This window comes from Mya arenaria, chromosome 9, assembly GCF_026914265.1.
Source record: "Mya arenaria isolate MELC-2E11 chromosome 9, ASM2691426v1".
NCBI lineage: Eukaryota > Metazoa > Mollusca > Bivalvia > Myida > Myidae > Mya > Mya arenaria.
In genome coordinates this window covers 13,031,137-13,089,982 of record NC_069130.1, presented here as the reverse complement: position 1 = coordinate 13,089,982, position 58,846 = coordinate 13,031,137, and the positions used below count along the sequence as shown (strand labels likewise).

Here is a 58,846-nt window from a genome sequence, read left to right as displayed (position 1 = left end):
TAGCTTGACGATTGTGTTCAATATGACACAGCAGTCCCACTTTTTCGTCTGTGCTACTAAATGCTTCCTTTCGTGTCATTGCTCATTTTGGAAGAGGGGTGATACTCATGTCCGGCTGAAAAAATATCCGAACCACCCATCAAACTTGTTTCCATATGTTGTCAAACCTCGTGTAACTGGACATACCAGAGATTTCAATCATATATGTGACGTCATCATCTAAATGTGAAACAATGTGATTCGATGATATGGCCCATTTTCAATAAAATATCTAAGTCTCAAAGAGAGCTCGGGGATACCTGAAGAGTAATGGACGGAATCTATATAATGAAGCGTCACCCTAGTGCAATGACTCAATTACTGCCTATATAAATAAAAGCAGATATTGAGTTTTTGCGCTAAGGTTACGGTTAACGATCTTAAGCCTTGAGATCTTTATTGGAACGTGTCCAAGGGATTGCGTCTCCCTCCACACGCCCAGATAACTGTGCTCTCTGATCCAATTACAAGTAGGACAACTTAAAAACCGCTCCTACCACTAACTAAAATAAATTCCCATTCCATAATATCTTCAGAGCGGCGCCAATAATGTTAATGGCCATCGAGGTATCAGTGATGTCTTTAATACTGTGTATTGATGGATCCTTTGACGGTGCTCAAACATTTTGTGTTTTATTACATACGTTTTAAACCTCTTTTGTTCCTTCTCTATAAACATGGTAGGCATTCATTAGAAAAAGTTGGTAAAAATTATTGAGGTTCTGTTTATACCCATATTTAAACAGTAAATATATCATCCCATTAAAACTGTGTCTATTTCATCATCGTAATGATGTCTAACGTATTACTTAATTCTTCATAATTGCCTAGAAGGTTTTATATTAGCACAATACATCATAGGGGTGATTAGAAAATTAAAAATAGTACATTCTAAACACTTTTATTACGTGTATTAAAATTTGATTGTTTTATATAAAATGTCGGGAAGAAAGGAAACGGATTGCGTTAGTATTTGAGTTCAGTTGTCTTTTGTTAAGAATATTTCGTATTATCTTTATATAGTCGAGTATAATATGTACGGCGCGACGATGAAATTCTACATGAATCAGACGAGCCAGCCCTGAAGTTGGAAAGGAAGAACAGTATAGTAGCAACATGTTTACACGTTTACGGTTTACGTCTAAATACGTGGTTAGCGGGAATAGCATGGCAAGGCAACAACAACACAAAATAAAATATATTGTTATGTTTAAAATGGTAACGTCTAGCGATGTGCGTTCAGAGACCACAAATTAAGGCGTATAAACTGGTTTGAAATATTGTTGAGCAAGCGGCGAATCGCTCATGACACTTATTCAAAGGCTGAAGCGTCCCCGACTCCGTTATTATTTCGTTCGAAATTAGACACAAGAAATAACAATCCGACTAAGGAGGATCAGTCTTGGAAGGAGCCCCTCACTCCGTCTTGCAAACTTTGGTCCCGTTTCAATAAGATATTTTATTCGTAAACCTTACTCTGCGTAAGAGAGCTCAGAAATCTCCATGACGTTACGGACAAAATCTATGCGATAAATGTCCTAACAATATTTTTCATCGAAACGCAGCCTAATCCAAAAAAAAAACGGAGTTAAGCCTAGAAAGTCGCGATCTAAAGGCTTAACGATTTTTATTGACCCTGGCCATTAGCAGATGAGAGGGTATTGTATTGAGGAGGAAATTGGCTGTTAATGACCTTTCTGATTTTGTCGTCGCTGGGAACTGAGTATATCTCCAATTTCATTATATTGTTTAAGATTTGTTTTAAATTGTCATACTTTGTTATTATTAAGTCGATAAGTACTATGAAATGTGCAGCGTGTGTAAATCTTATTCCTGATCTTTGTCTCTAAAGTTCATGGTTGACCCTGAAACCAGGACTGACAGCTCTTGATAAAAAAATAAGAACTGTTGCTGGTTTTTTGATCGGTCATTTGCATCAAAAACAGAAGGAAGTACCATGCAATGAATATATAGTGTGTGTTATACCACGTAATAAATTGCGTCATACTGCGCCATCAGAAGGCAATATTTTGTTTCGAATGAAGACTTTAAATAAAGATAACTTTCCTATTCCTTCACCATTTTAAATGAAACGTAGCGCAGTCTACGCCGCTTACGGAGCCCCGCCTTCGGTCTTTTACCAGAGTTTGATTGAGAGTGTAGTTTCTTAAAACACTTCGACAAACCTTTTCACAAATTGAATACGGCCGTCTGACAGAGGACTGTCAAAACGTTATTTTGGAAACAAGTTTGTCGAAGTGTTTGATGAAACTAATCATCTTACTCCGGCAATAAAACAAAGTCGGGGCTCTTTAAGCGGCATAGACTACCCTTTGATTCATTTAAAATGGTGTTACTTAGTAAAATAAAAGTTATCTTTGATTTAAGTCTTCATTTTAAGCAAAATGATGCCTTCTGACGTAACATACATGACATAATTTGTCACATGGTATACACACACTGAATATAAATGACTACCAGAAAGGGTCTTAGCCCCTTCACCCTGCATGTGGTATGAATCCCTTACTCAAACAGAACTCCGGTTATTTTGTTCAGGATTAACAATTATCAGCAGTTATAACCCATGCGTATATAATCTAGTAAAAAAATTAATAAAGAAATGTTTTGTATTACAAACATATTTTTACCGATTCGTTATTGCATCACTCTTTCGCTGTTAATTACTGATGTTATTTTCCGCAGATCCTTCTGTTTGCCTAAAGTTGATTTTGCTCTACTTCGTATAAACAATTTCAGCTATCCCCGTATATTTTGTTACAACCAATAAAACAATTGTTGGGCTGGTATGCGTTGAAGAACATGGACAATGACATTTATTATTTTAAGGACATTGTTTACGCTATCGAATAGGTCTAACTAGCGTAATGGTAATTGATTTAATCGCCGGCGGCCTGATCACATTTGCCTATATCGTGATGCATTGTTTCGTGGTCTTTCCCGAACATTGCCGGAGATTGCCGAGTTGTAACGATTAAAAGGACACGATATAAATGTTTGAAAATGTTTCGAAAGAAATCAATAGTCGCTGATTGATAGATGTAATTTCGACGCTTGTTTTCGCAAAATAGCGCCGTATGCCTTATGCAATTAATTACAAAATCACATAAATAGTAAACGCAGTCAGTATTTCCCATTAAATAACAGTCATCGAGAAATTAAAACCAGTTTAGGAAATAATTAATTACGGATAAACTTATTATCATCATAATGGTTGTTGTTGACTTGTTTTTGTTTTTACAAATTATTCATTGGTCAGGGGTCGGTGTTGCTCAATCCCTTTCCGAAATTGAAGGGGAAAACCCACACCATTAACTTACCTGATGCATCTAAAGGTTGCCTAATCATATAAATTTGAAAATGATATTATTCAGCTAATGATTTTAGTAGCATCAATTTAACGCTGATCCGTCGTAATGGAACAAAAGATTTTGATTGTATTAAATGGTAAACTTTGAGAACGAGAAAAGTAAATAAACCTTAACAGTTACTTAATGTAATTGCGACAAGAAATTCACCATATTTGCGAAGGTGTGTACAGTTTTAATATATCGCAAAACTTGCATGAAATTCAGCAAATGAGGTAGAATGTGTCATTTTTGTTTCTCGACTCGTACTAAAGGAAAGTTTGCGCCCTTCCTTTTGCCCACAGACCCCATTCGTTGGCAGAATCAGAACCAAACCACGGACAGGAGGACTGGATGGCTGGAACACGGACAGTTCAAATGTGTTCACCTAAAGACATAAACGTTTACATACCGATTCTTCGATGTTTAAGTAATCATTGTTTGTTTTCATACATTATATCATAGAAATAAAGGGTTAAATTCGAAAATGTCATGGTCGAACCATTTTTTGGCGTAAACTACGTTTCAGTAAACCAAATCGTAAGGAAATTTATCACATAGATTCTACCAGTAACTTCACGGGTGTACCTAAATATTCATAAACTGTGTAAGGCTTACGATTAAGATATCTATAACAGTGTGTATATACCACGTGATAAATTGCGTCATAAATGCTACGTCGGAAGGCAATATTTTGATTTGTAAAAAGACTTTTAAACAAAGATAACTTCACTATTTCTTCACCATTTTAAATGAAACAAAGCGCAGTCTACGTTGCTTACGGAGTCCCACCTTCGGTCTTTACCAGAATTTGATTGAAGGTTTACTTTCTTAAAACACTTCGACAAACCTTTTCACAATACGGCCGTCTGACGGAGCACTGTCAAAACATTATTTTTGAAACAGGTTTGTCGAAGTGTTTGATGAAACTAATGACCTCATCAAATTTTGGTAATTAAACAAATGCGGGGCTCTTTAAGCGGCATAGATTGCCCTTTGTTTCATTTAAAATGGTGTTGTAAATGAAAAGTTATCTTTGATTTAAGTCTTCATTTTAAGCAATTTTTTTGAACTGATATGCAAGATTAAATGAATAACAATTAATAAAATTAATAAGGTAAGACAGTGTACGGCATTTGACCTAAAACCAAAACTTGACACACCCAAATGACTCTTAGTACTTGGAAATGCCAACATGAATGACAATGTTAAATGTATGTACCATAGATATAGTGTTTGTCCTCATTGGCCGTATGACTTATTGGATTTAAAATAAACCTTCTTGATGAAAAAAACCGCGGTACTCTATAATGACTTTCCTACGATTAGTGATGAATTGCCCCCCCCCCCGGTCACTAATGGGTTGGTTTCCCTGCGCCTTTATCTTAAACCGCATTGTCCAACATGAACTCTAACGAAGAAGTATCCATTTGTAAAATAGCATTGCTTTTTTACAATCGGAAGTAATTTCATTTCTTTTAATTAGTTTTGGGGATCGATTGCTGCACTGTTAAAACAGATGTGTGGGCAGATATAATTGTGAACCACACATTTGCCAACAATACAGTTATTGTATATGACGAAAACAAAAAGAATTTCAAGAATTTACCAGTATTGTGTGGGGTTTTTACTGCGTTTAACCCAAATTCTGACTGGCTGTGCTAAAAAAAAATCACTCAAACAATTTATTTGAATGAAGGAATTATTTCAATCATAAACAATATTAAAAATAATTAAAGGGGGATTCCGTATAAGCCACTTGCTTCGTCCTTAATTGTATTCCAATATAAGTATTATTCATTTATAATCTTGGTTTAAAACATAATGAATAAATGTATTTCAAACATTAACACTTAATATCTATGTTAATTTATAAGGTAGGGGCTAAGCGAGTGCAGCGAGCGAGCCCTCCTCTTAAATAATAAAAGGTTATAATTATTTAATATCTGCTAACTGACTTAGAATGTAACCTAAACTTTCACTTGCCGCCGTATTCAGTGCACAGCCTTGATGAAGCTGCATTCCTGAATCCAGCGTGTGGTGCTTCAAGAGTGGCGCTTCTTTAATCATGCTGCTTTCCTGAATCCAGCGTGTGTTGCTTCTAGTGTGGCGCTTCTTTTATCAAGCTGCATTCCTGAATCCAGCGTGTGGTGCTTCAAGAGTGGCGCTTCTTTAATCATGCTGCATTCCTGAATCCAGCGTGTGGTGCTTCAAGAGTGGCGCTTCTTTAATCATGCTGCATTTCTGAATCTAGCGTGTGATGCTTCAAGAGTGGCGCTTCTTTAATCATGTTGCATTGCACACGTAGTAAACCGTACCCAATTCGATTGAAGGTAATTACCAAGATTGCAAATGTACTTTGATTAAACAAAGGTTTGGACTTTGAAGCACTGTTTTCTTCCACGTTCATCTATAACAAACTGAAGAATGTTGGTTCCAGGGACCTCAAACATGCTAGACAGGTTTATGTCTGACCTGTAGATGAACCCTACTGAGTTTAAGGTCAGTGGGTTAAAGATCTACGCGTGGTGACATTGAGCTAAAAATCAGTTTCTGTGGCCTAGAAACCTCATACTTGGTAGAAAGTTTGAACACTTCTAGCGGTAGACCTCTATTAATTATGATTACCAGGACCAGTATCCATAAAACATCTTAAGTAAATTCTTAAGTCAATTTCCTAAACCTTTCATTGTTAACTTTAAAAATTGTATTAAAAAATGCGTTTGAGTTTCGAAGTATTCAGTGAGGTACTTATATTAGAAAATGGACTTATGTAAAGAAAATGACTTAAGATGTGTTATGAATACCACCCAGGACTTCAATACGGTACATCATTCACTCCAAAGTTATCCGTTGATAGAACGTTGTTTCTTTGATATAAAATATTTTCATACATTTTTTATTATTTTAGGTTTTAATTTAAAAAAAAAATCTTGGCAAAAAGCTTTTACATTGTGTAAAGTGCTCAAAACATGCATGTCCAATAATGCACAGCAATCTCATTCAAAAGTACAACCAACATGAGATAACATCCACTCCATCTTGCAGTGACTTCATACTTTGCTTGTGAGCGATCATTATTTCCAAACTGAATGGGAAGGTCGTCATGAATATATGTTATATACTAAAGGTTTTGTCCATACAGCCCAAAAACTAAACGCTATCCATCCAATGAGGCGTTTCGGGAATATTTGTTACATTATTGTTCCAGTTTTTGTTCCAGTTTGTTTTTCTACTTTAGATTCTTTTGTTAATGTAAATTAATGACAACATGTAAATCCATTGATTTCAAAGGATTGGGGGCCATTAGTGCATAAGTCGTTTGAAGGGCCAAATCATTAAAAAAGGTTTTGGGATTCATAATTTAAAAACCATAATACATTTATCCGTTGCATGATGTTTAGGTCTGATTAGGAGTTGAGCAGATTTTACGACAGAAGTTTTTTTCAGATTTTCAATCAAAAAGCATTTGCATTCTTTTAGGAAATATCTTTATACAAAATTAAATGAATATGTTTGCGTTGCAAAATGGCCAACGCTATCCAATCGACAATATATTGTGGCTTTGTTGTGATTGCATCTATTTTTAGAAAAATATATTTGCATTTCTGTAACCAAGAAATAAATTCAATACACCTTCATCATTTTATTGAATACTGTACTGTGTGGTTCTCGTTATAAAATATACCGATCACGGAACCACAAGACATTGTTGATCGGGTAGAATGTGACATTTTTGACACAAAAAGCGTATTGTTAACAGATTTTCTGAAGAAATGCAAATGCTTTTTTATTCAAAATCTGATAAAATCTTCTATCGTAAAGATTGGTCAACTCCTTATCACCTCCATATATGTTGCAACAGATGAGTTTTATTCCTGAAGAAGATTGTTCTTCAAAGCTAAACAACGTTTGATCTTCCCCACCCACAACTGCACTACGGACACCCAAATAACTAGAGATCGCTTTGCTCCCTCATTGTGTGGTTGTAGATGAGAAATAATCAATGACAGACATGAGCATTGTACTTTTGAACTGGAGACGAACGAACATAGGGGTCATCTACTGGTCATTACCAACCTGCATACCAAATATGAAGTGCCAGGCTCCAAGTGTGAAGTTCCTGGGTCAAAGTATGAAGTTCCTGGGTCCAAGCCTGCTTTGTTATTGAGCAGAAAGAAGTGTGTCATACGGACTGGTGAACAACAAATTGTTTTTTACATGAAGGTCACTTTGACCTTGACCTACTGACCTCAATATTAATAGGAGTCATCTACTAATCAAGACCAACTACCAAACCAAGTATGATGTTCCTGGTCACAAGCGTTCTTTAGTTATTCGGCGGAAACCGTTATTTTACATCATGGCCACCTTGGCGGTTGATCTACTGGCCTGAACTTCTATAAAGGTCATCTACTGGGCATGACCAACTGGCACACAAAGTATGAAGTTCCTGCGTGCAAGTGTTCTTTAGAACTGATTGCGAACTGTTTTTCCCTCACGGTCAATGGGACCTTGATCTTTAACCTTCTGATTCAAAAATCAAAAAATATCATCACCTAGTCATGACCAACTGGCGTACCAAGTATTAAGTTCCTTGGTGCAAGCGTTCTTCAACGGGAAACCGATTTTTATCACCTCAAGGTCACCATGACTAACTCGCATAGCAAATATGAAGATCCTGGATGCAAGTGATCTAAAGTGATTGAGTCGAAACCGTTTATTCACCTCAAGGTCACCTCGACCTTGACCTTAGACCTACTGATATTAAAATCTATAGGGGTCATCTACTAGTCATGTCCAACTGGTGTACCAAGTATAAAGATCCTTGGTGCAGCGTTCTTTAGTTATTCAACGGGAAACCGTTGATTTCACCTCAAGGTCACCATAACCAACTGGCATACCAAGTATGAAGACCCTGAGTTCAAGTAATCTAAAGTTATTGAGCGGAAACCGTTTGGTCACCTCAAGGTCAACGCGACCTTGACCTTCTGATCTCAAAATATACTAGTCATGACCAACTAGCAAACCAAGTACATGTATGAAGTTCCTGGGTGCAAGTGTTTTACATCTGAAGGTCACCGCGACCTTGATCTTTGACATACGAATCTAAAAATCAATATGGGTCATGTACTCCCGTAGTCATGACCAACTTTCATACTCCGTATAAAGTTCCTGGAACCAAAGTATCAAGTTGTTGAGCGGAAACTGTTTTTCATCTCCAGGTTATCGCAACCTTTACCTACTGATTTTAAAATCAATAGGTCATCTACTGGTCATGACCAACCTGTATACCAAGTATTGAGTTCCTTGGTATTGGCGTTCACAAGTTATTGAGCGGAAAGGGAGTGTGACGGACGAACCGATGGACTGACCGACTGACTGACTGACCGACTGACTGACTGACTTACGGACTGACTGACGAACAGGGCAAAAACAATATGTCAGCCCCATTTTGTTACCTTCAATTTGCTGGGTTCTAGGGTATATATTCTTGATGGTGGTTTTGCCATTGATGTTAGAGGGAAATAAATATAAAAGTCACAATAAAAAAAACACATTTCTATTGAAAACAATAGGTAAACAATATGTAATACACGTACACACACGTAGTTCTTTTGAGTGAACATCTATGACAACACTAAATACAAGCACATCGGAACACATGGATTTAAACGGACCCATTCACAGACTTGTGTTGGCCCTGTTTTATAAACTTTTATTGAAATTGAGTTTGTTTTACCTACTTTTATAAACAAACAGTCACTGATAAAACTTTGTAAATTCCATTCTAATATCATTCATTTGATCACAAATGCTTTTTCGGCAAATTATTTTTAAATAATGATCAACATTTGGGCTCCAATATAAACTTTTTATGTATCATTGAAACAGACATTTTGTTAATATGTTCACATACTATTACTTTTCTTGATTACAGACACTATAAAACGTGAACTTGTCCAATTAAGCCAAAAAACGACAACAAAAAGATACACACGCATTAAATAAGGACTAAATGACATTGCACATTTAAATCGTAGAATTAAGCCGTTTTACCGATAATTACAGATTTATGCAAATAGATTTACTTATTACCATATGCAGCTATCTGTCCTACAAGATTGATTTCCATATGAAACTATCTTTTGATGCATCAAACGTCAATTCCTTTAACAGTTCGCTTTTTTATTATAAATAGATTCAGATTAATGATGAGAAAAAATGGATGAAACATGATTGAAAATAATGGAAGGAATATAGAAAAACTAAATAAATAGATTCAATTAAGTGATACTAACATTTTGGCAAAACATGATTGAAATAATGAAACAAAATACAATGCAAAAATAAATATCGGCAGCCAATTAAATAAAACTGGTTCATTTGTTGGTTAGGTTTAAGTTAGTCAAAATGTGATATTGATTGGTCACCATGTATGCAATAATTACTGTCGACCAATCAAACTGCTTAAATGTGCAAACTACTCAAAATATTACCTGTGGATAGTTTATCCAGTTTTAAACCATTGGCTGCTTGCAATTTATAGCCCAACTTTCATAGTCGTGGATTCCATGACTTAGTTTTTGCCCTTTTATATTATTGACTTTTGGCAAATACAGTCATGGAATACTCCCCTTTGCAAACCCACGTGATAGCTGTGCAAAACAAAATGGTGGATTTCTGTATGTTAGTTTAATCTTTTGGAAACTTTGAGGTAAAGGTGGTTTTTAACAGTTATTTAAACCATTTTTTAAACAACTGTGTATTGGTCAAATACAATATTTAAGATTTTAGAAGCATAACTTTCCAAAAAAATCAAACGAAGCATGACTGATGATGAAAAGATGCTAAAATTTAGCCTCGAGGCTATTGAGTTTCACTATGGGATTGTCTTTGAGGGAGCATTTTAAGCAAATCTCAGAAGCTTTGATAACAACTTTCTGTTTCATCACAATTTATCAGCCAATTCCGGCCATTGCGTGATTCGTATACGCTTTATCGAGCCGTCAAAGATCTTGTCCATCCACAGTGCGAGTCCATCAAGGATTTCATCCAGGTAAAAAAAGTTTTCTTCCTCATCAGATTTTTCATCAGCTTCATCTAAACCAAGCGCTTCAGAGACGTTATTCCTCTTACGTATATACTTCCGTCCATTCTTGGCACTGTATATATAGTAATACTTGCGGAAGCCGTTAATTGCAAGAACTGTTCCTATGCAGTTTTTAATGTTAATGCCGTCCAATTTGAAGTCATCTACACTGAGCTGTAGTAAGGATTTGTACCATTTGAGGTTGTATTCCAGTTGCAGAAAGGCGAATGTTAGAGCACTGTACCTAAAAAATAACATAAGAAATAAGAGATTGATATCACAGACCTATAAATATCTAGAGTAAGAATGTTGGCAATATCCTAGATATCGCCAAACAGACAATATAACACACAAATTATCAAACTGATAAAATATTCTAAGTTACTGGGTTAGTAGGTGACCCAATATGGGATTTGCTCTCACCCGAAAATGGTTTCCTATGCCCTGTATATCCCATATCGAGACACCTACTAACCCTGTAACATATATATCACGTCAACAACCTGTTGACACTTTTAAATGTTTTGTTTATTCATCAGAATCGGTAAAAAACCACCATTTTGGTACAATATAAATTTGGTGACACAATATGGAAAAATATGGGGTCACCATGTGACCAGTTCTAGATCAATGGCTTTGCATCACTTATGTTTGAGGCGTGATATACCTACATACATTTACCACTAGGTTTAAACTCTTGTTTTAAAGGTGTTTTGACAAGTCCATGTAAATGGACACCATAAAATCTTCTAATCATACATTTTACTTTGTAGACTAGTTTATCATCATAGGGATACATGAGCCACAGTCCAACATGATCTGTTTATGTCCTTTTTCAGACATAGAATGAAAGAAAAAAATATGTTTCAGTATAAGATTCACAATATATTTCACCTCATGAACACCAAAAGTTAATATATTTTCACCTCGTGAACACCAAAAGTTAATATATTTTCACCCTGTGAACACCGAAAGTTAATATATTTTCACCCTGTGAACACCAAAAGTTAATATATTTTCACCTTGTGAACACCAAAAGTTAATATATTTTCACCCTGTGAACACCAAAAGTTGATATATTTTCACCCAGTGAACACCATAAGTTAATATATTTTCACCATGTGAACACCATAAGTTAATATATTTCACCTTGTGAACACCAAAAGTTTATATATTTTCACCCTGTGAACACCAAAAGTTGATATATTTTCACCCAGTGAACACCATAAGTTAATATATTTTATACCCTGTGAACACCATAAGTTAATATATTTTCACCCCGTAAACACCATAAGTTAATATATTTTCACCTTGTGAACACCAAAAGTTAATATATGTTCACCCCTTGAACACCATAAGTTAATATATTTTCACCTCATTAACACCAAAAAGTAATATATTTTCACCTCATGAACACCAAAAAGTTATAAATTTTCAAACCGTGAACACCAAAAGTTAAAATATTTTCACCTTGTGAACACCAAAAATTAATATATTTTCACCTCATGAACACCAAAAGTTAATATATCAGATGAGGCTATGCCACTCATGAAATGTAACTTTTGATATGCACTAGGTAAAATATGTTGTGATCTTACACAGAAACAGACAATTTACCACTGTATCCCTGATCACCCATTTAATACAACATCATGCATACCTTGAGTAAGGATGAACAATCTTGGCAAACTCCTTGACCAGGGTGTCCTTGCTATCCTTGTCCACCAAGATGACCACGGTCAGTCCAGTGTCTGCTTCAGTGACCAGCTCCTGGTACATCCGGTAGTCTAACTCATATAAGTTCAGGTTTTTTGCATCAAATGTTCTGAAGTGAGAAAAACAAATGTGATTCACAATTTCATATTAAAGGAAGTTGCTCATTTTTTGTATGACAAAATAAAGTGTGGCAAATCATTAGGCTTCAGAAAATGTTGATATTTGCTCAAATATCGTCTTTGAACACCACAATTTCCATTGTTGTGACTGGTTGATTGACATTATCACATGGTGTTATCAATGTATTATTAAAAGGTTAAAATATCAATCACTTTTGTACAGGTTCTGAAAGCCTAGTGGTGAAGGCAGTTGTTTCAATTTTTTCTTGATTTTACTGGCGTGGGTTTCCATCCCACTAAAACCACAATACTTTTTTATTCTATGATAGTATTTTTTCTGTAATTTTGATTTCATAGAGTAAAATAATGATAAAATAAGTGTTTTTATATGCATTACTGGAAAACTAAATTTCAGTTCAAAAACATGAGCGAGTCCCTTTAAAGCTGCACTCTTACAGCTGGAACTTTTGACAACTTTTTTATTTTTTGTCTTGGAACGAGCAAATTTTTGCAAAAATGGAAACCAGTTATATAAGACTGCTGACAAGAAAATAAATAGCAGATTTTTATATTAAAATTAAAAAATGGATGTTTTATGCATTTATCTTAAACTGTTAGTAACGGTTAAAGCTATAATACATTAGTTTTCGAACAGAAATATGGAAATCTACAATCTTATTTTTTGTCAGCAACCTTATATCATTGGTTTACAGATATTTATGCAAATATTTGCTCTTTCCAAGACAAAAAATAAAGAAGTTGTAACTGTGAGAGTGCAGCTTTAAAGCATGCAGGTACCTAGTCTGATTTTTTGTTCAATCAAACAAGAGGGATAACTTAATTATTAGTACATCCAGACATGTGCATATTGTCTCTGGCAACACACACAACAACTTTCATTGAAATAACTTGAACAGATTTTGAGTTATGATCAAATCTAAAAAAATTGTACTACTGAAATGGTGACTTCAGAACTTGGTACCAAGGCTGTCACAATATCCCGATATTTTTCTTCAAAAATGTTAATTTGTTTGTGTCTATAGTTCAATTGTTATTTTGGCCCTTGCTTTGTGCCCCTAAACAGGGCTTATTTTTCTGGTTTAGACCACAGGGTTTGTCCCTGTACTTTTCATTGTATTATTCGTTCTAAAATAGGTTGTAATGTATACCTTGACGGTGGTCTTGGTCGTGTTTTCCTGGGCAGAGTCTGCTGAACCTGTATTTCCTCCAGGGAGGCCAGTTTGTGCATGAAGTAGCCCATACCCCCAACAAAGAGGACAGTGAGGAGCAGCGTGATCCAGGTGGTGGAGTCCAACCTGGAAAAGAGTTGAGTGGAGTTAAACCTTGAAAACAGTTTAGTAGAGGCAAACCTGGAAAAGAGTTAAGTGGCGTTAAGCCTTGGAAACAGTTTAGTAGAGATAAACCTGGAAGTTTAGTGGATGCAAAGCTGAAGAAGAGTTTAGTGGAGTCAAACCATGAAAAAGGTTTAGTGGAGTCAAACCATGAAAAGAGTTCGGTAAAGTCAAATCATGAAAAGAGTTTAGTGGAGTCAAACCTTCAAAAGAGTTTAGAAGAGTTAGAGTAAATCCCTGTAAGAGTTTAGTAGAGGCCAACCTTGGAAAAGAGTTTAGTGGAGGCAAACCTTAATATACTGTAGGGCTTTTTCTCAGTCAATTAAGGGGCTTAAAAATATTCAGCCAGAGTTATAGGACTTTTGTTCAGTTAAGTGATTTTTTTTTAACATCTCGAGCATTTACAATAAAAATGTATAAAAATTATTCTGTGCTACTACATACATGTTAAGGAGTCCTGCAATCTTTTCAGCCCAGCTCAGCAGCTTCAACCCAATCCTGGTGAGGAGGTTCTGAAACATAGACAATCATATCAAGACTTGGTAGGTTGGTACCAGTACATCCATATTCCATTGTTTTCAGGTACATTGACCCAAATTCTCGAAACAATTAAGGTTATATTTACATTCTTCTTAAGACTTTTTTTTAGTTTAAAGCAAAATTATCTTTATTATTATCATGTTTTACATTTTCTTATTTAGTACATTCAAGATTAAGTAAGAAATTTGGCTTAATGCAATAGGTTACTTAAAGCTGCACTCTCACAGATTAAACGTTTTGACAATTTCTTTTATTTTTTGTCTTGGAACGTGCCAATTTTTGTGAAACAATCTTTGCAATGAAACTGTTTGAGCATAAAACAATCTTTGCAATGCAACTGTTCGAACATAAAACAATCTTTGCAATGCAACTGTTCGAACATAAAACAATCTTTGCAATGCAACTGTTTGAGCATAAAACAATCTTTGCAATGCAACTGTTCGAGCAAAAACAATCTTTGCAATGGAACTGTTTGAGCATAAAAAAATCTTTACAAAGTTACTGTTTGAGCATAAAAAAATCTTTACAAAGTTACTGTTAGAGTATAAAACAATCTTTACAAAGTAACTGTTCGAGCATAAAAAATCTTTACAAAGTAACTGTTCGAGCATAAAAAAATCTTTAGAAAGTTACTGTTCGAGCACAAAACAATCTTTACAAAGTAACTGGTCGAGAATAAAACAATCTTTACAAAGTAACTGTTCGAACATAAAACAATCTTTGCAATGCAACTGTTTGAGCATAAAACAATCTTTACAAAGTAACTGTTCGAGAATAAAACAATCTTTACAAAGTAACTGTTCGAACATAAAACAATCTTTGCAATGCAACTGTTTGAGCATAAAACAATCTTTGCAATGCAACTGTTCAAGCATAAAACAAACTTTGCAATGCAACTGTTCGAGCAAAAACAATCTTTGCAATGCAACTGTTCGAGCATAAAACAATCTTTAAAAAGTTACTTTTCGAGAATAAAACAATCTTTACAAAGTAACTGTTCGAGCATAAAAAATTCTTTACAAAGTTACTGTTCAAGCATAAAAAAATCTTTAGAAAGTTACTGTTCGAGCACAAAACAATCTTTACAAAGTAACTGTTCGAGAATAAAACAATCTTTACAAAGAAACTGTTCAAGCATAAAACAATCTTTACAAAGTAACTGTTCGAGAATAAAACAATCTTTACAAAGTAACTGTTCGAACATAAAACAATCTTTGCAATGCAACTGTTTGAGCATAAAACAATCTTTGCAATGCAACTGTTCAAGCATAAAACAAACTTTACAAAGTAACTGTTCGAGAATAAAACAATCTTTACAACGTAACTGTTCGAGCATAAAACAATCTTTACAACGTAACTGTTCGAGCATTAAACAATCTTTACAAAGTAACTGTTCGAGCATAAAACAATCTTTACAAAGTAACTGTTCGAGCATAAAACAATCTTTACAAAGTAACTGTTCGAGCATAAAACAATCTTAACAACGTAACTGTTCGAGCATAAAACAATCTTTACAACGTAACTGTTCGAGCATAAAATAATCTTTACAAAGTAACTGTTCGAGCATAAAACAATCTTTACAGCTGTACAAAAGTTTATAGCTGTCAAGCCTGATTTCAGGATTCATCCTGAATTTAGAACCCTTGACAAATCCAAACAAGATAATATCACAAATAAGGTTAGAATACATACCAGTCCATGTTCATTGAAGAGCTCGGGAGGTACGATATTGTACGGCATGACTGTGTCAGTGGTGAGGAGGACATTCAGGCGACTGTCAAGGGCTTTAGAACATCTAGCCCTTTGCTCTGCCTGCCAACCTGTCTCCAGCCATTCATACTTGAGTTGGTATTTCTCTACACGCCACAGAATCGCCACCTGGGATATATACATGTATTCATAAGTACAATTTTAAAGAAAGTAAGTCTCTTGTGTCATACGAATATACTAATGGACATGATCTGTACCCTTTGGCTAATATTCATAAAGCAACATAGGTAATTTCCTATCATTAGTCGCTTTTTAAATTTAAGTCACTTTTTATTTTCAATGCATTATTATGTTTAACTCATTTGACATGATCCAAAAAAAGTATACAATTCCTGTACATTCAGGTAAAAAATGTGAGCTGTTTAAAAATTAAAAAAAGAACATTTATAAAGGCTAATACTTTTTATCTGTACTCAAATCATATAGGTTTGTTTTGATCAGTAAATTAAAATGAGTTAAATTTAAAAATGCATTGAAAAAAATATAAAAATGGCATCAACCTATAATTTTTTTATTGTGCCCCTATACAACATTAAGTCAGTCGGGTTTCAATAACCAAAACATTATTTCTTCTAGGCCTAACAACACACCTTTAGCGCCTCATCTGCTTCTTTCTGCTTGCCTTTCATCATCAGAGTATTCACAAAGTCTGCCTGTGTGTCCTCAAACATGTATGTAAACCTGACCCGCTCGTTCCCGTTCAGCTTGGACGCCTGACTGTACTGACGAAACTGCTCCCGAGTGCCGTCTTGTGCCGGGCCCTTCTTTGTTATTAAAACGACGCAAAGTCTGTAAAATGTACAAGGAAAATGATGAGAAAAAAGAAGTCAGCTTTTGCAGGTTGCTTTGTGAGGATCTATTTCCGCCTTGCTTTGACAATTTGTCACAGAGGCAAATTGCATTGTCATAAGGCTATTTACTAGTTGCAGATTAGAGCCCTATTAACCTAAGCAATGAAGGAATTAGAATTATCTGGTTTAAAAAAAGGAGAAAAAGACAGGAAAGTTTAATCCCCACCAACAAAAAGTTTTTAACACACAGTTTTTCTATGCAACAACCTAATTCGAAAAAAAGCCCCATCAGCGAAACAGCAAAATCTTAGAAGCTACTAGAAGCAACATCTTGTTAGCACTGGAAACAGCTTAATCAAGATATTCCAGGAGCTGTTTTCAATAACCAACTTAGATTGAACTTAAATTTAAGATCAGAAACTAAGTGTTTTGATTGGCCTGTATATTTAGCTGACCAATAGCCTGAATGGAATCACTGAGGCATGTCTCAGGATAGTAATAAGATCAATATTGAATACTGGCCCGCCTAGCATTCGTACAGCAATAATATGAGTCAGTTTTGTATATAAAGTAGGTCTTTTTGTTTATGGAAATAGATATATGATATTTGTGAGGACATAACAGGAATTTTTGGTCTACAGTAATACCGCATTAAGAGCAAACCTTCAAATCATAAATTGTTGAGCTTAGGTTTACATGTACTTACTTCCTGTTTTTGACTTTATATCCATCTGGACACAACTCCTCGAATAATTTCTGCGAGGACAAGCGAGGGAGTGTGAGGTATTTGTTTCCCTCTATAACCTCGTCAAGGGTCGACCTCGATAACTGCTGCATCTGGTGAAATATATATTAAGCCTTTGATAATGTTACTCTAGCTATGGTCCATTATGATTACAAGAAGAGTTGTTCTGACACGTAGTAGGACTAGTCTAAAACAATAGATGTGTTGTACGAGATTCTTCCAATGCCTAAGGATTTGCCATATAAAAAATCGTAAAAAAAATCCATCTGTCAACGACCGTACAATAATTTGGACTAGTAGTAGAAGTACCATATTTGCAAAAGGCCATGCTTATTTATGTTGATAGTTGAACATTACCGAAGAATTAGATTTGGATCACTTATTTAGACTTGGGTTAAAAACAAGATACAGCCTAGATAAGGTTCAGTCCAGACGTACACATGCACGCATGGGACTGCCATTGTTACAGCTTTGTCAAGCTCACCTCACAAAAATGATATACTGTTAGAAACATGCTAAGTAATAAAATTCCCTAAAAGTCCAAAAATATGACAAATTCCCACTGATAACACGATATTGTAGATCACACTTACATGTAACATCTATACAATAAAATATACATGAGACAACTACTACAAATCTGGGATGATTTCAAAATGTTTTGACTTTGTGTTTGTACGACATCTCATGTATCCTTGTTCAATATAGTCCAAGGGTATATATGAGGAAAGTGTATTGTTCTTAATTCTGTCTCCATCCTCAGAATTGGAAAGTTCTTTATGGTCTGTTAATATTAATTTCTTTAAGCTTGATTGTGACAAAAGCTAAAAGAATCAATCTGCAGTCCATTTCCTGGTTAGATACCAGTACTGATGTCCATTCTGATAGGCCATGAGGAAGCACCCACCCACCCTCTGTACTGAGAGGCTTTTACTTATACCACTAGAGCTATCTCATCCTGGTTGGTATTGAACCTACAACCTCTTAAGTGAGAGGCAGACATCTATCAACTACACCACTATCACCCACTCAAAGTACTTTCTTCTGCAATATACAATGCATTATACATATAACAACAACTTAAAACTTACACTTATAGTAGCCACAGGTGAACTCGTATCTTCATTAAACAACAGTAGCGTCTCCCGATGTTTATTCACACCAAATTTCCGTAACATATCCTTTCCTTGTAGAGATTGGGTGTAAATGTGGCCAAAAGCCACATTTTCACGGTAGAAATACGCGGGTGCCAGAAACCTTGCCGACAGATCTTCACGAGGACTGAAGAACAATCCCCGAACCTTGTTGTCCGCAGGCCAGCCTGACAGGAATGGTTCAACGTTACTGTCAAATACCTGGAAAATCATAGATCTATGAGGTCCGAAGTGCTGGGGCCATATTCATAATGCTTCTTAGTTAAATTTTGTAACTTACTGAAATCTTTTGAATTTTTAACAACAAATATTTTAAATACTTTTTATTTTTTTAAACCAATTTATTCTTATGTTAATTGTCTTAAAATTCAACTTAGACAAAAAGCATATCTTAAATTAGTTGAAAATTTTCATTAAGATGTTATATGAATATGGCCCCAGGATTCTATTCATGGTTTACTCCTGTGCCACTTAAAGGGCTGGTAACCAGGTTGATCTGGGGTTTCCATGGTGATCAGAGTAGTTGTTTGTATTGTAAGAAGCCAGTTTGGTATTCTAGGTGTATGAGGCTTCCATACCCAGCTATTGTTTTTTGACTATATAGAGCCTAAAAACTAAAAAAAAAAAATAGATTTTCTCTTTACAATTTACATTTACTTTCAATCATTTAAAATGGAAATTAACCACATAATTAACTTCAAATACTGAGTAGAAAGTAGTTTTCCACTTAACAATTTACAATTTAAAACTGAATCTCACCTTAGTGACAAAGTTATTAGGAAAGAGACCCCGTGTAAATTCATGTAGACTTTGAATGCTGACAGAGCCTTTGAAATAGAACAGTCGCTCATTGACAACGCCGACGATAGAGGGGACAGTGGATACCCTTAGGGCAGAGCTGAGACCGCCGGATCGTCCCGCGTGGAATGAAGCTGCACAGAGACCTGAAGAAAAGATAGTCTAAAATAGCACAGCCTTTAGTGATGCACAAAGAAGAAAAGTTCGAGAGGGTCGTAACTGATGCTTGCAAAACTCGTGACACAATCCCTTTGCATGTTTGATTTTATAATGTCAGTTTAAACATTGTGCATTTTATTCTCACTGTCAAATGAGTTCTCATGCAAAAAAAATATTTCAATAATAAAGATAGTTAAAAATACCACAGACCCTAGAGAAGGAATTTATATTTACGCAAGAGGAAAAAATATTTAGGTTTTTATCCAGAGCATACGCCAATGCCAACACTTTCCTGTTTGTTTTTTTACTGTTGAAGTTAGTTTGTTTAAAGTGTGAATGTATTTATATTTTTTTACTGTAAGCTTAAAACAATACAATAGAAATATTTGACAGTCTTGAGCATTCAATTCTATGAAAGCAGAAGGGTGCCCATGCTGGTCTCCATAAGGACAGAAGGGTCCTACCTTCAGCTAAAACCCAAGTTGAACAACAGTCGTAACTCAACAATTATGAAACTTTAATGTCAGAGTTATGGGCCTTGCTAGACATATGCATATTTTTTCTGGCAACATGATTGTGTACCAAGTTTCAATTTGAAACAGTTTTTGAGTTATCACCAAGGTTAAATGTTTTGATAATGCCTCAACACTTTTTTCTACCAAAAAACAAAAAAGCACAAAATACATTCTCATTTGACAGAGGTTTGATAATTATAAATCTAATGTTGTGCACATACTATCATTCCTCTGGTGTATGAAAATGACAAAATGGAGCAGACAGGTAGATTTGTTTTTCAGTTTAAAAACATGTGAAATTAAGAGCAAAATATACTAACTGTAATAAATGCAAGTACTTTTGGTCATTCATTTTATACATTGCCAATCAGCAAGCAAATACCTTTCAAATGTTAGGTTCACTGTCAGAGCATCAAATTTAAACATGCATGTTCCAAATGACATGAAAATAGCATAGAGTCACATGGCATCAAAATTTAGTGTATATTGGAGAAAAAGCCTTAAAAAATACTTTTAAGTTCACGCTAACCGACCCTTCTATGAATAAGGTGTTGACCCTACAGTTTTTATAGACCATTGGTATAAAAATATATAAAATAATAGTGTAAAATAATATGTAGTTCAACACTTGTAAAGCTTTATGTAGAAGATTACTTTAACGCCATTCCCCAATGATGACAATAATGGTCTTATATAAATCCTTATAATAAAGCCTAATAATAAAACAGCCTACCTACCCTACCTATTTTTGAAAAGGATGATACCCTAATCGAACAATTTCTTTTTGGGCCTAAGCTTATCTGTGAGTTCGATTCCTTAATAACCTACCAACTGCTTTCAACTCGGAGAAGAACTTTTCCAGTATTCCTTCTATCCTCATACAGTTGAAGCAGAAGTCAGCGTACGCATAAATTATGCATGGCTTTGTCACGCTGTTGGGTAATATAGTTGTCTCATATTGTCTAAAAAACAGATAATGTTCAATTATCAGTATTGTATGAAGGCAGTGTTTATTTCCCTGAACAATTCTAGCCAAACGATTTCATACACCATTGATTTTTCTTCCCAGCACTGTCTGCAATTATTTTGTTCTTTTAAAGCTGAACTCTCACAGATTGACCATTTCATAAACTTTTTAATTTTTTGTCATGGAAAGAGAGCAACTTTTTGCGTAAATATCTGCAAACCAATGGTATAAGATTACTGACAAAAATTCAGATCGTAGATTTTCATATTCCGTTCGTAAATTAATGTTTTATGGATTAAACCGTTTAAAAAAATGTATGTAAAAACATCAATTTTTGAACTTAAATATAAAAATCTGCAATAATTTTTTTGTCAGCAGTCTTATATAACTGGTTTTCATGGATTTTTGCAAAAATTGGCTCGTTCCAACAAAAAAATAAAAAAAATGTCAAAACGTTCAATCTGTGAGAGTGGAGCTTTAACAGTGCAACAGGCTAAAATGACTGAAACAATAAGATTATACTTCGATAAACGCAGTGTTTCAAACAATGAGTTTATTAGGATATAATCCACAAACTTAAGAAAGCATGAAATAAATGGGTGATACCATAAAAAAAACTATGATGTAAATAAAACCCAAGTCATAAAAACCAATGACAGCTTTAAAAAGTATAATTTACATAGTATCACACTTGATATTCTTCATTATTTATTCATAACCTTAATCAATAGTCACAATATAATTCCTGAGATACCATTTCACCAGGAGGCGTATTCAATATGCATCTTAGTAATAATTTTCAACTAAGTGAAAAATTGCCATTTTTCTAATTTGAATTTTAAGAAAACGAACAATGTGTGTAAACCCAAAATATGAAAATAAGCAAGAAAATGGTCTAAACAATATATGCATATGAATAAATCTGATGAAAAGTAGCGGGTATTTAAAATAATCGTTGTCAAAAATTACGAAATTCGCACTAAGTTGAAAATATTCACTAAGATGCATATTGAATACGGCACCAGATCTATGATATTTGATATGTAGTTGGTATTCAATAATTAATTAAACAAAATACAATAATTTATTAAACCAGCATGTGAATTTTTTTGGCAATAGTAGACTAACAGCTACATGTAATAAAAATAAATATTATGGACTGATTATACAAGCTTTATGGTGTCATAAAGCAACATAAAATACCGCTACCATTAATATTTCCAGACTAATCCAAAGACATGGTAACTAACAGTTCTTTTTTTAATATGAAAAAATATAAAAAAAAAAGTTACATATGGTATACAATTCCATTTTTTCTCTGTGTTTTTGTCTTATTTATTCTTAATGGTGCAAAGTCTAGACAGATGCAAAATAGAAACATATAATTTTAATGACTTATTATCTTTAACTCGATTGAATTTATAGATCAAAAACAAAAAAGCATATTATTTGCCTTTATAACTGGGGACTTTTCAATTAATAGCTATGTGGCCACAAATTCCCCATTTAAAATAGCACCAACATATTGCTAATATTTTTTTATCTGCACACATACCATATGCTTTTTTTGTTTTGATCATTAAAGTCAAACAAGTAAACATAATAATGCATTAAAATTGAAATGCTTCTTTTGTGCATCGATCTACACTTTAAGGGGTTTTTCATGGCATTCAACTTGATGCCAAAATTGTATCATCTAGCTTTATGTATGCTCTAACCTCAGGTTAATCGAGAATCTCTCAATGGTAGACTCTGCATCTCCACCAAAGTTGTTAAAATTGAAGCGGAACCCTCCATTTCCCCCGGGGAAGAATGAATCAAACGGTGACCCATGGAAACCTTGTTGTGGTCTGTTCGGCTGCCTTGCGTTGGCTGATGTGTAACCAAAGTTGTCATACTCGTGTCTTTTGTCAGGGTCCCCCAGTGTCTGTAAGATTATAAATTTTGAAATAATACATAAATATATATAAAATAAGCTGCACTTACTACTTGTTATCTAGTATAACTTAAATTTTATAAATACCAATTACCAAATCATAATGAAGTATAAACTCGATTGAGCAATAATGTTTGAAATAAAACTGATTCTCAGTGTTAAAATGAACTGATATTCATGGTTAAAAATTATAAAAAAAAAAATATTCAATTCTGTTATACCAAAGACGAAAGTAAACGTGTGGTGAGTTTGAAAATATTCATAATTGTCAGCGCATGGCATTGGACAGCTTACAATTTTGAACACTCAACAGTGTGAACCATTATAAAGGTTATTTCAAAAGAAAACAAGTACTTACTTCATATGCTTCATTGATTTTTGTAAACTTTGAAGTTGCATCAGGATCATCTGTCTTGTCTGGATGCCTATAATGTGAAGACAACACATACAAAAAGGCACGAACATTACAATATCAAGACCAAGTAATGGATGCCTATTTAGTTATCCTTTACAAAAATCGTTAGATAACTGATTGGTTGGTTTGATTTTAAACTAACGACTCATTCATTTGCAATTGTAACGAAAACATTTACTCAATCATTTCCATTTTGCAAGACATTTAACAAAAATTATGATTTTGGCCTTCAGTATTGTAGCCAATCACTTTGTAAAATGGAAAAACAGGGATTTGTGTGAGATTAAAAGCAGTGTGATTTGTCAGAGGGTGTTTTATTGTACTTAATGGACTATTTATTTTATATTAAAATCAAACATTTCAACCTAGAAAAATTAATTGAAATTCTCATAGCTAAGAAATGGTTAAAGTTTGTCAGGATGTACTTAAAAATAAATGGTTTGATGAGACACAGTCCCATAACAATAAATTTTATGAAGTAAGATACTTACAACCTTTTAAAAAATTAGTGGTCTACATTATACTATGTAAACTACCCACCAACTGAGTCAGCCACATTTTATATCTACCTGTTCACCTGCTTAAAATCAATAACAACATACTGCTGATTAAATGAAATAGATATATTGGAAAACGTCAGAAAAAGCGCCTTCTCATTGAACAAAATATTATGTTTACTTTTCCACTCACTTCTCATAAACGGAGCCAATGTTGCCTGATACCTGTGACCATGCATTTAATTCAAGCATGGTTCTACTTTTAAGTTAAAACTGCATAATACAGATACAATCTATAGTTCCACACCTGTAAGCATTTTACAAATTAGAGTCTGTTGAAGTTAAACAGTATAGCTTTACCTTCCTAGTTTTTATCTGCATCACACTACTGAGTTCCATATCCATATATATATAGTATTTAGGTTTGAACAATAAAATTTGACGATCATTATCTGCATGCAGCGATTTGTGTATAAGGTACTACATATTTATAACTTTTTGAGGGATCGGATATTGTTAACTCTCTTGGTTGCAATAATCAAATTTAAATCCCTTTAAAGTCTTGAAAATCGGCATAATGGAAAATCAGTTTAACAGTTTCATTTAAGTGAAAATAATGAACATTAAATATTTAAAAAAAAATATATAGAGAAAATCTGTCTAATTTCTCTAATGGATTTGTTGAATAGCTAAAATGTTCTCATCATTAAGAATAACTCATTTTTAACTAAATAAGGAAATTAGAATATGAAACTTTTTCTGTTAACACTTAAACATACCATTGTCTGGCCAAGTTCTTGTATGCCCGTTTGATATCCTTCTGTGTAGCTGTTTGCCTCACTCCAAGAACATCGTACAGTTCTCTATTGTTTGCCTTTGTTCCGTCAAAATAAAGGCAACAAATGGCAAATAAAGCTATTAAATAATTTAATTTTATTCTAATTAACATACTTAAGGTTACTTGTTCATAATTTGTAGATTTTTATTGAGAAAAGAAAAAACTGTTGGTAAATCAATAAAATGGATTTAGATCAGCTTTACCTAATTAACATTGCGCGGTTTCGGATAAATATACACTCAATAAATAATTTATGTGTTTAACTGTTTATGTAAATATTGTATGCTTCTTGACATATGAATTTCTATGAATTTATAAATCATGTGTGTCATAAAATGAAACATGTAAATATTTTTTATATAAATTCGAAACGGATAAATTGCAAGGATTGTTAGCTTCCGGACAGCACGATACAGAAATAAAACGAAAATAAAGCAAAAACATCTAAGTTAAGAGGTATAATTTTGTTTAATATTTATTTTAAACGTGTTATGAAACATTGCTTTAGAATGTTTATTAACTGCATAAATTTTATTCTGTCTCTTGACCGAATAATCACTTACCGGCGTCTTATTTTGAAACTGAAAGTAAGATTGTGAACTTTCGTTCCTAGAAAATTGTGAAATAATTGGATACCAAAAATATACAACAAGCGTGACTTTTATTATATTATGACTCTTGTTTCGTTTTAAAAAGCCCTCGCTGACTGTGACAGAAACCTGTTTTTTTTACAGACAACACAACAAAAGAAAAATGGCAGATGACTGGGGAGCCATTGTTGATGAACAGGAAAAGAACCTTACTCAAAAGGTATGCCAGATAAGTGAAAGTAAGAGGGTATGTATGAACCCTCTACCTTTCGACTCATATTTGACACTGCAACTGCATCACTTTAAAAGCTAGCTCAATTCAAGGCTGTTTGAAGCACTTGAATGTATCATGCAGATCCCAACAGCTGCCCCTAGCTTAGTTTTAATAGTTGCCTGTGACCTCAGCTGGGTTTTATCAGTCTTTATCCTGAAAATTAAATAATACAACAATTTATGGGCTGCTTATCACGTTATGGGACACCTTCAACTATTAATCATAATTTGTCGACGATATTTCAACACACTTTAAAATAAAAAAATCCACTAGGGTTATATAATTGACAAGAGAAGAAACTTTCCTAGACACAATTCATCATGAAAACGATAAACTTACAGTTCAAACATGAATTTTATATCTAATATACCAATCCTAAGCATATTGATCACTGCGTTCTGCGCAAAGAACAATCATTTTTACATCATAATGGCAAGAATCTTACCAGTTATTCCAAATTAAAGCAGGAATTTGATTAAAAATAAACACACTATTGCCAAAATTTTGCCATACACAGGTCTTTCGACTAATTCTACTGCTGTTATAAGTGCCTGAATTGATCCCAATGGTAACAGCAAGGCTGTTGGTAGTTAAAAAAAAATTATTATTGTACGTTGACAGATTTTTTGTACGATTTTTGATATGGCAAATCCTTCATGTATAAATTGTTTTGTACCAAAAGTGGGTAGTTATTCCAATTGGGATTCTGGGTTAAAGCATATTGCGTCAATAAAATATCATAAAAACAAGAAATGTTACCAGATAATGTTATTTTGTATTAGTTCGTACACACACAAAAAAATATCCAACAAATAATTATGAGTTTGATGGGTTATTTCCATTTCAACTGTCAAAACATAACAATATATATACATGAAGGGCACCTGCAAGGCTGCGGTTCACAGTTTTACAACAATCATAACACCTCAGAGATGGCCCAGTTGTTACGATTGTATTTATGAGGTCTATCTCCAAGTGTGTTGGAGATGGCCTAGTTGTTATGATTGGCATAATTGTTGTCTGTGTCAGTCAAGATTTGCCTTATTGGAAAGGTAAATCCCGTGTTTAATGCATTTAAAGCTTGTTTTGTGCAAAAAATATTTTCACTTACAGTGCCCTCACAGCTGACACTACACCACCATTAAACCATTGAACTTGACTGTGTAATGTATCAAGCTTATTTGGATTTCTCTTGGAAGATCAGTTTTTATTACAGACTCATTCTGTTATTTGACTGATGTGGATATAAAAAAATAAACATTGCAGATTTATTTGATTTTTTTAATGAATCATCCAGGTATGTTTTTGTTTCAACTGTCATCTAATCCAGGTTGGCGGTCTGAATCTTGCTGGTGCCAGCGGCGGTGACAAGCCCACCACATCAACATCATCAACAACAACAACAACAGCAGGTGCCCAGGCAACAGGAGTTCAGGCAACAGGAGCCCAGGGGGCTGAGGGAGGAGTCAAAGGGGCAACTGGAGGGGCAGGGGATACGGGGGCTACAGCTAAAGCTGGGGCAGGGGCAGCTGGGGAGGAGGAAGAACATGGGGGTTGGTGTATTGTCCAATGCTTTTACGAAGGTTGAATTAACAATGCTGTTAAGTAACAGGCCATTAAGAAAATATGCTTTTACAATAGATGAAATACCATCATTTTATATTTTATTAGTGTAATATTAAATAATATTTTACTTGACTTAAGTGACTGTTCCAAGGCAATACCTAACAATCCTTGAAAAACACCCCTTATTTTTTTATTTTAAGTATATCTGAACTGTGATGTTTATGGAGTTTTGTGCTGTAGTTTCTTATTTCTGGTTAGTGATTGTTTGTTTTTGTGATCTTTGGCGTTGACCCTATGCCATCAAACGGGGTTTATATTAAAACTTTCGACTACTGTGCTTGTTTCTGTAGTTTTTCATATAAATATTCATCAGTGAATATAGCATTTAAAATATGTACGCTATATAATAGCAAACTTTTATGAGATAAGTGCTGTAAATAATCAAATTGGTATTTGTAATTTAAATAAGGTATCACTTGAGTGGTCGTTCAGTACGTAATTTAATTAAATATGTTTACTGTTGTTATGAATCTGCTATTGGTCAAGCACACAGCTGATGTCACATGTACATATTTTATGTCTGTTTGCAGTAAAATTGAAACTTAATTTCTTATTGAATGACCACTTATATAAAATCCTTTATGCATTTATTTATTTTACATAACGATTTTCTGTCAGTATTTATGAAAGAAAAATTTCTCCTAATTTTAAATTTAGTTGTGGCAAAATTTCACATTTTCACCACTTGCCATTTGCTTAACTGGCCATTGCAAAAAAAAATATTTAGAATATGAATCACTGAATTAAGAGTACAGATATATACAGAATTGAAAGGCTGTTCTGTGTACCACTGAAAAAATAATTTATTTATGTTTTTTTACAGTGACAAAAGAGGATGAATCACTATTACACAAGCTGCTTCACTCCAAGCTTGTCTCCACAAAAGCAGATCTGGAGGTGTTACAAAAAGATCCCAACTCTCCACTCTACTCAGTGAAGTCATTTGAAGCCCTCCATCTGTAAGTACTTACAATTTTCAGATTTTCCATGACTGGCTGGGTTTAGATAAATACTGTTATATTTTTTCCCAGGCAATATTTTGTCATTTGGATGATTGTGATTTGCAAGCATTAATTTAAAGTGACACTCTTATTCAAAATCATTACATACACATGTATAACAAACATAAATTTTGAGTTATAAACCTTTAACTACTTACTAAATAATGCATTTATGGTAGTGTTGGGAATCAGTTGCAATTTTACTATCGATGATCGGTTCCACTCAAGTAACCGATTATCGATAGTACAATCGGTTTTTAAAATACTAGATATTACCTGAGTTGTAGTTTTATTCATGTACAGTATTAAACTCTTAATCATTATATGCATATACCTTATGTCTATGATTGAAGTTATAAAGTGTTGTTGTATAAAAACTAGTTCATTTTCTTGCTCATTGTAGCTTTCATCAGCCATTTTGTTAAACATAACATCTGAACACTTACTATCGATTGTCGCCGATTTCAGGCCCACCCAATCGATTTTCGATTATAATCGATCATCGGAACATCACTAATTTATGGAAAATATTAATAACTGATAACAGTATTGTAACCTTGTAGTTAATATTTGAAAACGCAAAAACTATTAAATGATTGGTGAATGCTAAAAGATTTAGTGCGATCTACTATCATCTCATAAGGTAGAAATACTGTGTTTTCTGCACCTTTCTTTAAAATTAAACTCAGTATCCTTCATAAGAACCATATAGTTATTGACATGTATTTATCCTTTTTGGTATATTAAAACAATTGTATTAATTGTGGTCAATCTTGTTTGGGATTAAGAGTGCATCTTTAATTATAACAGACTACATTCTAACGCATCACTGATTATCAGACTTACAATATTTTTATTGTAACAGGAAGCCAGAACTGATGAAGGGTGTATATGAAATGGGGTTCAACGCACCTTCAAAAATACAGGAAACAGCATTACCAGTCTTGCTTGCTGACCCGTAAGTTCTTGAACAGATTTATCAAGTGTTAAGCTGCTACTCTTTTTCTTGCTCTGTTCACTCAATTGGTAGTAATTTTGTGCCAACATATGTGTGTCATTAAATAAATTGATTAAGTAAATTTTCTATTTTTATAAGCTTCTCATTCCGTTCTTATCCACCCCAAGCCGGGATAGTAAAATAGGTGCTGCGGTATGCAGAGCTACAGATAAGGGTCGTAATGGGCTTAAATACACTTTAAAAATCGCCCATTATGACATATAATCAAACAGTTGTTCGTACCAGTACGATTAAAAATAATAAATAGGACGTAACTTTCTTCCGAGTATTTTTTACCATTCTAGCTAGCCGTTTTGACTAAATGTTAAACCAGTTTGTTAAAATCAATTCACTATCCTAGGAGACTTACAGAGGGCTTTAAGCCATGAAAGTAGTAAAGATGTTTAAATTAATCAAGACCTGTAATTTGCTGAGCACCATTTCAATTTTGTGTAAGTTCTTATACATGTATAATTATGTACTATAAAAGTTCATAAAATAAAATAAGTCATTCAATTTTGTAATTTAATGTACCAGTACACTTTAGAAATTGCCATTACACTTTAATGAATGGCCCAAGGGTGTACCATACACTTAAGTAAAAAAGTTATCTGTAGCTCTTAGTATGTCTGTCTATTACATTCTTGTCTCACCACTGTCTTTTTTATTGTTAATGGGATTTAAAGGTGGGTCATGTTCATTTCTCAAAGGTTAAGGTGTCAGTAAATGTTTGAATTGTACAATAAAATTGCTTCATTATAGCCAATATTATTCACTCAGAAGTCATTTGGCTATAACTCAGACAGTGCCAAATCAGGGACCACATTTCATTGATTTATGGCAGTTTATGGCAGTTTATGGCAGTTTTTGCTTTAAAAAAAAAATGCTTCAATATAGCTGATATTATTCGCTCAGAAGTCATTTGGCTACAACTTGGACAAGGCCAAATCAGGAAAAAAAAATCACATTCCTTTGACTGCTCTTGTTTAATCCTGGAAATACATGGATATGTACTTAGTAATTCATAAATAATCACAATTAAACAGGCATTCCAACCTCGGAAAAGCGTTAGTAAAGTTTGTCTGGTCAAATTGAAATATCCATAAAGAATACATTGTGATTTTGAATATGGTTTCATTAACCAGGCCAACCAACATGATAGCTCAAAGTCAGAGTGGTACAGGGAAGACGGCAGCCTTCGTCCTTACAATGCTCAGTCGGGTAGACCCTAATCTCCCACATACACAGGTAAAATACATATCGTATGCTAAAGGCTATGTTTTCTTAAGTTAAGAATTATTATAGTAGTGTCATAGCTGCTATGCTGATGTTGTTTTGATAGTTTCGGGCATCACTTGTCAGTGGTTGATATTGGCAGCTGCGTGTAAGACCCTGCTGTGGTAAAAAATGAAACTCAAAAATTGAAAATCTTTAAAAAAAAAAATAACAATTTTAGACACTTGTCACATTTTTCAAAATTCCAAGGGCCCTGGTGCTGTTCACAAAAAAGGTGACTAAAATCACTTAAAGTATACTGATAGTGATCGAACATAGAAATCTTTAAAAGCCAGCAAGCTCTGCACTGTTAAAATGCTTTATGGCTCGCTGAAGTCCTGGATTTTATATAGCAAGGGCTTGTTGAGTCATTTTTGGTTTCAAGCTCTAGATTAAGATTCTGGGCATGTTTATCCAATGTCTGCACTGAGAGTCTTGAGTTTTGAACTTGAGCTTCACTTCAGATAGTGTGCAATTGTCTGTGTGATGGAGAATACGACTAAGACAGAGAGCCCAATGGATGATTAAATAATGATGTAAAAAATGATGTCCCTTATTTCAGTGCCTGTGCCTGGCGCCCACCTACGAGCTGGCTCTACAGATAGGCGGCGTAACAGAGAAGATGGCCAAAAATATGGTTAACGTTAAAATAGGCTACGCTGTGAAAGGGGAAAGAAGTATGATATGACATGTTATTTTGTATACAGGGTTTTAATAAGTTAGTGTTGAACTGTGTCAAATAGTCTCTGACCATCTACTTCTCATTCTACTTAAAATTCACTTATTTTTCCAAATTTTAGCTGTCCAAGTTGCCATTTGAATGATCCATTTTGGCCAGTAGCTGGTTCTTATTAAGAACACTGGTATATGTATAATGCCAATTGTTTCATTTTTTCTGAAAATGGTGCCTTTTTTTCGGCTACATTTACAAAAAAAAAAGTATTAGCAACTCAGTCTTAGGTTATATATATCCAAAACATTTAATCCATTTGTGGTCAAGTATCTGCTTCAGTGCTCCAGCTGGGCATAAATAGCAGGAGAGCCCCACAGCCCTTTTCTGGTCCCCTGCTGCCTTTTAACTGTGCCCCGGTGTGCCCTTTTTTTTTACAAAGCTGCCTTTTGATAAGTTTTGCATTCGATAATTATGATAGAAATACCTGGCTGCTTGTTTGTATTTTGTTATTAAAACTGAAATCTGATGTAGAATGACTTACCATATTCTGCAATCCTTCAAGGCCAAAAATGCATGATTTTAATGTTTTTACATGTTCTTTCTTTACGTGTCAAACCCTTTGAAATGAAACCAAAACAATATGAGCTCATCAGTCATTCAAATTTCACATTATTGTTCTATGATATTTTATGAGCATGAACCCGGATATTTTCATACATACAGCAGTTTTTAAAACCTTTTCTCCCTATTTCAGTTGCTCGTGGTCAGAGGAGCCTGGACCACATCTTGATAGGCACGCCCGGCACTGTGTCTGACTGGTGCCTCAAGTATAAAAGCGTGGACCCAAAGAAACTGACAGTATTCGTCCTTGATGAAGCAGATGTTATGATAGCCACACAGGGTCATCAGGACCAGAGTATACGCATACAGAGGTGAGGATGGGGGCTGTATTATAGTGTTGGGAATCAGACTAAATTTTGCTATGGATTATCGGAGAACCAATGCTATCTGCTGATCAGGGCTTCTAAAATGTTGGAACCTCAACCCCGAATTAAAATGACGTAAGCGGCGCACTCAGCTTCCAGACTATGTTGTTAATCAAGTGTGTCGCTGTTGATATCTTATATATGACTAGGTTCGGATTAACGATGACATATTCAATTTAAAAAAACAATTTAAATTTAACAGTTTGGTAATCAACAAACGGATATATCATGTAATGATCGTCGACGACATAGCATATTCATATTGCCATGTGAATAATGGACCGATTTTAACACTTAATCAGGATAGCTGCAAGCACACAATTAACACATAGTTTGTTTAATTGTGTCTTCTGCGACCTACCAATACACATGATTGCAAGCGTCTGCTAATTAACAGATAGGCTATAGAGTGATTAGTGTAGCAGAAAAAGCAGCTGGTCGCATTAGTCACATGGTAACTATGACACTTTTATGACCTTTTGGGGGTAGTTTTGAATGTGTGAATGACCCATGAATATTTGTGTATTACAATTTCTGCAACTTTTACCAGCCTAATCGTTTTGGACCGAAAATTATAAAAAAAAAATAAGAAAATTTTTGGCTTGGTCAAAATCGGTCCAGACCGGCAAATTGCCGGTTTTTAGAAGCCCTGCTGCTGATATTCTGGGGGAGTGGGGGCACTATGCAGTACAACTCTCACAGGCGGGCCTTCATGACAGTGAACGAAATCAGTAATTTGAACAGCTTGTAATCTTAAAGTTTGAACAAGCCTGAGTAGAAGCAAACAAGCTGACATTTTTTAAACATCGGGTAGCGGAAAAACTACTAGTTATATTGAGAAAGAGAACAATTCAGACTTTTTCCAGCTATTTTGGGAAAGGATATTACTCTAAACTGGGGGAATAACAGTGTTTCGCTTCAATGAGTTTTTTTCATATAAAAACACATATCAGTTGGTGAAATTTAGGAAAATTACAATTGATTTGTATTAGTACTGTTAAAATACCATATAAATAACGTGTGCATTTTCCATAAATTTGAGTGTGGTTAAATAGAATAAAATGTATCTGAATTGTTATGTTCATTGGAATTTTTTCTGATTGAGAAAAATAGACTACATAGCATTGGTAATGATTCTTATATTTCCATCCAACTAAGGAACCTTAAAAATTGTCAGCATGAAACAGAAACCACAGTGTTATTTTCTTAACGCCTCATGAACATTCCTGATTCATATTTGGTACATTATTTTTGTACATCATTTCAATTTCAGGCAGCTGTCTAAAACATGTCAAATGTTACTATTCTCTGCCACTTACGAAGACGATGTAATGAAATTTGCCCAGGCAGTAATCCCAAATAATCCTGTCGTAATAAAGCTACGTCGAGACGAGGAAAGCCTCAATAACATCCGACAGTTCTATGTGCAATGTCGAGACCAGGAAGAGAAGTTTCAAGCGCTGGGCAACATCTATGGCGCCATCTCTATCGGGCAGTCAATGATTTTCTGTGCAGTAAGTCTTCTGATCATACTTAAGAGAATGGTTTAATATTATTTATATTACAATGATTGTGAAACAAGTTTTTACAACATAATATTAGTAACTCTTGTTGGTACGATGATACGCAAGAGTATGGTCTCGTCTTTTGGGGGAAACTGCAGTATCAGGAGGAAACCCACTTGTACAGCTTGGTGACCACAAACCAAAATCATATGTGCCAAGGCCGGGAATTGAACCCGAGGCACTTGGTGAGAACTGATTGCCCTTACCACTACACTAACCAGACAACCAAAATAAGAGTTGTGTATGTCACATCATGTCCCATCACAAAATCTTGTGTCACATATTGATCCAAAAGTATAGCACCTTCACACATGAAACTTCATAGAAATAGCATAGGAAATTATGCACATGCACGTTTTGTTTCACCTCGTCTTACAAGAGTATTGGCACTTAAATAAGTAAAAAGAGGTCTGAAAATTATTGTGTCTTCATCAGAAATAGTAAATACTTAGATAAGTTGAACATTTTGTTTTTCTATACTATATGATGATTTCTTAATTGACTTAATAAAATTGATATTTACATTGTAGCTCTATAATCGTTGATTTCATTGAATTAGCAAATAAAGGTCTGAAAAATATTCCCTTTTGTGAATTGCAACTGCCCTCTTGAAACTTCATGGAATGTTGGTCAGCATGAATATGTGGTGCATCTGCCTTTTCTTTCTCAATTCACTGTGTCCAACAAGAGTTGTAGCCCTTTAATTAGTAAATAATGGTCTGAAAATATTGTATCTTGTGTAGCACAAACAAATATTGTCCTACACTCATGAAACTTTATAGGAATGTTGGTCAACATGTTGGCTGTTGAACACCTGCCATTCCCTTCACACTTCTACCAAAAAAATTCAGCACCCAAGTCAGTGTCCAAAAAAAACTAGATGCCAGCCAAAATAACGACTGTTATAGCTCAAGTTTGTTTTCAGACACGGCGGACAGCCCACTGGTTATCAGAAAAGATGACAAAGGACGGTCACGCGGTGGCGTTATTATCAGGGGATCTGGACATTGCACAGCGGGCGGCAATCATCAACAGATTCAGGGATGGGAAGGAGAAAGTCCTCATCACAACAAATGTATCTGCCAGAGGTTAGTGATAATGGTGTTTACCAGGGAGCCTTGCCTATGCAATTCTCTCTTTAGTAGAATGTTAAACAGGTTTTAAAAAGGGCAGGGTGCCGCAATAGAGAGACAGGGTGCTAAGTGTGAAATGGTGATATTTTGTTGGGTTGTGAAGATCTTGGAACATTATGAATTTGATAGAAAATGTAAGGAATTGTGTTTATATGAAGTCAAATTAGGTTTCAACTACCAAATATCTGAAGATTTTATATATTTATGAAAAAAAAAAAATCAAATATTATATGAAGTAGGGATGGCAACGAGTAGTAACATTAATACTCGAGTACTCGGACGATCGTTTGATCGAGTACTCGGGTACTCGATTACTCGGAAAAATTGAATATGTGTTCACGAAGACAAGATTGTGTATACATGTATCGTTAATGACGTATATTGTGCGTTGGTCGTATTATTGGTCATTTTCACCTTTAAAGTAAACTTTCATTACGTATTTTAACAAAAAAATAATATAAAAAGAAAACAAATGTTGTTTCAGGCTTTTAATTTGTCTTATTCGTTTTATCTTATACAAGTATGCACTGCAGAAATGAACAACAATCAAAATTACAATGAACGAAAATTAATAGCATACATAAAAAAAGTGAACGAAATTCAATACGAAGTTCAGTTGTTCAGTTGTTTACTCTACATTTTTTTTTAAATGGTAGTTTTTCGTACTGTGTAATTGTTGTTTACCTCATTAATATTCATAATTCTTGATTTAAAATATCAACCAATCAATTGTGATAATCATTGCAAAAATACGCCCATTAAGAAATCAATTCTCGTCGGTCGATACTGTTTCGCTCGTTAGCGTCCATTGTTTGGTGAAAGGTTTCTAATTGGTATACAATAGAATGTGTAGGTGAAAGTACCGCTATCAAAACTTCGCTAATTGATATCAGTGCTAATTTGAAATAGTGGTCCTTTGTTGACCGATTGCAACTATTACAACAACTGTCAACTAATTGATTGAGGTCAATTGTGTACACAGCGGGGATTAGTGGGACCGTAAATTGTCCTCTTGGCAACTAAACAGATCTGATATTTTGTCTGTAAATCGTGTATTTGGTGTTTTTTATAGGAGTAGTAATTTGGTACTCGAGTACTCGGACGTTCGATCGAGTACTCGGGTACTCGTTGCCATCCCTAATATGAAGTAATAACCGAAACATGAGAAATGTTTTATTTTTTTAAGCATTTCAATCTATAAAGGCAAAAGTGTCGACACCTTGATCACCATGAGGGCAAACGGGTTCTATCAACAAGGACTGGGTGGAGCACCATTCCATAACTCTTTAGCTAAACCCCTATCTATAGTGTTCCATTGCCAACTTCTATGCAAGCATGAGTTTTAATTTATTTTGTAATTCACCATGGCAATATTTTTATTCGTCATGCATAGCACTTTTTGGTAGCATGGTGTAAAAAATTGGTTGTAAAAAGAAGCATTCATTTTTAGCTCTACTATTCGAAGAATAAGGAGAGCTATACTAGTAACTACTCACCCTGGCGTCGGCGGTGGCGTCGGCATCGGTGTTGGCGTCACACCTTGGTTAAGGTTTTGCATGTAAGCACCTTTAAGTCATTATCTCAGTAAATACATCAGTTATTGCATTTAAACTTTGGATATGTATTCCCAACTATCTTACATACTAAATTAATGAAGTTAGATAACAATTATTTGAATATAATGCAAATAATAGGCCTTTATTATTCGACTTAGAAATTCTGGTTAAGGTTTTGCGTGTAAGCACACATAGGTTAATATCTCAGCAACTACTTGAGGTATTGCATTGATACTTGATACAATGGTACTCAACCATCCAACCTACTAAATTAACCAAGTAAGATAACTCTAGTTTGCATTTAATGCAAATAATTGCCCTTTATTATTCGACTTAGAAATTCTGGTTAAGGTTTTGCGTGTAAGCACACATAGGTTAATATCTCAGCAACTACTTGAGGTATTGCATTGATACTTGATACAATGGTACTCAACCATCCAACCTACTAAATTAACCAAGTTAGATAACTCTAGTTTGCATTTAATGCAAATAATTGCCCTTTATTATTCGACTTAGAAATTCTGGTTAAGGTTTTGCGTGTAAGCACACATAGGTTAATATCTCAGCAACTACTTGAGGTGTTGTATTGATACTTGATACAATGGTACTCAACCATCCAACCTACTAAATTAACCAAGTTAGATAACTCTAGTTTGCATTTAATGAAAATAATTGCCCTTTTTTATTCGACTTAGAAATTCTGGTTAAGGTTTTGCGTGTAAGCACACATAGGTTAATATCTCAGCAACTACTTCAGGTATTGCATTGAGACTTTATACAATGGTAGTCAACCATCCAACCTACTTAATTAACCAAGTTAGATAACTCTAGTTTGCATTTAATGCAAAATAATTGCCCTTTATTATTCGACTTAGAAATTCTGGTTAAGGTTTTGCATGTAACCACATTTAAGTCAATATCTCAGCAAATATATCAAGTATTGCATTGAAACATTAGATTTGTATTCCCAGATAACACTTTTTTGAATATAATGCAAATTATGGGCCTTTATTATTTGACTTAGAAATTCTGGTTAAGGTTTTGCATGTAAGCACACATAGGTTAATATCTCAGCTATTACTTGATGGATTGCATTGATACTTTATACAATGGTACTCAACCATCTACTTAAATAAGCAAGTAAGATAACTCCAGTTTGCATTAAATTAAAATAATGGCCCCTTTTTTATTCAACATAGAAATTCTGGTTAAGGTTTTGCATGTAACCACTTTTAAGTCAATACCTCAGCGAATATGTCATGTATTGCATTGAAAATTTACACACAGGCTCCCATCTATTTAACCTTCTTATTTAATCAAGTAAGATAACTCTACAGGCTCCCATCTATTTAACCTTCTTATTTAATCAAGTAAGATAACTCTATCATTTATAATATATAATTTTTGCCCCTTTATTATGCGACTTAGAAATTCTGGTTAAGGTCTTGCATGTTAGCACACATAGGATAATATCTCAGCAACTATTTGATGTATTGCATTGAGACTTTATACAATGGTATTCAACCACCCAACTTAATTGAATAACCAAGTTAGATAACTGTATTTTGCAAATAATGGCCCTTTATTATTAGACTTAGAAATTCTCGTTAATATTTTGCATGGAACCACATTTATGTTAATATCTCAGAACACCATGTATTGCATTGAAATCTAATCTAACAGTGATCCATGCATGTTTCGCCAAAACTTTTCAATCCTTACATTGAAAAGCGGCGGAATAGTCGAGCGTGCTGTCTCTGTGACAGCTCTTGTTTTCCTCGGAATAAGCTTAGTTTTTCCCCTAGAAATATTAAAAAGAATATTTTCAATCTTTTTTTTTCTTTTTTTATATACGGTAATGAAAATCTCTCGATTTATTAAATGATGTCTCTGAACGACATATTTACTCCATTTGTTGTCCCAAAAATGTTTGAAATAGTACCGTACTCCGAGATATTTCCCAAAACTGAAATTAACAGGATTTTTTCCCTTACAAAAACTACTAACCAATAACTGGTAAAAAGGCCCTGAAGGTGTTTGATAACAAATCAAAAGTTAAGCATGCACATTACATACAAAAAAAGCAGTGTTTTTACTAAAACACTGCGAAATAAATCCCTCTCAAAAGTCCCAGGCCCCTTCCCCTTTTCCAGAGAATAGCCCAGTGTTTGATCACTAAAACATTTACATACAACCACATTTTATATGTGCTCCATCTTAGCCATTCACTGTTTAACAAGCATCAACATACCAAATAGTCAATGCTCTAAGTCTATTTTTCGTGCAATATCTGAGAATACCAATATATCACACCTCCAAAATGAATCATGCTACCCTATTAGCCCAGGACTGGTCATGCAGTGACCCTATATTTTTCCATATTTGGATTAATATTCTGGTGAATAAATGAAACATTTAATTATGAAAACAGGTTGTCAATGTGATCTTTAAGTTATGGGGTTCGTAGGTAACCCGATAAGGGATATACAGGGCACAGGAAACAGGTGAGAGTGGATGGTTTCCCTTGCCCTGTATATCCAATATCTGGTCACCTGCTAACCCCGTAACTTATAATATTACCAAATTTTAGGGCTGTGTATCGTCACTCAACTCACGATACGATATGTATCACGATACGGAGTAAGTGATTCACGATATATCACGATACACTTACATATATATATATATATAAATATTTATGTAGGACTTTAATGTTTGTCTATTTTGTAAATTGTTAAGCATATCCTTACCAAAACTATATTTTTAATGTTTTTATCATTTTGTAAATTGTTTGCTATTTTTATTAAATGAAAATTGTTCATTTAGTTTTGCCTCTTTGTTAAATGTTAATTGTTGAGCCTATTATTGTTATTAAATGAGTATTATTTATTTGTCTTTTGTTTACCTTTTCCATTGGTGTTTTCCTTTGGTATCAAAGTACAAAATGTTTGTTTTGACACACTCGGTCACTGTTTGATTTATTTGATGGTGGCGGCAAAGATGAGTGGTCATGTTTGTAGTGTTTCCATTATATTTTAATTCAGCCAGACACAATTTACAATAAACTAGTTTATTGTCTGACTTTGCAAAACCAAAGTTCTCCTAAGCTTTGGACTTACATTTTGCTGGCGCATTTCTATAGGGTTTCTCATTACTACCGGTAGTATTTCCTTCTGCCATTCTTGACTTTGCAGACGACTGAAAACTGTTAAAACAGCGAAAGCCACTTCAGCCGCATTTTCGCATACAGCTAGCTCGCAGATTCCAGTTTTTTTTTTCATATCTTTTGTAAATCAAATTTAAATAAGAAAATTAAATTGCAATTTAAAAAAAAATATTTCCATTTTTCATTTTAGTTTGAAAAATAAACATGGTGTAGATAAGTAAGATATCTAGTTGAAACGTAATTTGCTAGTTCTACCTGCTGTTTGCAAAAATGCCGCTGAAGTTGCTTTAGCTGTTTCGACAGTTTAAAATGTAAGTTAACAAATTGACCGGACCGTGCAAAGATATTTGGAAAGTGTTTTAAGCATACAAATCTTAAGTAGAGGTAACGAATCTAACGATACGCGATACACACAATTTTTTAGAATGCGATACGATACAGTATATCGTCGGTTACCGAATTGCGATTTCACGATGCACCTATGAATCGTTACAGTCCTACCAAATTTCATGAGAATATGTCAAAAAATTAATGACTTTCTAGAAAGTCTGCATAATTTTTTAAATGACCCTTGAGAAGTATTACATCATAAGTCATTTCCGTACTTTAGCCATTTTTTTTAACTTAAGTATCTTTCTTATCATATGATATAATTGCTTCATAATATTTTTAAAACTTTATTTTCACTGATTTGATTACAAATATACCTTAAAAACATTTATACTTTTCTTATAATTTGGTTACGAAAATTTCAGGAAATTGAGTTAAGGTAAGAAATGACTAAAGAAGTAATATGAATACCGCCGAAGGTATATCCATTGCTTTCATTCACTTATAGGGAAGCATTGTGCAAAGTCTAGATTAATTTCATTTATTTCCCCCTATGTTAAGATAACCTATTTTTCTGAACTAATCTGTGCCAAGTGGGTTTCAACTTTAGGGATGAAAGCGAAAAGGTTCTATCTTCTTGTTTTTTAATGTCACTAAGAACGTTTTCACTGTGTCTTTATTGTCATTTTTATTTTACTAAAACTTCTACCTGGAAGGTTTTGTCTCATATATACTATAACCTTTTGAAAATCTTCATTTTACTGCAATTCTGATTAAATACGCAATCAACATTGATTCATTGAAAGTGTTTTACAACATTTTATCAAAATGGAAATAAATTTATTGACATAGTTTTGGTATTTTTGACTTCCATACTTTTCATTTTGGAGGTGTCATCGGAAATTCCTTGATGTTTTTGTATTTTCAATGGTCTAGTTTTGAATCTAGATTGGAGATTTTGGGAGTGACATTCTTCTTAGAAGCCATTAGAAGGGGTGCCAATTGCTGTCTATGTATAAAATAATTTCTTTTTTGAAAAAGAAACAGAAAGTAAAAAATACAGACCTGTTAAAATTATTTTTACATCTAGGTCATTAGAAACACAGGTAACATTTTCTGAAAATATTCAAAGTAAGCCAAAAAAAATTGGCATTTGTTCAACGGGGAAATCCAACATACCTTTAGGCTAAGAAAAACAAACAATTTTGATAGTGACAAGGAATGTTTTGTCAGTAGTGGCAACAGTGGCGCATTACCATCCAGTGTTTCATATTTACTGAAAATTCTGCCGAAATGCAGCTTAATGTATAATCCCCAAAGTATACTTTTTTCACACAAATTGGACTCAAAATTCACAAAAGTTCAAAATCTTTTTTTTTCAACTCTTTACATGTTAAAAAGTACAGATATGTTTAAAATAAGTCTTATTCCCATTTCATTTAAAATCCATTATCTAAATTGCTTTGTACTTTTGTTTGAAATATATACTATGGTAAATTCACAATTTTAAAATGACACTCTTATTAAAAATCAATCCATACACATGTAAAACAAACATCAATTTTGTCTGATAAACCTTTAACTACTTACTAAATAATGCATTTATGGAAAATATTAATAACTGATAACAAAATTATAACCGTGTATTTAATGGTAGAAAGCGCGAAAAATATTAAATGATTGGTGAGTGCTAAAATATTACAAGGTAGAAATACCAAGTTTTATGCTTATTTCTTTCAAATTAAACTCGATATCCTTTATGAGAACCATTGTTTTTGCAATCTATTCATCCATATTGGAAAATTAAAACAATATTATTCATTGTGGTAAATCTTATTTGGGAGTAATAGTGCATCTTCTATTCCAAAAAAGGTGAAAACGCTGCCATCAAAACTTGTGTCTTGGCAGAAATGTCTTAGTCCATCAAAGATCCCCAGGATTTTGATGTTGCCAATACTAAAATAACGTTTATCATACTATCATTCCATTCTAATTCAACCTATTATCATTTCTTTAGCATGACTTGTCCTTTGAGCATGAACTGTCGATGACCTGGACATTGTTATTCCATTGATGTATGAAATTCCTTCTTTACTAGTTGCATATTTGTGTAATATAAAGCAATATTGTGAAGTAATTTCATTTCATAGGTGTACCTCAGTATCTGGCGCAATTGATGTCATTTATGTGTTTTCTGTGGCTTTATGTTCATCAGTTTATTGACAAAGATTACAAATATTTAGTATGCGATTTATGATTTCATATTTCTGTGTCAGCATGACTGATGGTTTCATCAATATTGTTCCAAGTTTTTCAAGTTTTCAAGTTTTATTCATACTCTTGGCCCACATGGGCATTTCCAATATGTGTTCTAGTTTCTTATGATGTCATCAGTATTGTCCCAGTTTTTGATGATATCATCAATATTGTCCCAGTTTTTGATGATGTCATCAATATTATCCCAGTTTTTGATGATGTCATCAAATTGTTCCAATCCGTGTTCTAGTTTCTTATGATGTCATCAGTTTTGCCCCAGTTTTTGATGATGCCATCAATATTGTACTGATTATACATGTTATCGATAATGTTCCAGATAAGTCACAACTTATGGTGATGTCATGAATATTGTACTGATTTAACACGTCATAGATAATTTCCATGAAATCCAAAGTTACCTTGAATTTATTGGTATTGGATTACAATTTCTTATATTAAATTCTCAAATAATGACCGACATTTCATTGCCTAGCAGTCACATTAATAATGTAAAATGAGTCTTTTTCATGAATAGCTTTTAGTAGCTTTATGTAGGGTTTTAGCTAAAGAGCTATGGGGGGTCCTTTTTTGGTATCACTAAATCCCCCCCCCCAACCCCCACCCTAAAATACTACATGTGTGGTTGTTGAAACCTAATATTACTTCAATTATTCAATTAAACACATCTGTTAATGTTCTGTCAAAACAATGTTCAAATTCTTCACAGCCCCTTATACAATGTGCCCTTTTCTCCCTTTAAGCACCTTGCCCCTTTTCTGCAGCACCCTGTCTTTTTTAAAACCTTGCTTAAAACTACATCACATAATACTAGGGATGGCAACAAGTAGTTAAATTGGTACTCGAGTACTCGGACAATCTTTCGATCCAGTACTTGGGTACTCGATTACTCGGAAAAAATGAATTTGTTTTTGGGAAAGACAAGATCATGTATACATGTATCGTTCATGGCGTATATTGTGAGTTGGTCATATTATTGGTCATTTTCATCTTTAAATTATACTTTCATTTTGTACTTTAACAGGAAAACAAATGCTGTTTCATGCTTTTAACTTTGTCTTTTTCATTTCACTTTAATGATTTTAAATAAGAATGCACTTCAAATTAGCTACAATGAAGCTGGAAAGTTAAACCCGGATTTTGTTCGAGGGTTTAGATGGTCGAGATTTATAATAAACATCAGTCAGAATTACAATGAACAAAAATTAATAACATACATAAAAAATAATTAATGAAATACTTGGTACTGTTGTTTACCTCATTAATATTTATAATTCTTGATTTAAGATATCAACCCAATCAATTGTGATAAACATTGCAAAAATAGTTAAAATACGCCCATTAAGAAATCAATGCTCGTAACCATCGCTACTCGTTCGTTCGTTAGCGTCCATTGTTTGGTGAAAGGTCTCTAAATGGTAAACAATAGAATTGTGTAGGTGAAAGTTCCGCTATCAAAACTTCGCTAATTGACATCAGTGCTTATTGGAAATAGGTGCCCTTTGTTGACAGTTTGCGACTCTCAACTAATTTATTAGGGTCAATTGTGTACACAGCGGGGATTAGAGGGACCGTAAATTTTCCTCTTGGCAACTAACCAGATCTGTTACTTCTGTAAATCGGGTATTTTGTGATTTTTAAAGTTGTTTTTTCCGAGTACTCGAGTAGTGATTTGATACTCGAGTACTCAAGTACTCGTTGCCATCCCTACATAATACCAATTATCGTTTTGCTTCATTATTTGTTTAAGGTTGTTAAGGCTTTTTAGAAATGAATGTTGGAATTGATTTCTTGGTCTGTCATAGATTATATTCATCTTATTTTTATAAGTGGATCCTGAGGATGGAGTGCAAGTCAAAAGGTTAAGCCACTAAGTAAGACCCCCTCCTCTTCTGTCAAATCATTGATTTGCACCTGATATTGGTTCGACAGCCATGAATATGTATTTTAAGATGGTCTGTAGTCATTAACTTTTTACAGACATTTTATGTAGCAATTTTCTAACACTTTTTAAAACTAGAAATGTGTCCATAGGACACGGATGCCCCCACTTCGATTTTTTGTCACAGAAAATAAGCCATAATGATTATTCAGGTAATCTGCACATATAGGATAAGTTGAGTTGAGTTGGGTTTTACGTCATCGCAAGACTGTATAGGTTATATGGCGCCATTCAGGCAGGAAAAAACTTGTTGGATCCACATTGGACACATACTTTTCAAGAATTAGATTGGAAACATATATTTTTGAAGTATTTTTGGCAAAAAAGGGCCGTAACTCCTAAATGACTAAAGCGATTTCCATGACTATCGAACTTGATCAAGATATTATGGTCACGAACATGTGTTTAAAGTTTGGTGAGGATTGGACAAACGGTTTTCAAGAATTAGATCGGAAACAATCTTCGGGACGTATGTACGTACAGACAGACAGACGTACGTACGGACAAGGGCAACCCTATATGCCGCCACTTTGTGGGGCATAAATATTTATAATGTACCCTCTTATATGTTTCCAGGTATAGACGTTGAGATGGTAACAGTGGTTGTAAATTTCGACATGCCCGTGTTACAAGAGACGAAACAAGCCGATTGCGAGACATATTTGCACAGAATCGGCCGGACAGGTCGGTTTGGAAAGGCTGGAATCGCCATCAACATGATTGACTCGAACAAATCCCTCCAAGTCATGAAGGCAATAGAACGACATTTCAGTAAGTGAATTCCATGGAAGAATGTCATGTTTCATTACCATTGATTAGAGTCGACGCTATTTAACTCATGAATTAATCCAATTTGCTGTTACATAGCTGTGCAGGTAAAACAATGCTGAAAAAACATTGCTTATTTACATGTTAGATACTAAGCAATCCGAGGCATACCGGTTCCTTGATGAATATGGTATGTAGGCCAAGTTCTAGGGGGAACATCAATATCCATACAGATTTCGATAGAAAAAATGATGTCTTATAACTTAAAGCTTCACTCTCACAGATTGAACGTTTTGACAACTTTTTTATTTTTTGTTTTAGAACCAGCCCATTTTTGCGAAAATGCATGGAAACCAGTTATATAAGACTGCTGGCAAAAATTAGATTGCTGGTTTTTATATTTAAGTTAAAAAATTGATGTTTTATGCATTTTTCTTAAACCGTTAGTAACGGTTTAAGCCTTAAAACATAAATTTTCGAAAGGAAATCTGAAAATCTACGATCTGATTTTTTGTCAGCAATCTTATATCATTGGTTTGCAGATATCTACGCAAAAATTTGCTCTTTCCAAGATAAAAAATAAAATGTTGTAAAAATGGTAAATCTGTGAGAGTGCAGCTTTAAGGTAGAGAATTTACAATCATGTAATGTTTTAATTTACTTTGGCATATTTATTTTTCTGAATTATTGGGGAGAAAGATGGGTGGCCCTACAAAATGTACAACAATGTAATGTTATGATTTACTTTGGCATTTTTATTGTTTTGAATTTTGGATAAAAATGGGTAGGCCACAACCTTCATAGCCTATAGGGAGCTACACCACTGGCATTGTCATATTGATATATTTAGCTTATTGGGTGTCTAAAATATTGGATGTCATGTTTGGCAGGTCAGCAGATTACTTTAAAGGGACTAGTCACCAGATTGAAATAACATTTTGTTGCTGTCGCAGCTGAGTTTAGCTGTTTAAAAAATTGCTATTTTTAAATTAATTGGGATTAAAGTGGTAGACAAACGTAGTTAATTTCGAATAGGAAAAATATGCTTCAACTGCGAAAGACACATGTTGTTAGCAAGGTGATACATAAGTGACTGAAATTCAATGCGTTGTACACAATGGTATCAATTTTATGTAAGTTTTTGGCAATTTTCTTATTTTTCTTGCAATGGTATCATCTGGTGTCTAGTCCCTTTAAACAGGCATACTAGTATGAAATAAGACATGATCATACATTACTTAAATGTTAGAAAAAAATGGTATTGCACCATGTTGTGAATAATTTAAATAACTCAGATGACATCATTTCTATTTCAGATCGAACCATAGAACTGCTTGATACAGATGATATTGAAGCAGTTGAAAGGATTAGCACCTAAAATAGAATACATGATCTCTAGACTGGTCTTAAGAAATTAACTATAATATGATCATAGACTGTGAACAGACGAGGTCAAGGTTATATTGCATCAGGACTATTTTTAGAATGATCAGATATTGTGCTGAAAATTCAGTTGTTAAAAAGTGTTTTAATGATGACATAATTTTTAAATTTAGCTGGTGCAAAAGTTCAAAGTGCTTAACAGATTTCACAATGTATGGGTCTTAGATTTTCCTTACTGAAAATTGTAGCGAAGTTCATTGACTGGTATGGTTCTTAATTTCAGAAAATGATTTTAAAACGCATTGTGTATAAAGATAAACATGTTTACCATTGTTATGTGTTAACAAGGAACAAGATTTAGTGTTTGTTTACATACATGAACATGTGTCAAAAGTTCAAAACTTTATAATGACATATCGTGATTGCTCTGTCATTGAGGAAATAAAAACATCAACTTGTAACACATTAATATTTAGAGGTAAACATGAAGAGGTCCCAAGTGACAATGTATAAAGAAGAAGGTATAATCAATTTGCTTTCACTACTACTTAAAGAATTTGATCAGAATCCAAAAGCTTATTAAATTCATCTTCTTATGATATTGTTAATTTCTTCTGTTCCTGTTAAACTATAAAGTATTAAATTAAACTATGATCCTGTTGAACTGTAGAACATGCTCTGAATACTAGATATTGTTTTTAATGATCATGCTTTAAGTTATATGAAACGGTAACAATCAGAAATGGGTCTTGTCATTAAATTCTAAAATTGTCTGTCTTTAATCTTATTTTCAAATATGTAATTCAGATATCAAAGAACGGTAAATAACGTTGAATATATATTATAACCTTTTAACCATGTCAGCGCATGGGTGCCAACATTCTGGTTGCTATCACAGCAAAACTAAGAGGTCTGACAGGGATATGATTTTTCCGTGGATTCGCAGATTTCCGTGAATGATATGGCTCCAGGAACAAACGAAAAAAAAACTTTTTTTAATGATTTAAAAAAGTTAAGATTGCTTTTGGTTGTAACTTAAATTGTTATTCCTTTTGACACTCAGGTGAGCTTTATATTTGAAATCAGGAGAGCCCTAAAAAGGTTTTTAAAAAGCCAGTTTTGCTTCTGCAGTAGGGTGCTTTACCCACTTTGACCCCAATTGGGGGCCCAAGGATCCCCAAACCCATAGCCAAAACAGTTTCAGCCCTTCAGCTGCCAAGTCATTCACATTTTTAACTGACATCATATCTACTTTAAGACCCAAGTTTGGTTGTTGCCCTGCATATTTTACAAAGGTTTTTAGCACCTCTTTGAAATGTACATACATGTAGTTATAAAATTGCCATGTATCTAAAATGGACATTTCATAATCATGTGTCACTCCATTGTGCTTGTACATTGATTTTAATTTTGTAAATTACAAAACAGTTTATATATATGTGTTTTTGTTTTGATATGACTCATTTCAAGAATAACTTGGCTTTATTCTTGTTTAATACATGGTATTAGACATTGCATACTCTAGTGTCTGGGGGTTTTCTGGATGTTGAAATATATACAAAATCCGTAATGTTTTGGGAGAAGACACTTGAATCGCTTCATTCTTACAATTTTCAATCTGCAATTTAGTGAAAAATGAGATTTTTAAATCACCCCCCTCTTTAACCCCCCCCCCCCCCCCCCCCACACACACACACACTTTTTCTTGGTTTATCAGAATTTCTTAAAACGCTTGTTCTTCATGATTCCAAGTAACATATTCGCCTGGTTGTTCAGATCTTTGATTAAGTTAACAATGTTGTTAACTATTTTGTCTTGACAAGTTGACATTATCAGAAAAAGCACAAATTAGCTAATTTTTATTGAATTGGAGAAAAACATTATTTTAGCCATAACTATTGAGAATTTTCTACAGTTGGATACTGATGTTAATATGCTGCTTTTAAACTGTAGCCATGGGGCGTAGTCAGCATTACGCATGTGCGTAACATCAATTTGAAAAATAAAAGGAAGATCAGCTAAAGTAAGCATTGCTTCTCTGTGCTAGATAGCTTGGCGTCGAACCTATTCACGCGTAACATTCAGTAGAACCTGGCTACGCTCCTGGAAGCATTTGATAAGCTGGTTTCATAAATTTATGAGCGATATTATATCGTGTTAATCATTGCGAGCTTGGGAGTATATATATAATAAGTGTTTATCTTATATCAAAAACAACACTATAGTCATTTTATTTTTTTTAAATGTAACAATAAAACAATAAATAAGGGTGCATGTATATTTGAGTGTTTACAAAGTTGTAACAGTGTCAATTTTATTTAATTTTTAATACTGACAAACGATATGGAGAATATAGATCTCAAAGGTCGAAAACAAGTTTACTTCTTTGATAACAGTTTGTCATTTGACTTAAATGCCAAACAATTGTCTTCAAATGTCGATGACAACCTGAGTTGTTCATATGATCATTTAAAAGCTAGGCATGTCGTGATGAGTAAACAATGACTATACGTTCCAGTTTATGACCCTACTTTTTATGACGAAATTCCTCTCGAAATGTCACGTTTTTAGAAGTCTTGTAATCTTTTGATGAGGCCAAAAAATCTTGTTTGGTTTCCAATGTTGCCAAGAAATAAAGGTTCGGTATATCGGGAATCAATATTTTTTTTATTATTTTATTGATAAAGATCTGTCTGGTGATCCTTTTTACACTAACACCCGTCGCTAAATTGTCACGGGTCTACATGTAAACGCGTCAGTCCTCAGATAATTTATGTGTATTACAAAATGTGATAAAATAACGATCACAAAAATATTGGACTAGCAATAAAAACGCCGGAAACCGAATTTGTTTAGATATGCCTGAATGCAATTTCAGGGAAAGTCATAAAGACGTGTTCCTGTCTAATATCAGCTCCTGTGAGGTAAAATGTTGACATCACGTCTGTTTCTAAAAATAGTTGACAGTGTTCACATGTTGTCAAGAGTTCGAAGTTGACGCATGGAAACGCGCGGGAAACTGTAGCGGGCAAGCGGCCATGTGTTGTTCAAGCGCCTGGCGGAATTCGTCCCTTTCCTTTCGTACCTGCGCCAGTTCGTACCTCAACTCCGTCTGAATGCTTTGTAGTCGATGACACTCCTAAATAATATGAACTTTTTGTAAACGGATTTATATATATATATATATATATAATTGTTTTCTTATCAATAGATCGTGCCGTGATTTTAAAGTACAAAATGAGAGGTACAAAAACTGACATTCGATACGAATCTAATTCAAAGAGAATGTAATGTTATTATTAAGTTACTATCATAAACACATGCATGTCATGCTAAGCTCACTATGATATCTAAATATGCACGCCACTCCTTCGATTTAGAGAACTATTTAAATTGATATTAAGGATTGATTTGGTTTTCCATGTATAGATATTTCTCTTAAACGTGATTTGTTTTACAACTCGTACAAACACCTCTCCTACTTACTGTGGTTTTATTCTAATTGCATTCCATTAAAATCAAATAGGCAAATGGTTCTTTGAAAAAATGGTTAAGATACTTTTCTGCTTGAATTATGTTGCTACTTAAATTGCTTTTGTCTTTTCTTCCGCATAAAAATACACACAAAAGACCTGCGGTCATAAGTTTAAGTAGCGTTTTCCTTGAGGTTATGCACCAGTCAATTGTAACAACGCCCCCCCCCCCCCCCGATCCGGGTAATAGCGGGGACTTTGACTTTCGGTCCAGCCAACCCCGCCTAAAATCTCCGCCCTGCGGATATAAACTGTTGATAAATTCCCCGCCAAATGCCCCCTCACCATAGGGACCTTAGGTTAGGCCCACTCCCCGCTATATTTTGTGCACTGCGGGGCCACCTGAAAGGTAAAAACACGGCCCATTTCCCCGGCTATCCCCTGTATACCCCCGAACCTGTGTGGGGGGGGGGGGAGTGGTTACAATTGACTTGTGCATTAATGACGCTACTTTCAAAGCAAAAGTGATGCGAAACAAAATTAACATTCTTTTATAAAAGCACTATTTTTAAAAGCTTTACCACATATATGTTTAATCTAAAAAGAATAAATTTAATGCTTTTCAAATTTACCTTCTGCAAAGTGTGGGCTCTGTCTTTCTGTTTGTCCCGGAAGCGGCGCGCGGCCATTCTGTTCTGCACGCGCCGTTTTTCCACACGCTCTTCCTCTTCCGGTGTAAGCTGTAACAACGTCCGGGTTAGTTAAAGAGAAGGCAATTTTATTAGGTAGGAAAGTAACGTATTTTAGATACAAAGTTTACGTCGAATTACCGCTTCCTCTATGAAAGTTCAAAGTGTTTAAATTTAGCTTGTTAATTCCAAGGAACACATTTTAGTTGAATGCATATTTTAAACAAATAGATGGATCTTAGTAATAGTAAATAATCAAACCAATTACTTAATGATTTGCCTATTTGCAATTTCATTGGCTGAAAATGTAGGTCGAGTTCTAATTACACTTATAATTCGTTTTCACATCTATTAATGATTCTCCTCGTTTCCTAGAACCCTCGTCAAATGATTGAAAAATACCGAACCGGAAACGACTAATATACGGTATTCATATATTTAAATAAAAAACACGGGAAATACGGATTTTCGATGTGAATGTACAAGTTTGAATAATTGTACGTCGAGTTGTTTCTTAATATTTTGCAAATCCCTCAGGGAAAAGTAGATACTGAAACAATATTTAAATCGAAATTAATGAATTTATGGTGGTGGTAAAGTTTATTGAAATACTCGTACATACCACATCTTCCGGTGGAGGGCTAAATTCCACTTTCAATTCCTGCTTTCCCTCTTTTAACCGTTTTGTCTGAATGGAATATTTCAATTCCTCTTTTATAAATGGCGTCAACCCGTTTTCTAAAAGCTCACGTCGTGTGACGTCATCGACGTCATCACTGCCGGAATCTGACACAATGACGTCAGAGGTATGACTTGTATTTGTATATCCGCATGCACCATTTGAGTTTAAATGTGAGTATTTCCCGACACTGTTCACAGAACTTGCATCAGATCTAATGTCACTTGTATTTATTGTGCTGCATTGTCCAACATTATCTGACGTTGAATAGTCAGTGTTTTCATCTGACTCCGAATTAACAAATAATCCGCTCACAACGGTGGGTACCACTGATGGAACAACTTGCGCGGGTTTATCTTCCTCCATGGTAGTGTAACAGTCTATTCTGGATTTCTGATGCTTATACAGCATCTTTCAGCTGGATCTAGGCTGTAAATTTAAACATGAGAAATGTTCTTGCTGACCTAATGCGATATCTAAAATTTGCGTATTTTCGAAAAAAGAATATCAGACTGATTTTTTTAAAAATTAAAGCGTATCTTTGTTTCGCATTCATTGAAAATTATTATTGTTATTATTATTATTATATGTCATTATATGTTATTACTATGATTATTATTATTATTATTATTATTTTGTATTATTATTATTATTATTATTATTATTATTGTTACCATTATTATTTATGTATTCATTTTCTTATTTATTTTTTTATTATCAAAATGTTCCCTCTATCGGCATTGAACGATTTGAACTGTTAATTTTAACGTCAGGATGGATGCCTTTTATACACGACGTAAACCGCGAAAGTGGTGGGATTCCCAGCGAACTCATAGTATAAGTTATCTTTATAGCTAGTACTTTTATTAGTACATGTATTACAGGTAATTTAAAGTGACACTCCTATTTAAAATCAATACATACACATGTATAACAAATACCAATTTTGACTGATAAATCTTTAACTACTTACTAAATAATGCATTTATGAAAAATGTTTATTACTGATAACAAGACTGTAAGCGTGTATTTAACAGCAGAAAGTGCAAAAATATTAAATGATTGGTGAATGCTAAAAGATATACTGTGGTCTACTATAGTCTTATAAGGAAGAAATACCGCGTTTGATGCTCATTTCCTTCAAATTAAACTAGGTATCCTTCATAAGATCAATTGTTTTCGACATTTATTCATCCTTTTAGAATATTAAAGCTATATTATTAAATGTGGTATGTCTATTTTCGGAGTAAGAGTGCATCTTTAATGTTACACTTAGATTATAACATTATTTTTTAGCCAATGATATTGCCTATCATTATCGTACACGAGAGCGATGATGCTATGCATACATCATAGATTTTTCATTGTCTTAGGCCACTACTTTTATATAAATTGGTTTACAAAACCGGCGGGTCTAATTTTCCGAAAAGTACAAAAAATAAATAAAATGAATTTCACTATTTTTTCAAAATTATTTTCCCGACCGTATTGATTTTGGTGCGAAAGGAAAGAAAAACGCACAGATAAGAGTACGAATGCAGTAGATCTGGACTGGTTTGTTGTTCCGTGGCCGTATTTGCCAATTTATAGTGATAGCATGTGAGCCAGTCAACTGTTATGGCAGCGCCGATGGCAATGGCGGAATTGACGATAGCAGTCATTCTTTGTATGAATAATTAATTAAAATATGCAGGAGTTGTTAAAATAACAATAGCAATAAACAAATTGGCAAATTGAACAGCCGACACAAACAATAACTGTCACGTGATTGTTGTTATTCCCCGCCAATTTAGGTCATGAAAATATTGTTGTTAATAGATAAAAAATAAAATTGTCAGCGGCTGCCATCGAATTAGTAGACACAAATATTTGTAAATTATGTGTGAGAAAAACATTTTATAACATTTTATGGTTAAATATCAAATAACAGTGCACTAAGTGTGAGTGGTGAAATCGAAAGTAAAATTTCTAAGTTGATACCGGTGACCTAATTTCACAAGTTCGGTCGATGGTGTTTATGGATTTGAAATCACAAAATGGTTTGGAAATACTTGTTATTGAGTCATGTAAAGCTTGTGTTTATTGTAGATTACATGTTTATTCATGTTTGGGTTAATAGTAGAGTAAAAACAATGAAAGAGTTGAACACATGTCTCGATGACATTTTAATACTAATGCCATGAGTTGTGTGCAAAACATTTAGATAAAACTACACGGAAAACTATTTTGAATAAGTCCATTTCAATTTGTAATGAACTTGATATTTCACTATAAATGAGATTTCTTGTTGTAACCAAGGAATACTCTTTAAAATGAAAAATAAACAAGCATGAAGTATAGATGCCCTGTGAACTCGTGTATACACAAAATGGCGGAGTTGGGAGAAGATGAAAATATCCGATACATAATTATGGATTTCTCTGAAACTATCATTGGTACATAAAGTTAAGTCACATGCTAGATTTATTATTTTGTTATGTGATTTTTATGTACTGATGTGGTAATTTGATGCAAGATTTGAATTTGAAATGGATTTGGTGAACATCCCATGGTAAATATCCCGGTCCGAAAATATCCGAACTTAGCATGGATCGGGTTACACACAACTAGGACCCACCATGGTAAAGGTTATTAAAACTCAAATCTAGGTCTAGTTTGGTTTTTAGTTTTTCAGGAATTGCTTTCACAATGTTAAAGCTCAAATGTCTTCATAAAATGTTACTTCCTTATTTACAAAATTGGTAATTATTTCACTTTATTGGCATTTTCCAATATTGAAATAACTGAAACAATGTTTAGAAAATATTGTGTATTGTTTTAATACAGTGCAATTTTTTGTATTTTAATGCGTAAAATTGCCTTCTCTTTTTTTTCTATTTAATATTGTTCAGTTTAGTGTTCTGCATTCACTTTTGCTTTAGCATACCCTTGAAGCTTAACAAATGTCTTGCTGAGTGATATTCAATGTATCTTTGATAAAAAGTGTAGTTTATACATGTAAACATGTTTTATAGTCAATTTCATTGATGTTTTATATGCACAGTATGTAAGATTTAAACTGTATGTTTAATTAGAAATTTGAAACTTTGAGTGTATTAAAACATGCATTAATAGCAGTTTAAAAATTTAAAATGTCATGTAAATGATATAAATTTTCAATGTTTTTATGTTGTTCTCTGATTTTTACCCTTTAAGAGTATGTTTTGTGACTTAACCTTTTTTTTTTTTTTTTTTTTTTCCGACCGCCCGGTGGACATTTTTCCCAAAAATTCTTGTAAACCAAAAAATAAAAAAGGAGTGGCCTTACTTCTGATGAATGGGAATGATTGTCTATCGGCCTCCCAATAAGTTTCACGCAAAATTGATAAGACATGTAAAATGTGCACGTGTACTATCACAATACAACCGTTTTGACAACTTATGGTTGATCTGGAAAAACCTGTACAATATTTTTTGCCCTGGAATGAGATAGTTTTGCTTTTGCTTTAATGTCTGGAAAGCAGTGATGCAAAATTGCTGACAAAAGATTAGATTGCAGTTTTTTCATATTATTGTTCGAAAAATGATATTTTATGGCTTATGGCTTAAAGCATTACTAACGCTTTATGAAAAGTACGTTTTCAGCAGTTTTCCAAACAATTGAGAAGTGTTCTAATGTGGGTTATACTATATGACTGCATTGAAGACATTCATACCAAAATCCGCTGATTCTGAGAAAAAATCTAAAAAAAAAGTCAAAACTGTTAATCTGTGAGAGTGCTGCTTTAATTAACAGACACGCACGTCATAATTTGGTTCCCGCCTGCTGAACACACGTTTTAATATAAGTCAGTTGGAATATAATACAAGAAAGGCGCGCTCGCTTCGCTAGCTCAACATTTCATAAGATCATCATAAGATATTGCACAATATATTCTAACTATTATTTAAACACCAAGCGCATGTATTATTTTAAGTCTTTCACAGACAACGTTTTACCTACGAAATAAACGCTCCGTATAATGGACGTTTATATAGTGATTGGAACCATTTCACAATCGATTTAAATTGCCAAATGCATGTCCATGTATTTTACTATTAATATTACTATCGATTTAAATAGTTACCTATCAGTTGTGAAATGCAGGTAGTGTAATAACCTTTAATAGACATCATAACGAGACAACTCGTTTTAAGCATACGTAATGTCCGTTGGAGTTAGAAACCTTGGATAGTTAGCGGCAGTAAGCGGTATTTGTGGACCTTTATCAAGAGTTTTCGGGACTCAAAATGGTGGTACGCCGTATTCGTGGACCTTTTCAAGAGTTTTCGGGACTCAAAATGGTGGTATGCCGTATTCGTGGGCCTTTTTCAAGAGTTTTCGGGACTCAAAATGGTGGTATGCCATATTCGTGGGCCTTTATCAAGAGTTTTCGGGACTCAAAATGGTGGTACGCCGTATTTGTGGACCTTTTCAAGAGATTTCGGGACTCTAAATGGTGGTACGCCGTATTTGTGGACCTTTTCAAGAGTTTTCGGGACTCTAAATGGTGGTACGCGGTATTCGTGGGCCTCTTCAAAAGTTTTCGGGACTCAAAAGGGTTGTATGCTGTACACATAACTGATTCACAGACTTAAAATCGTAGAATAGTATTTGTCACACAGAACACAGAATGAAAATGAAGGACGGTGCACAAAACGCAACTACTTAAAATACGCGGACTCAAAATCGTTAATAATGAATTTGTTTCACAGAATTAAGGAAGAAAATGAAGGTCGGTTAAAAAAAACGGAAACGGACGTTACACCCTCAACAATCGGAAACCATTGACTGTTGGTGGTCAGTGGGCTTGTCCCCTGTAGAAATCGATATATTGCGAAGACGTACCAACTAAACGGTTTATGATGATTTCCTGCTTTTAAAATCACCAAGGGTAATTTTGATCTATTTAATTGTATGTATGTACATTGTTGAATGTTTGAAGTGAAACAATTTTATGTTCTGTTCTGTTCCTGCTTTAAAATAGGTCATTACCGTATGGGTTCTGAAAGGGCTTACTATACGAATAAGCTCCTAACCCTATTTGTCAGTTGAACTCATAGACCCTATATCTTGGTGCGATCAAGAAAACTAGGTCTGTACGTGATAGTCGAATAGTTGGAACGCAACACAAGTTTAGCTGTTTTGAACGTAATTATAGTGTTTAGGGCTGGGGTCCTGGGTGGGTGGGGGTGGTATTGGTCCTCAGCCATTTTTTAGAACGGGGTGGGTGGAGGTATGATAGTGTTACCCACACCTCAACAACCTCCATAAATAACATGAACATGAATTATATTACATTTCTGGACCACTGACCCCGTTGTACTCGAGCGCTCGTGTGGCATTTTAATACTACTGTTTTAATAAATAAGCAAAATATTCTGCCAAAATGCAAGTGAAGTCAGGAGTTCATAGATGAAGCATAACGTTTATTTCTTCATATAGAAAATAACACTTTGTTGTTTTTTGGTGCTGTATTTTGAACAAATGTAACAATAAATAGATAATAAATAAATACATAAATAAATAAGCGCGCATGTATAATTGTGCGTTTACAAATTTGTAATTATGCTGATTTTAATTAAATACTGACAAATGATATGGCGAATATATATTTCAACAATCTCAGCTTGACGTTTCTTTCCTTAACAATACATAGTCATTTGATAATGTTAATACAGTAAATCGAAATTGATCGTGTGGTTAATAAAAAGCTGAGTACGTCAAAATGATAAAACCTCCTGCATTATCGAACAGTTTCAAATTTTGACCCCAAAGATTTCATGACGAAATTTCTCTTTCGATGTCATGTCTTCATGAAGCTTGCAATCCTTAAAAGAGGCCAAAACACACTACTTTTTGTTTTCGTTTTTTTTTTTTTTTTTTTTTTTTTGCTGCATTCCGGTGACCAAATGTCCTTTCCACACTGACAACCGTGGGAACATATATTGGGGTTTCCTCCTCGAATATATACTTTAAAACGTGTTCCTTTTCACAACTGTTTTGTGGGAAAACACTTTTGTTTTGTTATGAATGCCATTCCAGGAAACTCCATTAAAACGTGTTCCTGTTATCAGCTCCTATGAGGTAAAATGTTGACATCACGATAGTTTAGTCTGTTTCTAAAAATAGTTGACAGTGTTCACATGTTGTCAAGAATTCGAAGTTGACGCATGGAAATGCGCGGGAAACTGTAGCGGGCAGACGGCCATGTGTTGATCAAGCGTCTGGCGGAGTTCGTCCCTTTCCTTTCGTACCTGCGCCAGTTCGTACCTTAACTCCGTCTGAATGCTTTGTAGGCGATGACACTCCTAAAACACATGAAAATGATAACGATGTAAGGTTTCTACATAAACATATTGATGTGTATATATATTTTTATATAATGGACATTTAATGTCTAAAATGTTACAATAATAAAATAAATCACCAACATATCCTTGATTTTATGTGATTGATCTTGTTAAAACAAATAAATATTTTTTATTTACTTTTTTGTACTTATAAATATTTAGTTCCATTTTAAGGACGGAACGAGATATACAAAAACTGTTGACACAATTAACAAGCAATCGATAAAAACATAATGCAATATTATCAAGTTTCTCTCATTAACACGCTTTTGCTGATAGGCAGACAATGACAAATAAATGGACACACCACACCTTTGATTTAATTTACTGTTTTGTTTTGTATTTCCTAATGTGAACAATTCGCTTCAACGAGATTTTCAAAAAATACAACATGCCTTCATGGTTTTCTTTTGAAAGCATTCCAAAATATCGAAAAAATGAATGTGTTTTTTTTCAAAATCTGGTTAATTGTCCTGTAAAGATACTATTCAATTTAGATAATGTTGCTGCTTGAATATCTGTGTTGTTAAAGCTCTTCTGCTGCATCAAACACAAAGCTCTTCTGCTGCATCAAACACAAAGCTCCTCTACTGCATCAAATACACACATTTAACCCTGTGATCGTAAGTTTAAATAGCAATATCACGAAGCAAAATTAAAAGTATTTTACAAAGCCAAGATTGTTGCAAGTAATACCAAATAGATATTGATACTATTGTTTAACTTTTTTTTTCAAATTTACCTTCTGCAAAGTGTGGGCTCTGTCTTTTTGTTTGTCCCGGAAGCGGCGCGCGGCCATTCTATTCTGCACGCGCCGTTTTTCTACACGCTCTTCCTCTTCCGGTGTAAGCTGTAACAAAATCCGGGTTAATTTAAGAGAAGGCATTTTATTGGGAAATAAATTTAATCCTTTAAGATGTTTATGTCCAATTTGCCGCTTCCTCCATTAAAGATACTTCAAATTGTTTACACATTAGCTTATTAATACCAAACAACATGACAAATCGATCAATATTATTACCATCCTAACTTGATTCCAAATACGTTTTGAGCGTCTTCGCTTCCAAGAACCCTTGCAAAAAGATTGATAAAATTCCCAACCGGAAACTTCTGTCATACGGTATTTAAAATAGAACATGGGAAATAGCGAACTTTCTTTATGTATTGTTTGTCACACGTATAAATGAGAATGTACACTATTAGTCAAACTAGTTGTACGTCAAGAGATTTTGTTTTGTTTTTGATTGTCAAAGATTTTTGATATGTTGAAACAATAATTGAATCG

General features: G+C 34.0%; 4 protein-coding genes across 5 annotated transcripts in view; 1 reads left to right on the top strand and 3 right to left on the bottom strand.

Annotated features, from left to right (window-relative positions):
- Nucleotides 1-8,951: 8,951 nt before the first annotated feature.
- On the bottom strand, nt 8,952-24,996 carry LOC128245690 (dnaJ homolog subfamily C member 16-like). The gene is made up of 13 exons (XM_052963916.1): nt 24,751-24,996; nt 23,418-23,484; nt 22,842-23,050; nt 20,985-21,118; nt 19,444-19,628; nt 18,622-18,885; nt 17,492-17,622; nt 16,585-16,783; nt 15,917-16,102; nt 14,129-14,196; nt 13,502-13,648; nt 12,158-12,322; nt 8,952-10,741 (listed from the first exon to the last, which is right to left on the bottom strand). Exons 1-13 carry the CDS (start codon nt 24,918-24,920, stop codon nt 10,357-10,359), a joined length of 2,310 nt encoding a protein of 769 aa, XP_052819876.1. The 5' UTR covers nt 24,921-24,996; the 3' UTR covers nt 8,952-10,356.
- Nucleotides 24,997-25,191: 195 nt separating this feature from the next.
- On the top strand, nt 25,192-47,782 carry LOC128203238 (ATP-dependent RNA helicase DDX19A-like). Its single transcript, XM_052904547.1, has 12 exons — nt 25,192-25,265; nt 25,544-25,619; nt 27,004-27,226; nt 28,123-28,258; nt 29,166-29,258; nt 30,443-30,545; nt 31,135-31,249; nt 32,000-32,177; nt 33,505-33,745; nt 34,722-34,884; nt 44,774-44,968; nt 46,282-47,782. The coding sequence occupies exons 2-12, from the start codon at nt 25,563-25,565 to the stop codon at nt 46,341-46,343; spliced, it is 1,566 nt and encodes a 521-aa protein (XP_052760507.1). The 5' UTR covers nt 25,192-25,265; nt 25,544-25,562; the 3' UTR covers nt 46,344-47,782.
- Nucleotides 47,783-48,622: 840 nt separating this feature from the next.
- On the bottom strand, nt 48,623-51,935 carry LOC128203464 (protein c-Fos-like). The gene is made up of 4 exons (XM_052904890.1): nt 51,864-51,935; nt 51,133-51,618; nt 50,454-50,561; nt 48,623-49,487 (listed from the first exon to the last, which is right to left on the bottom strand). The coding sequence occupies exons 2-4, from the start codon at nt 51,598-51,600 to the stop codon at nt 49,329-49,331; spliced, it is 735 nt and encodes a 244-aa protein (XP_052760850.1). The 5' UTR covers nt 51,601-51,618; nt 51,864-51,935; the 3' UTR covers nt 48,623-49,328.
- A 4,743-nt stretch (nt 51,936-56,678) lies between these two features.
- The window catches only part of LOC128245624 (activating transcription factor 3-like), a 3,097-nt gene continuing 929 nt past the window's right edge, over nt 56,679-58,846 (bottom strand). For both annotated transcript variants that reach the window (XM_052963827.1, XM_052963826.1), the window contains exons 3-4: nt 58,304-58,411; nt 56,679-57,519 (exon numbers count right to left, since the gene is read on the bottom strand). In XM_052963827.1, coding sequence (XP_052819787.1) covers nt 57,361-57,519; nt 58,304-58,411 — 267 coding nt within the window. In that variant the 3' untranslated portion in view covers nt 56,679-57,360. The remainder of the gene's footprint in view (nt 57,520-58,303; nt 58,412-58,846) is intronic.

What these genes read in the sequence shown, in the direction of transcription:
- LOC128245690 (XM_052963916.1), bottom strand. Translation starts at nt 24,920, where the DNA reads ATGTTAATTAGAATAAAATTAAATTATTTAATAGCTTTATTTGCCATT. An exon ending in AGATTCTCGATTAACCTGAG is followed by an intron (nt 21,119 to 22,841) that starts GTTAGAGCATAC and finishes TCTGTTTTTTAG; the next exon opens with ACAATATGAGACAACTATAT. An exon ending in CTAATAACTTTGTCACTAAG is followed by an intron (nt 18,886 to 19,443) that starts GTGAGATTCAGT and finishes ATGATTTTCCAG; the next exon opens with GTATTTGACAGTAACGTTGA.
- LOC128203238 (XM_052904547.1), top strand. Translation starts at nt 25,563, where the DNA reads ATGGCAGATGACTGGGGAGCCATTGTTGATGAACAGGAAAAGAACCTT. An exon ending in CGCTGTGAAAGGGGAAAGAA is followed by an intron (nt 31,250 to 31,999) that starts GTATGATATGAC and finishes TCCCTATTTCAG; the next exon opens with TTGCTCGTGGTCAGAGGAGC. An exon ending in AGTCAATGATTTTCTGTGCA is followed by an intron (nt 33,746 to 34,721) that starts GTAAGTCTTCTG and finishes GTTTGTTTTCAG; the next exon opens with ACACGGCGGACAGCCCACTG.
- LOC128203464 (XM_052904890.1), bottom strand. Translation starts at nt 51,600, where the DNA reads ATGCTGTATAAGCATCAGAAATCCAGAATAGACTGTTACACTACCATG. An exon ending in GCCCTCCACCGGAAGATGTG is followed by an intron (nt 50,562 to 51,132) that starts GTATGTACGAGT and finishes ACGTTGTTACAG; the next exon opens with CTTACACCGGAAGAGGAAGA. An exon ending in GAGCCCACACTTTGCAGAAG is followed by an intron (nt 49,488 to 50,453) that starts GTAAATTTGAAA and finishes CATATTATTTAG; the next exon opens with GAGTGTCATCGACTACAAAG.